Source organism: Nicotiana sylvestris, chromosome 10 (assembly GCF_000393655.2).
Source record: "Nicotiana sylvestris chromosome 10, ASM39365v2, whole genome shotgun sequence".
Taxonomy (NCBI): Eukaryota; Viridiplantae; Streptophyta; class Magnoliopsida; order Solanales; family Solanaceae; genus Nicotiana; species Nicotiana sylvestris.
In genome coordinates, this window is record NC_091066.1 from 130,863,806 (window position 1) to 130,935,894 (window position 72,089).

At 39.8% G+C, this 72,089-nt stretch overlaps 2 protein-coding genes across 2 annotated transcripts; one reads left to right on the forward strand and one right to left on the reverse strand.

The window, feature by feature from the left end:
- Positions 1 to 5,640: 5,640 nt before the first annotated feature.
- Positions 5,641 to 6,279, reverse strand: LOC104237728 (uncharacterized). The gene has a single exon (XM_009791929.1). It carries the CDS (start codon positions 6,277 to 6,279, stop codon positions 5,641 to 5,643), a length of 639 nt encoding a protein of 212 aa, XP_009790231.1.
- A 29,933-nt stretch (positions 6,280 to 36,212) lies between these two features.
- LOC138879955 (uncharacterized) lies at positions 36,213 to 38,692 on the forward strand. Its single transcript, XM_070159605.1, has 5 exons — positions 36,213 to 37,092; positions 37,396 to 37,754; positions 38,003 to 38,126; positions 38,244 to 38,338; positions 38,552 to 38,692. Exons 1-5 carry the CDS (start codon positions 36,213 to 36,215, stop codon positions 38,690 to 38,692), a joined length of 1,599 nt encoding a protein of 532 aa, XP_070015706.1.
- The last annotated feature ends 33,397 nt before the right edge of the window (positions 38,693 to 72,089 follow it).

A 72,089-nucleotide genomic window follows, 5' to 3' on the forward strand; every position in this document is an offset into this window, starting at 1 on the left:
AATTCGCACGATAAGAATTTCAAGAATATGAAGTTTTTTTTCTAAAGGTTTTGTAGCCTCTCGAGGATAAATACAGACGTTTTTGTACCGATCTGCGAGACTCTACTAAACCTGCTTATTACTCGTGAGACCTATGTAACCTAGGCTCTAATACCAACTTGTCACGACCCTACACCCGGATACGGTCGTGATGGCGCCTATCATGAAACAAGGCCTGCCAACACAACTCCCCAGTCCATTTAAACAGTTATAATAATTCAATTTAAGTCATTAATAAGTAATAAATCCCAAAATTAAGTGAAATAGAACAAGTGCGGAAATAGATACAGCCCGACATCGGGGTGTCACCAATCATGAGCATTTAAACAACCTTCTAAAAGTAGGAAGAGTCTACATAGTCTACTACAAATCCTGTACAAATGAAAATAAAGTTAGGAAGGAGAAGCACCGGGTTGTGAACGCCGAGCAACTACCTAGTAAACTCCGAACATGCTACTGGAAGCAATCAACCCTCAATAGCAGGACCCGAGGCTCCTGCATCTGCACACAGGGTGCAGGAAGTAATGTGAGTATGCCAACTCAGTGAGTAATAAAAGTAAAAGCAGCTGAGCGATAAGAAAATACGTAAAACACAACAAAATACTACAAAGAAGCAATGTAAAACTAATACAATGAAATAACATAGTGAAATCTCGTAGAAACACCTTAGTTCAGTAAAAATCTACCAACAAAACTAGCCCCTCGGGGAATAACATGGAATAACATCAGCCCCTCGGGCTATATCACATCTCACACTAGGTACCCGCGCTCACTGGGGGTGTACAAACTTCGGGAGGGGCCCTTTACGGCCCAAGCGTAATATCAAGTCATCTCGTGGCATAATCAAACAGGCTCTCGGCCTTGTGGCATACAACTCAGGCCCTCGGCCCCATAATCATTTTTCAGCACAATACCACTGCGGCGCGTAGCTCGATCCCATAATAACCTCACAACACAGGCCATCGGCCCTACTCAGTCAGAAATCTTTAAAAGCCAATCGGGCACAGTAAATATGATGCTCAGCTCAAAATATCATTTAAGATGTCAAAACAACATAAACATGGTTGAGTTATGAAAATAGTAGAATATAGCATGACTAAGTACAAGTATAAAGTCAAAACAGTGAGGAACAGTAGTAAAAATCCCCTTAAGGGTCCAAAACAGTTGGCACGAGGCCCAAATCTGTCATTCAACCCAAAACATGATGATAGCATACATTTTTTCAATCAAATACACAGCTAAACAGTCATACGGGATGGACTACGTCACAATCCCCAATGGTGCACGACCCCACGCTCGTCATCTAGCATGCATGTCACCTCAATATAGCACAATGATGTGAAATTCGGGGTTTCATACCCTCAGGACAATATTTACAATCATTACTCACCTCTATCCGGTCCAAACTCTAGCTCGCGATGCCTTTGCCTCTCGAATCGGCCTCCAGATGCTCCAAATCTAACCAAATCAGTGCATAACCAACAAAATATACTAAGGGAACAAAGCCCACTCGAAAGAAATTAAATTACAACACAAATCCCGAAATTTGCCAAACCCGACCCCCTGGCCCATGTCTCGAAATCCGATAAAAATTACATCAATAGACTCCTTATCACTCCCCGAGTTCATTCATATCAAAAACACCAAAATCCAACCATAAATGATCTCTCAAATCCCTAATTTTAGGTCTCCAATTACAAGCCCTAGTTCTTCAATATTTAGGCTTAAATTCTACAAATTCCATGATTAATTAGGAAGAAAATACATCAGGATTGAGTATTAAGTCCATAAATCTTACCTCCAAGTGTTCCCCCTTGATTCCCTCTTCAATCCTCTTCCAAAAGCTATAAAATCGCCCAAAAATGGTGGAACTTAGGCTAAAAATTGCGGAATTGATATTTTAAAACATTCTATCCAGCACTTAAAACCTCTTCTTCACGAATGCAGTCAATGCCTCGCGTTCGTGAAGCACAACCTAGCATTGACCACTTATTCCTTCTACGCGAATGCGATGCCCTGTACGCGAATGCGAACACTCAACTTCACAACCCATCGTGAACGAGGCTTCCCTCTCGCAAACGCGAAGCTTAGTGACTCCAACCCTTCGCGAACGCGGGACTCCATCGTGAACGCAAAGGCCAAACTTCCTGCCCCTCATCCTTGCCCCTCACGAACGCGAAGGCCAAAAGTCTGTAACACTCACAGCAGATTTTCTGCAATCTTTTTCAACTTAAAATTACCCGTTCAACCACCCGAGACTCACCCGAGGCCCTCGGGACCTCAACCAAACATGCCAACATATCCCATAACATCATTCAAACTTGTTCCAACCTTTTTAACTCTTAAAACAATATCAAAACACCAAATTTGCATCGGATTCAAGCCTAAGAATTTCAAAAACTTCCAAATTCCGCTTTCGATCAAAAACGTTTATCAAACCTTGTCCGAATGACCTGAAATTTTGCACACACTTCCAAATTTTTCAACTCCCAGAAATCCATTCCGACCCCAATATCAAAATCTCACCTACCAACCGAAAAATGCCAAAATTTCAATTTCGCCAATTCAAGCCTAAATCTACTCCGGACCTCTAAAACACATTCCGATCACGCTCCTATGTCCCAAATCACCTCCCAAAGATATCCGAACCATCGGAACTCACATCCGAGCTCTTCATCCTATAAATCAACATCCGGTTAACTTTTCCAGCTTAAGCTCACTCAAAAGAGACTAAGTGTCTCCAACCTTACTAAAACCTCTCCGAACCCGAGCCAACCAACCCGATAACACATAATACTGCTGAACAAGGCAATAAGAGGCAGAAATAGGGGAAACGGAGCGGTATCTCATGAAACAACCAGTCGGGTCGTTACATTAGATCTACCTCGCGAGATGAATCAAATTAAGCATTGTGAAGATATGCAAGAATGCGTAGTGGATAGGTCTTTAGGAAAACCTCTTTCGATTATTCTCCTAACTATATTTAATCAATTATTCAACTAGCCTCTTTTGATTACTTAGAAGAATTTATGAACTCAACCAACAATATATTGCAAAGATACTACAAGTTATGCCTCTCTCGATTACATGAACTAGTGAATATAGATGCAATAATTAACTCTTCTAACACGATTCAATATATAAAACTAGAGTTATAAGCCACAACCAATCAACAATCTACCAAATCCATCAAACCTTAAAGGGAACTACTCAATAGATATGGAGAAATCATTACAAATATAATTAAAGTATAGGAAAATATAGATTCGATCCAAACTCGAATCTTGAGTGAGGAAGGAATGATAAAATCCTTGTGCTTGTGTTCTTCCAACTCCTCCTTAGCTTCCTTAGGTTTAAAGTAAGTCAAAAGTTTAAAAAAATGCTTTTCCATATATTTATACGAAGTAGGGTCGAGCCCGGACAAAACCACTCGTTCCTAGCTGAAATAGGAAAATAGCTATCGAAAAATGCACAGTTGCGCCACATGGGGCTACGTGCCATGCAGGGTGCTTGTGAGACTTATCAGAGAGCTCAAAACATGTCAGGCAGCAGGATTTAGACTGCCACGGCGCACCACACGTCGTGGTAGTGTAATTTCTTCAGAGTATGGATTCAACCTTGATTTTTAATGTCCAGACTTGGTCCTCGACCCTCGAACACGATTCCGGCTTAATCCCTTAGGCTTTTACTCGGACGTCAAAGCTCCAAATAGCTCAAATTAGCTCTACAACATATACATAACGCGGAATCACTCCTACAAGACATAAAATACACACTTAGTGCAAAACACTACCAATTAAAACTCAAATACAAGTAAAGTGCAGTGAATTAGAGTGTAATAAACGACTAAAATACGGGATTACAACCTACCATTAATACCCCACACTTAAACCATTGCTCGTCCTCGAGCAATCAAACTACACTTTACGTAGACACGACCTTTTTAAACAACTCGCCTAACTTAACATATCAAGAATATTTAGAACAAACTAAGCACTCTAACGTAACATCCTTGCCTCAAGATTTGACTCAATTACACCACGCACTTTTCACAACCCGTTCACTTAATCTAACACAGAAATCAACAACGTTAGCTTTTCTTCGTGAATCAAGTGCCCTCACACAACAATAGAGAGTAGTTCCACACATAATAAAATTTAAGAACAATTAAGAACTCAAGATAGAAAGAATTCACTCCTTTCTCAGAAGTAACATTAATATGCCACAAGAGACGTACCATAGGCTTGCCCATAGTGTACTACTCTACTAGTTGAGATCATTCAGTCAAGGATCAAGTAAGACTTTATTTGGTTGTAATGTAGGCTGCGAGAAGGGTAGGATACATTTGTATTTAGCGACTACACCTCCATAACCACTTTAATACATACAATTAACCATTCAAAACCCCACACTTATTTTGAACCATAACTCCACTTTCACATCAAAATACGTCAATTCCCCACTTCTTTAAGAACAAATAAATCAAGAGTTACCACTATCAAGGAATATTTTTCACAACAATACAACTACTTTTTTTCCTTTTCTTTTTTAATTCAAGTAGCTCTTACTTTTTCAAAATGATTTACCTTTCTCCTATTTCAATAGTTCCACTCAAAAGCCAAACTAACACCCCACACTGTAATTTTACAAAGTTTATAACAATTCAAGTGGCCACTAGAGGTAAAAGGTTCAAATAGATGGTCAATCCAAACAAATGGGGAAGGCTTGTTATGTTGTTACCAAAGAAACAAGATTACAAGCTCAAAGGGGTTAACTAAGATACATAACAATTGGATGGGTAAAAGCATATAACTGGTTCAATAAAGAAACGCCTATATCACTTTCAAGACTGAATAAAACTACTATTTCGCTTTGCAAACACATGGGGGAAGTTCTAGACATCAAATGCAATGCACAGAATAACACAAAGCCTTACACACACCGATATATAACTCACTCAGTATCGGACTCATCAAGACTATCTAGTCAAAGCAGTTAAGCAAAGTTAAGATCATACAATTTGAGGTACTTATACAATAGTCAAAACCTGAGCCTAAGTAACACAACTAAAGCACTTACTATTATCAAGGCATAATAAAGTCAAGAGATATTGATTTCATTTCAAATCATCGCACAAGGTTTTGTATTTCTAAGAAAAGAAAAGAAAACTAACTATATCTGGTTCAAGTAAAAACCCTTAGAAAAGAACCGCGGCACAAAGAAAAACCAAGGGGGAATCATTACACTACCTAACAAAAGAAAAAAAATAAAACAAAACAAAAGAAAATCTTTTTATTCTTTTTCCTTCGACTTTAATCCCTTAAGAAACCTGTCGATGATATCCATCATCGGGAAAAATTGAAAACTTTAAAAAGAAAAATCTATCTCTAACTCCTACAACTAACAAAAAGGAAACTAATATACATATATACAAATATCCTCCACTCCACACTTTAAGTTGTGGCATCTCCACATGGCACACAATTAAAAAGCATAAGGTAAAGGAAACTTTCCTGAACATCTAGTCGGGGTCTGAGTCGAAGTCGGGCTCCATTCCTCGCGCCCGAACTATGCGGACAACTTCTTCCCGGCCTTTTTTGGTTACACCCCATGCTTATCTTTCTCGCTCACCGCAACCTTCTCTTTCGAGCCCTTTACTTTCCACTTAACATTCACAACTAGTTTGTCCGTTTGTGCCCCCTTTACTACGTCCATCTTAAAAGTCACAGTCTCCTCACCCACTCTAAGCATGAGTTTTCTCTCGTGTATATCTAATATAGCTCTACCCGTTGCTAAGAATGATCTTCCTAGGATGAGGGAGACCTCCTTGTTTTCCTCCATATTTATCACTATAAAATCCACAGCAAATACAAACTTATGCACCCGAACTAAAACATCTTCCACTATCCCCTCGGGTGTTAAAGACGTCTGGTCTGCCAGCTGCAAAGATATGGGTGCATACCTTATCTCCCCGATCTTATTCTCCAATTTCCTGTAGATAGGTAGAGGCATTAGATTAATTGAAGCGCCGGAATCATATAAGGATTTATCAATGTTAATAGTTCCTAAAGAGCAAGGTATAGTAAAACTCCCTGAATCTCCACACTTTTGTGGGAGTTTATTTTTCAATATAGCGCTACAATTCTTTGTAAGCTTTACCACTAAGGTCTCCTCTATTTTCCTCTTCTTCCTAAGGATCTCTTTCAAGAATTTAGCATAAACAGGCATCTGTGAGAGCATTTCTGTGAATGGTAAGTTTACATGAACTTGTTTCAGCACATCCAGAAATCTCTCAAACTACTTGTCCAACTTTTCTCTACTTAGCTTTTGGGTGAAAGGTAGAGCTAGTATGTATTTCCTCTCTTCAGTCTCATTAGTTGTTGCACTATCATTTTTTTTCTTTTTCTGAGCTTTAATCTTCCGCTTCTTCTTCAAATCCTCATTTACCATCACTTCCCCTTCTTGAATGTTGTTATTTGTTTGCTGGCCCACAATCTCCACATGTTTCTCAATTAGCTCATCCTTTGCTATGGGATCCTCCAACTTGTGACCACTCCTCAAAGACACTGCATTTATTGTCTCTTTTGGATTTCTCTTAGTATCAGCAGGGAGCATTCCTGGAACCCTCTCAGACATTAGAGTAGTTAGTTGCCCAACATGTCATTCCAGGTTTCGAAAAGATGTGCTCAGTTCTTTGATAGTTGTACCATGGGCGTCAAGCCTCTCATCTATCTTGATAATGAAGGCCTTCATTAAATATTCCATGTTATATTGATTAGATTGTGGAGGTTGATACTGCAGCCTCTACTGATTTTGATAACCTGGAGCGCCTTGTCCCTGGGGTCTAGAGTTACTTTGATGCCATGAGTTCAGGCTACCACTTGGTAAGTTCCACGAAAAGCCTAAGTGCCTCTGTCCTATAGGATTGAAATTATTACCACTTTGGTAGTTACCTCTATCAAAGCTTAACACAACATTTACCATTTTGTCTGCAGCTACAGCCTGACATTCATGCATTGGATGACCCATTACACAGATATTAGAAACTGGTGATGGTTGGCTCTGGACCTTGGCTAAGGTCAGCTTTCTTTTCTCTTTGGTCGTGGCGTCTAGTTGGGCTTGCACCGCTATATTGAAATCTACTTGATGAACCCTGAGTGATCTTCTTCTATCATTACGCTTAGCTATCCACTTGTTGGCATCTTCAGAGAGCTCATCAAGAATTGCCACAATCTGCTCAGGAGTCTTCTTCATCAAAGGTTCTCCAACTGCAGTGTTTAGAGTTCGTCGTAAGGGGGTGTCAGTCCATCCCAAAAGTCCTGGAGTTGCATCCACAATTCAATCCCATTATGTTTGACACTTCCTCACTATCTCTTAAATCTTTCCCAAGCCTCGAACACTATTTCAGTGTCCGTCAGGCAGAAGTTGTATATTTCCCTTCTGAACTTCACTATTTTTGCGGCTGAGAAGTATTTGTCAAGAAACTTTCTAGTCATATCTTCCCATGTTCTAATCGACCCTGTTAGTAAGCTATGAAGCCAGTGATTCGCGTCATCCTTCAGTGAAAATTGGAATGCCCTTAAGTAAACTGCATCCTTAGATACTCCATTGTATTGGAAGGTATTAATGATTTCTTTAAAGTCCATCAAGTGAGTGTTAGGAGCTTCATTCACATTCCCTTTGAAAATACAGTTGTTTTTGATAGTCTGAAGCAAGCCGTGCTTCAACTCGAAGTTATTCGCTGCTACTGGTAGAGGTCTGACACTGGACAAACCCTGATTGTAGACTGGTCTGGCATAATCACCCAATATTCTACCAGGCCTGGGTTCCGCATTCTCGAAATGATCTTCAATGAATCTTCGACCCCCATCATCGTTGATGGTCTCATCATCAGCTCTACGTGTTGTCTCAACTACTATTCGTGCAACTTCTTGTTGTGCTACTTCTCTTGTATCTAGATTTGCCTTATTTTCACCTTTATTAACCATGTGTTCTTGGGTTGAAGGTTGCCCCAAGAACATTTCGGTGAGTTCTTTCTCTTTCCTCAACTTTCGCAGGCTCTTTTCTACCTCTGGGTTGTATGGAATCAATTCCTTTGAAGAAGATCTAGTCATATATCAAAGGAGTCAATATGTTGCCTGCATACGAAAGAGGAAATCAAATTAGCACCAAAAACTATTTTGAACACTACTGATTGCCAATCCCCGGCAATGGCGCCAAACTTTGACGAGCGTAAAACACACACTTAAATTATGCTCGCTAATCAAAGATAGAATAGCACAATATCTCATCTACAAGGATTGAATTTAAACAATATTCTCATAGTTTCTAGCTTGATTGCTATCTAGGAGGATCAACAGTTGAGATTTATATGATTAATAATTAAAATTAACTAAGAATCTAAAGCTATTGACTAGTGACTATCGAGACAAGGAATAAGCAAACAAGGTTATTAGTGAAAGAAGATAGGGTTTTGACCGGATAAGTGCAAAATAATTGTTCAGGATCTAACTCTAGATAATTCACTTCTGATGTTCAAGTGAGTCTCTCGAATTAAACTCCTCTCTCGATTAAGTATTAACCTCACAAGATGAACCAAATTAAGCACTATGAAGATATGCAAGAATGCGCAGTAGATTGGTCTTTAGGAAAACTTCTTTCGATTATTCTCCTAACTAGATTTAATAAATGATTCAACTAGGTTCTTTCGATTACTTAGAAGAATCTATGAACTCAACTAATAATATACTGCAAATATATCACAAGTTATGCCTCTCTCGATTACATGAACTAGTGAATATAGATGCAACAATTAAATCTTCCAACACAATTCAATACATAAAACTAGAGTTATAATCCACAACCAATCATCAATCCACCAAATCCATCAAACCCTAAAGGGAACTACTCCATAGACATAGAGAAATTTATCACAAATATAATTAAAGTATAAAAAAATATAGATTCGATCCAAACTCGGGTCTTGATGAGGAATGAATGATAAAATCCTTGTGTTTGTGTTCTTCCAACTCCTCTTTAGCTTCCTTTGATCAAAAGTATGTCAAAAGTCCAGAAAATAACGTTTTCCCATCTATTTATACCAAGTAGGGTCGGGCCCGGAAACCACCCTTTCCTAGCCGAAATAGGAAAATAGCTCTAGGAAAAATGCACAGGCGTGGCGCACGGGGCGATGCGCCACGCAGGATGCTTGTGGAACTTATCAAAGAGCTCAATACTTGTCAAGTAGCAAGATTTACACTGCCACGGTGCACCACGCGTCGTGGTAGTGTAATATCTTCAGAGTACGACTTCAACCTTGATTTTTGATGTCCAGACTTGGTCCTCGTCCCTCGAACACGATCCCAGTTTAATTCCTTGAGATTTTACTCAGACTTCAAATATCCAAATAGCTCAAATTAGCTCCACAATATCTACATAACTCGAAATCACTCTTACAAAGCATAAAATACACACTCAGTGCAAAACACTACCAATTAAATCTCAAACACAAGTAAAGTGCAGTAAATTAGAGTGCAATAAGTGACTAAAATATAGCATTATAGCCTACCATCACCACTATAGATATATCTTTTCAAAAAGTTATTTCTTTAAAAATAGCTCAGTTTTCATATATCAGTTTTTTAGACTCATCTTTCAGCTCTAGTTTCAGTTATAAGACCAGATTCTGTTTTCAACTTTAATTTTCAGTTTATATTGAATTTTAGCTTTCAAATTATTCAGTTTTGTTATATGAATTGTCTGCTCTATTTTTTGTATTTTATTATATTTATATACAGCCCAGGCTAGTTGTGTTCTCTGCGTAAGTGATTGTCAATGAGACTTTCTAGGTATCCATGGAGATACTTAGCCCATTTGGGCCTATCACATCGTGTGGCAGATATTGAGTATGCAAGTGACGAAATCTGTGGCTAGAGGCAGGCTTTTTAAACTTAGAGTTCAAGCACCATTGATTAAATCTAGCAATAGAGGATCTCTTCTCAGGGTTTCATTTATTTTAGATATTTACATTATTCTCAGGGAATGTCATAAAGTTTTATTCAGTTTTCAGTGAAGACTCATAACTTGACTAGTTGGTCTAGCTGTGTTGACATTTTATGATTTGAATCGTTATTAAGTTTTTTCAGGCAATTATATTTAAAGATTTTATTAGTACGTATATAGTCAGTAGTTTGTTCGGTATGCGAGCGATTATCAGCCAGCTAGAATAGGATTCTCTCAGTTGACACCATAGAACTCTGTTATAACTGTTTAACCAAAAAATAGGTTTTCAGTCAAAGCTAAAAATAAAGAAGAACAAGGGTTACTAATAATCGAAAAAGAATATAAAGAAAAGACTTTTGAGAATAAGATAATAGGAAAGCAAGTAAATCAAGTGTATTCCAATAATTCCTTCTGTCGTACAATTGTTGGTTCTTTCCCCTTTTATAGCTTTTTTGAGACTAAGAGCCTTGCCTTAAACTATAATGAGGCAATAATGAGTAATGAATGTCATTTAATAATATGTTACACAATCAGATATTAAAAAAATATTCTCTAACGTTTTTAGTATTTAATACGCATTAAATACTGTATCTGGTCTCTCATAGACTACCAGGTTCATTCCTTTACTTCCCTTTGATCTTTGTGCTTTAAATGTCTTGAATAGGTGCGAGATCTGCATCTTCTGAGTAATTGACCGTGCCTCTTTCACAACCTTTGCTCGCATCTGTTATTGCTCGTGTCTCTTAGCTAACTTTGTTCCTTTGACTATTTGACTAATCCACGTGTCACAACACGTCATCTCTAATATGTAAACTCGATTTTTCCCAATACAGATAGTCTCCCCACTTTCCATTTATTTCTCAATTAAATATTTGGGAAGTGGATTGCATTAAAAAGGGAATTTTTGCTACCATTAATGCTATGACATCATTGACGCTTCAATTGTCTTTTCTATTAAATGCTCTGTACACGTGTCATTCTCCTATCTATTCTGCAGTTTTGCAGCCTTTTTCAAGGCTTTTACGACTCCACTATTCACGAAGAGCTAGTTGCCTTTATTATAGGCTTTCCATCATTACACTTATTGCCTTTGACGGTCGTTTTGTTGCTTCTGGTATGCCTGATTTGTTGTTGTGCCCACATTGGGTTTGGTGGGTAAAGAAAATATTTCCTTTCCTGAAAAGTGGAACCTTGCACGCAAGTCTTCTTCTTCTTTCGTACCTCTTTTCATTAAATTTAACACCTTTTTCTAATTTTATTTTCTTCTGCTTTTTTGTAGCAACCATGGGAGTTGTGGATCTCATCCCCAATTTCCGTGGTTGGGTAGATAAGTTGTTGAAGACCGTGTCTGTGGCTACTCCTTCTGAAGTTGGCATCGTTACTTCTGATGCTTCTGCCTCCTAGTGACCAGTTTTTATAATTGTTTTTGTTTTTTCTTTTTGGAAGATGATGATCAAACCCTTAGTTTGTTTTTAAGGGTTTTTTGGAAGGAAAAGTCCCCAGTTCTCATAATGGGGCATTAGTATAAAACATTTTTGATGACTAAGTTTATACTTAGTCTTTAGATTTTGAATATATTAAGAAGTTTTTATTACTTCTATTCGTTCTATTCTTGCCTCTTTATTTTTAAAGACTTAGTGAATAGCTTGCATTTTTATCCTTTGAAAATGCTTTCATGATTAATCTCATGACTTAATAACATGAGTTTTAAAAAAGAGGGCCCTTTTATATTTCGACACTTAATGAAGAAGACGTCTCAACTTCATAATGGTGTTATAATATGATGAAAGAAATAGGAACACACATGTTTATTTTGAAACAGCTTTGACAAGTTTTTATTTTCAAACTTTGACAAGTTTTGAATAACACCTTACATGTATTTGAATTACATCTATAGCTTTCTCGTAACTGTTTTTCTTGTAACAGATTTTTACAAAAGAAGAACAATAGAAACAGCGTTTTTCCTTATAACCCGTTTTGATACATAGTCTTTACCTTAACTGTTTTGAGGGTACATTGGATCCATTTAGCTTCGAAACATTAGGAAGGATTTGAGAAGTGACTCCATTGTTCTCATGGGAAAGAACACTATGATGAGTGTTTTGATGGGAAAGAACACTATGATGAATGTCATGTCTTCATAGTTTTTATCTTGCACTTGCTTCTTCTAAGCTTAAATTTCCATAACTTCTTTCGTCTTCTTCATACACATGCCTATGCATACTATGTAGTCCCCCAAGTGTTTGAATGTTGAAGTATAAGACCTCGAGCACTTGTTAATTTCTTTCACTTGGTCCTTTTCCTGAAAAGGAAAAACATACGGGACTCGGGGGTGCGATTATAGATGAAGACTGCTTAACCCGTTTGTATTTCTCTCATTACGTACTCTGTTTGAGAAGGTCTGAGACATCTTGCTAAGGGACCACCGAACATTTTACGGTAGAGATTCCCTTATTTTAAATAGTACCGAGCGGCCTTTTTTCGAAGCGCATGTGCTTTCCTTTTGTCATCAGGTACGATACCGTACTGCAAAAAAGTAACAATTTCGTTCCTCCAAGCCCAAGTTAAATTATTAAAATTTACCTCATTCTTATCAGGTTCGACAACGGAATGAAATAAATGTATAACTGAAGCATTTGCATCGTTTGCCACGTCAACTGTAGACGCGAGATTGGCTAAAGCGTCTGCTTCAGCATTTTCATCTCTTGGTATTTGCACAACCTTCCAGGTTTGAAATTGCTTTATCAATTCTCGTACCTTTTCTAAGTACTACTGCATCCTTGCCTCCCTAGCTGTGTAAGTCCCCAGCATTTTATTAACCACAAGTTGCGAATCACTTTTGATTATAATTTGGGTTATGCCGAGTTATCGTGCCAACTCCAAACCTGCAATTACAGCTTCATACTCTACTTCATTATTAGTTATAGAATGACATTTTATAGCTTGTCTAATGGTTTCGCCCGTAGGTGGTACAAGAACAATTCCTAGACCTGCGCCTTTTACATTGGATGAACCATCAGTAAATAAAATTCAAGTCCTCGGGTTTGCACCATTGAAAACTTGTAACTCTCTTTCCACTTGTAATTGCATCCCTTGGCTAAAATTGGCCACGAAATCAACTAATATTTGAGATTTTATAGCAGTTCTAGGTTGATAAGTGATTTCTTACTCACTTAATTCAATAGCCCATTTTGCTAACCTCCCTGATAACTCATGCTTATGTAAAATGTTACGTAACGGGTAAGCAGTTACTACAGCAATGGGATGACATTGAAAATAAGGTCTTAATTTTCTAGATGTCATAATTAAAGCAAGTGCTAGTTTTTCTAATTGCGGATACCGTGTCTTTGCATCTAACAAAGATTTACTAATATAATATATAGGGAATTGTTTACCTTGGTTCTTCCGGACTAAAACAGCACTTACCGCGACTTCTGAAACAACAAGATAAATAAGCAACCTTTTCCCTGCCTTTGGTTTTGCAAGTAATGGCAAATTTGATAAATATGTTTTCAAATTCCTAAGTGCTTGTTGGCATTCTTCATTCCACTCAAAATGATCTTGCTTCTTAAGAGCTGAGAAAAATTTGAAACACTTCTCTGATGACTTAGAAATGAACCTTCCCAATGTTGCAATTCTTCCCGTTAGTCTTTGGACTTCTTTTTTACTTGTCAGCACGTCAGGGATTTCCTCTATTGCTTTAATCTGTGCGAGATTTACCTCAATTCCTCGGTTAGAAACAAGAAAATCCAAAAACTTACCTGATACAACTCCAAACGCACATTTTTCGAGGTTCAGCTTCATGTTAAATTTCTCCATGATTTTTCCCAAATGTTCTTGGAACATTTTGGTGACCAGCCTTTGATAAGTTGCTCCAGCATTTTTGAGACCAAAGGGCATTACTTATAATAGTAAGTCCCCTTGTCTGTTATGAAAGAAGTTTTTTCCTCATCATCAGGATCCATTTTGATTTGATTATAACCTGAATATGCATCTAAAAAACTTAATAGCTCATGCCATGCAGTAGCATCAATTAGTTGATCTATATGCAGTAGAGGAAAAGAATCTTTTGTACAAGCTTTATTAAGATCTGTATAATCTACACAAACTCGCCACTTACCATTCTTTTTAGGCACCACAACGGTATTAGCTAACCAGTTAGGATATTTTACCTCGCGGATTGACCCAATATTTAGTAATTTCTGAACCTCATCTTGAATCACCTGATTTTTGAAAGCTCCTTGCTTTCTCTTCTTTTGTTTGATTGGTGTGAATGATGGGTCTTCATTTAACTTATGGGTCATTACCTCCGGTGGTATACCTGTCATATCAGCATGGGACCAAGCAAAATAGTCCACGTTAGTTTTTTAAAAATTTAATTATCATACCTCTCATATCCGGGCTCAGATTTGCTCCAACATAAACCTTCTACTCGGGCCATTGTTCAAACAATATTACAGCTTCCAATTCTTCAATTGTTGTTTTGATGTTTTCATTCTCCTCTAGCTCTTGAATTGTGTCAGGTCTTGAATCTATATCTGTTCGTTCCTATTCAGTTGAGGTTTGAACTGTGATATCCTCAACTGCTTTCTGTGATTGCTATTTCTCTTCATTCACCGTGCTCATATCTGTCACAGAATTAATACTCCTGGCTGCATGTTGATCTCCACGAATTTGGCAAATTCCCCAAGGTGATGGGAATTTAATAACTTGGTGTAAAGTTGATGGGACAACATCCATTTCATGGATCCACGATCTTCCCATGATCATATTATAAGCCATTTCCATATCTACCACTTGAAATTTAGTTCATTTAGTAACATCTTCTGCAAAAGTTGTTAATATTACCTCTCCTTTTGTTACTATACTGGAATTATCGAATCCAGACAAGATATGCGCCTTTGGTATCATTTTTTCTTCAGCTTGCATTTCACGTAATACCCTTAGTAGGATAATATTTACAGAACTTCCTAGATCAATCAAAACTCGTTTCACATTAGTATCATATACAAATCGAGATATTACCAGTGCGTCATTATGTGGAGATAATACACCATCCGCGTCTGCATCATCGAAGGTGATACTTTTTTCCTCCAAGGCTTGTCGTACTCGCTTCCCGTGGGTAATAGTAACTTTAGAAACTTTATTGGATGTTGTATACGTTACACCGTTGATATCTTCTCCCCCGCTTATGACGTTGATGGTTCTTTTGGGAGATGGTGTTTTGGGGGCACCTGCCTATTTTTCATATAAGCCTCCTTGCCTTTATCACTGAACAACTCAGTAAGATGCCCTTGTTTTAACAAATGATCGACTTCACTTTGTAAAAATATGCAATCAGCGGTTTTATGGCCGTGGTCATTATGAAACTCGCACCAATGATCAGGGTTACGTCGGTTTGGATTCGACCTCATTTCTTTTGGACACCGGACCTTATCTCCCATGCTTCTTAAAATAGCTACGAGCTCGGAGGTGGTGACATTGAAATTATAACCAGCGAATCTTGCCTTTAAATTTCTATCATCATCTCGTGACTCATGATTATTTCGCTCATTCCTAAACCTTGATAAGGAACCTGATTCATTGTTTCTAGATTTATGATCATACCTTTGATTATCTTGCCTTGACCGTGAGTCTTTTCCCGCAGGTCCCATATAAGGATCGTATCTGCTTTTACCGGACCTCCTTTCATTTTCTGAACGTCTCGAACCTGCCTTTTCCTCTTTTTGATATCGTGGAACAGTATCTTCTTCAATCCGCAGCTTCGTGTTGTACCTATTATAAACATCATTCCACGTTGTAGCAGGAAATTCTCGAAGGCTCTCCTTGAGTCTCCTCGTGGCCTCTGAGCTTTTTTCATTCAAATTACTTGTGAAGGCTATAGCTGCCCAGTTGTCAGGTACACGTGGTAAAGTCATTCTTTCACGTTGAAATCTATCCACGAAATCACGAAGTAGTTCTGAATCTCCTTGCTTGATTTTGAAGATATCTTCCATTCTCTTCTCTACCTTTTGAGCTCCCGAATGTGCTTTGATGAAAGAATCTGCAAGCTCAGCAAAAGAGTTTATAGAATTTTCGGGTAAGAGAGAATACAAGGTTAGCGCCTCTTTGGTGAGTGTTTCCCCAAACTTTTTGACTAATACTGATTCGATCTCCTGTTTGGTCAAATCATTGCCCTTTATGCCAGTTGTGAATGTCGTTACGTGATCTCGTGGGTCAGTTGTTCCATCATACTTTGGAACATCAGGCATCTTAAACCTTTTTGGAATTGGAAGGGGAGCAACACTTGGCTTCCAAGGTTGTTGTAAATATTTGTCCATATCCACTCCTTTGATTACAGGTGGAACTCCGGGAATTTGCTCTATGCGGTCATTTTGTTCCTTGAGCTGTCTCTGCAGGGTTAGCACTAAATTTTGCAAATGAGAATTAGTTGAATTACCTGGTTCTCCCTCTTGTGATTCACTAGGGGTTCCTCCATTTCCTGAGTTAACAAGCCAGAACGAGGGTTTTCCAATGTGTTGTTATTGGGTGTAGGTGTAGGCGGTGCAGTAGGTAACTGACTAACTAGAGTCTGAACAGCTTTGTTGACATGTGCAGCAATTGCTTTTTGTAAGGCCTCATCTACCCCTTCAAAATTCTCAGATTGCTCTTGTGCACCAGCATGAGATTCAGGAGTGCCTTCACGAGATTGCCATGGTGAACCACGTGGAGAAGGAAACGAGTGAACGTTTTGTAAATCTCCCTGATCTTGCTGGTTTTGATTTACCTGATTTCCTAGAGTGTTATTATTATTGTTTGCCATAGTAAATGAAAATAGATTATCAGATTCCCGGCAACGGAACCAATTTGTTTAACCAAAAAATAGGTTTTTCGTCAAAGCTAAAAATTAAGAAGAACACGAGTTACTGATAATCGGAAAAGAATATAAAGAAAAGACTTTTGAGAATAAGATAATAGGAAAGCAAGTAAATCAAGTGTATTCCAATAATTCTTTCTGTCGTATAATTGTTGGTTCTTTCCCCTTTTATAGCTTTTTTGAGACTAGGAGCCTTGCCTTAAGCTATAATGAGGCAATAATGAGTAATGAATGTCATTTAATAATATGTTACACAATCAGATATTAAACAAATATTCTCTAACGTTTTTAGTATTTAATACGCATTAAATACTGTATCTGGTCTCTCATAGACTACCAGGTTCATTCCTTTACTTCCCTTTGATCTTTGTGCTTTAAATGTCTTGAATAGGTGCGGGCTCTGTATCTTCTGAGTAATTGCCCGTGCCTCTTCCACAACCTTTGCTCGCATCTGTTATTGCTCGTGTCTCTTAGCTAACTTTGTTCCTTTGACTATTTGACTGATCCACGTGTCACAACACGTCATCTCTAATATGTAAATTCGATTTTTTCTAATACAATAACAAGGACAAATATAAGATAATTTGCTAACGGCAATGACACAATGAATAAACCGAAAGTCAAACAGAGGTTAATGCTGCTCCAATTCAAATAGCACAAAAACAAATTTGGATCTTTTCTCTTGTAGAAGGTGTGATTAGAGATATAACTTAGTCTCTAAATTGTGGATTCTCCTCTAGTAATGGTTACATGTACCTAATATTCCTAAGTTGGAGACCGCTGCTGGCAGCTAGGCTAGTTTTGTTGCCAACAGAACAGGCTAGCTAGACATGTAACCCCTTATTCAAGGAAACTGGACTTGCAATCCTAAATATATTAGGCAACCCCTATTATTGCTTTTGATCTTGTTCTCTCGACAATTTTCTAAGAGGCAAGCTAAGCCACCCCCTTTTGGACTTTGGACTATTGATATATGCTTGAAGATATATAAAAGAAAAAAGGCAGTATCTAATTATTGTAGAACAATATAGTTTTATGGGATTTTTACATACCTATACACTATTGGAAATTTTATTACGAAAAATGTTCATGTTTTGGTATTTACCCGACCTAAACATGACATTTTAGTTACAAAATATATACAATCCACATATATATACAACTAATTATATATTATACAATGTATCTACAATTTTCATACATTATTTCTACCCAGTTATATACAACTACAATATCATACAACTTAAATATAATTTTTATACAATATTGTTCAACTTTCATACAATATTTTGAATAAAAATATATATATAAACAACAGAATATAATTTTTCTACAATTTCGTAAGTATAACTATAATGTATGTCATGTCGTCTTCTTCTTCTTCTTCTTCTTCGAGTTTCAATCTGAAATTCAGCCAAAATCAAGTCTAATTTTCACCAAAACACCCTGAAAATTAAGATATAAAATCCAAATCATATTCTCAATTGTTTGCAACAACACTCAATCCAAACAAATAATATTTTTTGAAAATCCAAATTCAAATTCAAAGCTTCAAAGCTTTTTAATGGCTGTCAATGGTGGAATTACTGCTCTCTTTTCCTTTGCTCTATATTACTGAAATTAGAGATTGAGAGAGAGAGAGAGAGAGAGAGAGAGCATGAGGGAGAGAGAATACGGATGAGAAATAATTGATTCATAATATAAGGGGATACTCAATTAATTCCTAAAGTGTATATAATTGATAAATTTATATATAGAAGGTAATTAAATTAAAACTTGAGTAGGGAGGGTAATAAAGTTTCCAATAGTATGTAGATATATAAAAATTCCTAGTTTTATTTGGTCATGTTCTCTGGAACCATAGCAAATTCACTTTTCTAACTGGAAATCTCTTTTGGAATTTGTACAATTAATATATTCTTGAAGATGAAAAAAATCGGTACTTGATGTTGAAGTTGAAAAGAAATTAAAATTGTATTCGGATATGTATTTTACATTTAAGAAAAATTAAAATTTTGCGAGATAAAAGTATTATTTCAGTGAAAATACTGTTTAAATAAGTTTTTAAACCTCCAACTTTCTTTTTCAAGTTAAATTTTGAATTAATAATAATGAACAAAATTATAAATAAACGTTAAGTACGTTAGCAATAGTGTACACACAAAGGCCGACTTAATGATTATCCAAGACCAATCATCGTCTTTCTTTTCGTTTTCTTCGGGATTGGGCGGGGTGGGGGTGGGGTGGGCGGGGGGGGGGGGGGGGAGATTTGGTCAAGAACATGTGTACATGAACTCATGTGATTTGATATTTGATTTATTTGTAGATTTTCACGTCAAGTTCATTGACAGCTAGCTTAAGTTCGTTTGCCTTAATGAAAGAGTCCTACCAATTATTTTCTATCTCAGCATCTATTCATCAAAATTCTACTTACCAAATAGACTAGATTATTTTCTTTTATGATTTGTATTAATTAATTATTGTAATCGATAGAATACACAATTGATGCTTCTTTCTTAAAGTTGATATAAAAGGTAAAGAGAAAGAGCTATCGAGATAGGGGTTGTAGGAAATTTTAACATTTCAAGATCAAATGGAAGATTAACAAAAGTAATTTGGTGTATGAAATATTGTGTTTTCACGTAGGATTCAGAGATGGGTCATACCAAAAAAGATATACTAATATTGATTGTAGGCAATCTACCTTAACGTGAGGATAAGTAGCTGATTTCATAATTCAAACACATGACTTATAGGTCTACACAAACAAAAATCATCTTCTTGGGTCTATCGGAAACAACCTTTTTATTCCTCCGGAGCAGGATAAGATCTCTGTGTACCCTACTTTCTCAGGCCCCACTTGTGAGATTTTACTGGGTTGATGTTGTTATTGTTGTAAGCAAAGTTAAGATATATGTGATTACAAATGTTCATAGAAACATCTTAAACTGAGCGAACTTATCTGATTTTCCTAAAACGAAAGAGAAAGAGCATATATACTTAAGATCTAAATCCATGGCTTTAGCAGAAATTGTTTTCTCTCTCTTTTGTTGCGCTTTCTCTTCTTCAGAAGAAATAAAAAAAATATTGCTAGAAAAAAGAAAGACATCTTTTTTTAATTTGGTACTCCGGCCCTTTTATTTCCCAAGAGGAAACTTAATTTATTTTATTTTAATGTTGGTTGTCTTCTCACGAACTAACCTTTTGACAATTATTTTAAATAATGGGCATCCACTCCATATGTATATCTTTTTCCACCAACACGGTTCATATAACCTTTCAATAATATATCACTAATTGAAATATATGAAAAAAGAAGAAAAAGAATAAAAGCAGATAACTTCTAAGTTCCAAGATTTTTATATGGACAAATAAAAAATACTTTCAAAGAGAAAAGTAGACTAACTTAGTAGTCAATTATGGCCAACTTAAAAAACGAGACATCGACTCCTCTTAAATCTTGAAGAAAAAATCATACTTGTATAGTTGTATGTTTGTTTTCCATTATGGGGACAAAATATATATAAATAGTTAGGTAAAACATAGCATATCTTACTAGTCAAATTGGCTCGTGTGTTCGTGACAGCTCTTCAAATATATTGCTCCTTGTTTGGTCAACTCCATGCCAATTTATACTTTCTACTCAATCATCTCGTTTAGTTTTGATCTTGAAAAATATTTTTTTAATGATTTTTTTTAATTATAAGTATACAAAAAAGTTGTCTTTCAATCAGTTTCAAAAGAGTAATTACACAAAATACCCATTGAACTTAAACTAATTATCCTTCTCTGTCCATCTGAAAACTAGTAATTACAATATATACCTATCCAATTAAAACTAATTAGCCAACCCATCTATGCATTCCAGTTTTCTTGCCCATTTGGCTTAACCTAGCTTAATTTGGCTTGAATTGATTGGACTCTCAGTTTTAGTAGCTTAGTGACTTTATTTGGTTGTAAAGGATGGGCGTTAAAGGAAAAATGGGTAGGAGAAAAATTTTATGAATAGAGACGGATAAATAGTTTATAGTGGATGGGTATTTGCAAAAGATCCCCTTTTCAAACTATATTTTTGAAAAATTCTGGATTTTATTGTGTTATGAATTTGGCCACGGTGATGGACCCATTTGAGAACTTGTCATATTATATTTTGGACCCTGATTAAAAGAAACGTGTATATTGTGGGAAGATGACTTTATATATCACCAACCAAAAAGGTTTGTGGTGGAGTGGTAATTACCCCTTCATCCTTAACATGAGGTTTTGGGTTCGAGTCCTAGATATGGAGCCGCCTTTGTTAGGAGCACTTTAGTCGAGCTCCAATGTGGGACTCCCCAGTACGGATTGGATTTAGTCGAGCTCCAATACAATTACCGAACACGAGTAGGAAAAAAAAAGACTATATATCCAAGAGGAGTGTATAGGATAAAATACGATATGACACGTGGTCACCTAAAGGAAGGACACTTGGAACCCACTAAAGGAAGGACATGTGGGACCCAAGATGAAGATGGTCACAGGACGCAGCTATTTCGCTTATCCCCGAAAGGAATAATGATCATTAAGGTGCATTAAATGTTCTGCGTCCGGTAGCATTTAATACGGAATATTCTGCAGCATTAAGGGCGACGGCCCATTACAAGAAATTTGGCAATTATGTTCACAGTTACATCTTCATCAATGACTCTCATAATTGACATTAAAGGAGGGCATGATTCTAGGACCTCCTTTCCTAGAAACAGCTATAAATAGAGAGCTCAGTTATTATTGTAAAGGACACGAATTTTCTGGCAAACTTATACTACATTCTATACAAGCTTAATATAATTTTACTTTCTTAGTTTTTGATTTTATCATCGCTGTGCGCGGAAACCCTATTCCCGGATTCGTCAACTCTACTGTTTCATCTACATTTTAAGGCTAAGTATTGTATATTTCTTCAGTTATTTTTTTATTTCAGGATCGAATTAGTTCACTTATCTAGAAATCAGGTATAAATTCAATTGTACCGTTTTACGGGTAAACAGTTTGGCACCACCGTGGGGCCTAGACAGCCGTGCAATTAAATTAATTATTGCCTTTTTACAACGTACTTTGATTGTTTTTTCTTAAAAAAAATCATAAGAAATGGCAGATAACGCTGTTAACAACACGCATAACCCCACGTTTAAGGAGAGCAACCTCACTTCGAGGACTCGATTAGTGACACCCGCAACGAGAGGAATGACGCCACACTGGTACATGACAGGCAGTATCCTCGAGATGTTCGGGAGATCACTCCCGATGATGCTGTTGAGGAGCATGTCATCGATGCAGTAAAGGTCCTGCAAGAACAATAGGCGATCATTCTAGGTCATCTCACGCAGCAAGACAAGGTTATGACAGAATTGAAGCAGGCGCTGTCGAGGGTTTCGAATAATGCAAACCGGCGAAATCCAAATCCTCCCGGTGTTCCCACAAACCAAATAACATAGAGGATCGGCATCAACACTCCCAGGGGTGAAGTTGGCTCCGACGGGCTGGGGGGAGCAGATCCGGTCTCAATAACGAGAATGATCCTTTCAAGAATAAACTTTTACGATTTATGAGGGAAGTAAACTCTCGCATTGACCAAATCCCGGGCGCTCCACCAGTACTGAAGGGCCCGGACTCCAATAAGTATACTCAATTGTTGTACAAGCCGAGTGCTGCACCGGAATTAATCCCGAAACGGTTTAAAATGCCTGAAGTGCCAAAGTATGACGGATCTTCAGACCCTCAAGAACATCTTACCACTTACACAACGGCTGTAAAAGGAAATGATCTAGCTCCTCACAAAATTGAATATGTGTTGTTAATGAAATTTGGAGAAACTCTCACAAGGGGAGCTTTGACATGGTATTCGCTGTTACCCGAGCATTTCATAGATTTCTTTGAAATGCTCGCGGATTCTTTCATCAAGGCCCATCGAGGCCAAAAACGTACAGGCCTGAAAGGCTGACATATTGAGAATCACGCAAGGAGAGTCCGAGTTATTAAGAGAGTGCGTTGCCCGATTCTAGAAGGAAAGAATATTGCTCCCGTCTATCCCGGATGAATGGCCAGCTGAAGCATTCACCAAAAGATTGAATCCGAGAAGTTCAGATGCTTCCCTGAAATTGAAGGAAAGCCTGCTTGAGTTTTAAGCAATGACTTGGACGGACGTCCACAACCGGTACGAGTCAAAAATAAGGACCGAAGATGATCATTTGGTTTTCCATTATCGAACAAAGGACGGGAGAAGAACAAAGAAAGTCAAAGGATGATTATGATACAGATAGACGAACTTCCAGGGGCCGGTTTTGCCCTAGAACGGACTGAAGGCCGTAGCAAAAGCTTCCGGACTGCTAACAAGTTCACCTTTGACAGAAGGACCAATCACGATCGGAACAACAGATCGTTGCAGGATAAAGAAACGGCAGGGTCACAGGATCTTTATTACCCTAGGTTATCGAAATAAATTTTCAATATCAGTATAGAGGAGTTGGTGTTAGCCATGAGAAGCATCAAAGAGGTGTCGCACCCCCCTTTTTCCCCTCTTATGAATCAGGAGATCGGGTGCATGATATTTTTTGGGCAACTCATTCCTTTTGGGAACTGGGTCTTGCATTTGAAGAGTCGCCACCTAATGATTTAAGGTGCATTAGGACACCTATAAGGGTTCATTTCTTAATCCGTTTGATAATCAGAGATTGGGTAAGGGCTTGAAATTATCCTAAGGGAAAGCTGTTAGGCACCCCTCAGGATCCACTAGTGTGGTTCCCGGCCAGACAGTTTTTTGTGAATTTGTGCAATTTAGCAAATAGACAAGTATAAGCTCAAATAGTAAAGGATTTAAATTTAAACACATAAGAGTTTGAAAGAACAATTAAAAGATGAATTTTGAAAAGGAGTTACAGTTCTACAAATACTTGAGGATATATAAAAGAAAGATGGTCCTAAGTTTAAATATAATATGGATCACATCAATGCGATACCCGGTATGACACTCCTCAAAAGAGGGGATACACGTGGTATTAGCGCACCGGTCATCATATCCATATCTACCCTTCCAACCCCGTCGAGGTATTAAAGCGCGGGTTGGTCTCGACCACTATTGCGTGCTGTTACCCGTCCCAGTTCTATCAGTCCTGGAGGAACTTAGGACTATTATTCCTAAAGGTGAAAAAGCTAAGGCGACATACAAAATACATAGGACTGCACGTTAGGGGAAACAAGTAAACAAATAAGGGGCTCATGTATACCTCCTCAATAAAAGCACATAAATAGCACGACTTAAACACAATCAGGGTCTGAATTTAAAATACCAAGGCAAGGGGAATTTTAATCGTTGAGGCAGACCAATTTATTACATAACTCAGATAAGAAGTCTGAATCAGGCCTGCCTACTGGTTGTAGCAATTACTACTTAACGAAAGCGGATTCAACTTTTTATTGTTATTATCACCTAAGGCTTGCCTAAGTGTTTGGGTGAGATCCTATGAACATGGTATCTACCGCTGATCCAGAATGTGACAAAGCAATAACAGTTATTGAACGATTTGGATCCTATAGGCATGCTTTCTAAACCGCGTTAAAGTAAAGAGTAAGGTTGTTTAAAACTGATATTGAGTCAAACTGGTTTTAAAATGGTTTCAGATCCTATAGGCAGGATATCTAGTATTGCTCATTTTAATTCCTATAGACATGATATCTGGTTGGACGTATAATGAAGCCGGCAGAATTTACTCGTAATTCCTAAAGGCATGACTTCTATAAAAGGGCACTGATTTGGAAAATACTGGACATGATGCCAGATTATAACCAGTTAGATCATAAGGACATGGTGTCAAAGTGTGGTAATGCAGAATCTAAGATAAGTCCTATAGATAGGTTTTCTAAATGCAGAGTTAAGCATGCAGAATTTAAACGAGTCCTATAGATAGGTTCTCTAAATGCTGAATTAGACATGCAAAATTTAACAAGTCCTATTGCCAGGTTTTCTAAATGCAAAGTTAAACATGCAGAAAACAAGTCCTATAAGTATGGCATCTAAGAGTGGTAATAAACATGCAGAAATTTAAACAAGTCCTATAGGCAGGTTGTCTACCCTTCTACAGCTAAACATGCATAATTACCTATCCCTTTTTCACTAACCAACCCCAACGTTTATTACAACTCATTATAGACCAAATAATGAATTACATCAGAAAAAGTGTAAAAAAAGTTACACCCAGAGGAAGCCTGATTCTTGACTTCCTTTCTGAGTTATGGAATAAACCACCTCAAATGCCATTGTTTCAAAGCCATTCTCAGACTTGAGTGTGTAAAAGTTCCCTAAGGGTCTCAAGGGGACTCCGGCCAGTGCTCACACCCAAGTTTGCATAACCAGATAGAGATGAGTGTAGTGCGGAAGGGCCAGCCCTTATGTGTCCCAGTTCAGAGGGAGCTCATGGGTCCTAAGGCAAGGCTCACATAAGAGGGGCAGAACCTAAGTCTAAGAGCATAGTGGAAGTGCAGAAGCAGAGATTTGCTTAAAACTGGGTTGAGAATAGCAAGGGGTAAGGATAGTTTGGAAAACAATAGTAGTACAACTAAAATTATACATCATCAGTAATTGCTCAAAGGGGGCAAGGGTTTGGGAATACATTGCAGGTAGCATACGATCCTAGGAGGGGTCAAATCTGGATATGCACAGCAATAAGTGATGCTGGCATGCCCATAAAATAGCCAGAGGACACAACACATAGAGGGGATATGAAGCATATGATCCAGGGAGGGTCAGGTTTGGGTCATGCACAGCAATGTCTAATGTTGTCATGCCCTCAAACCAACCAAGGAATACAAACACATAGGGGATATGGGGTTTGGGATTCATAAGTCATCATAGGTGACTGACAGAGTTCAAACATCAATTCAGAAGAGAAAAGGGAAGATTACAACATGCTTAATAATGCAACTTGATTAAAACACAAATAGAAATAGGTAAGAGTGAAGGAAATAGCAAAGAAAATATGTTGTTGTTGATGCTGGAAAGTTAATTAGAACATACCAGTAAAGAAGCAAATGTAGAAAGAAAGTAAGCAAATTTCCCACAGCCTAGCATTGGTTTTCAGCCAACTAGGTAAGGCAGCAACACAAGTAGTAACAGAGGAAAGAGAGAGAATTTTGAGTGAAGCGTGTGTTCTGAACTCAAGTGTTCATGTGTTTGAAAGAAGAGGGGTGCAAGGTATTTATAGTTTTTGAAAACGAGTGAAGGAAATGTAATAAGATACAAATATGGAAAAAATCATAGGTCAAAATCAATTACACAAGTGATTCCTTTTAATTAAGGAATCACTGTTTAACGGTAGTGACAGATTCAAAAATAAGGAAAGAAAATCAATTTGTAAGTAGACTGATTGTTGACGTAAGAGGAGTAGTAAAACCATTAAGTAAGCAATCAAGTCTCAGTACAGATATATGCTTATTTTGGGAAAGAAATCAGCAAGGTAAATATTACAGTAAAGGAAAAGAATCAATCAGCTTTGAACAGGCGAGTGAAATTAGGGTTCATAAAGAAAAGTTTTGAACTCAGTCACAAGATTGAAAATCAATCAAAGAAGGAACCTCTTCATATAAATAGAGTGAACAAACACCAGACATGCGAGGCCAAACCCATTGGCAAAAAGAAACAAGCATACAACAGTAGCATAAGGTTCAATAGATAGCAAACATTCGAAGCATAGTAATCAAGTAGGTTAAGTCACATTGAGTCAACAATGGAGAAAACAAAGTATGAGAAACATGCAAAGGTCTCATAGTAGCAGACGAGAGAATCTTTTGAAAAGTTAGGGTTTCAAGCATAGTCGATTTTTAAAGATAATAAAAATCAGATAAGTCACAAAGAGAGTCTGAAACAAGAACTTTTGAGTCGAGTGTTCAGACAACAATTTCAGACCCAAAGACCTAGGGTTTTCAATAACAAACGAGTTCCAAAAGATGGTAAACAGACAAGTCAAGCAAGAATTAAACAAACAAGCACACATCTTAAACATGTCAAAAATCAGAGAAGAGATTTTGAAATAACTTAACAGGAAAACCTTAATCGGAAAAGATAAAGAGTCGTTCTTGAAAGCAAAAATTGAAGAAACTTCGAGAAGATGCTTAAAAGTTCAAGGTAAACACAGATCTAAGGTAGATCTGAAAGCAAAAGATCTTAGAGATTATGGTTTCAGAAAAACCCAGAAAAGGCGAGAAAGGCCCTGAAATTTACCGATCTAACCAGGAGAGTCAAGAATCTGACTCGAGCGGCCGTGGCTGGCCGGAGAAAGGTCAAGGATGACCGGAGAAGAGCCATGAAATGAAATTGAACAAGGACTGGACCAGACTCTTTCAAGGTCTAGCCTTGAAACCATAAGAACAAACACATAGAGGCCATGGAAGGCTGGTACAGGTCTCAAATGACCACGGAGGGCCATGGATTAGGTAGATATCGAGGTGGGGTGAGGGGGCGGCGGCTAGGGTTCATGAGAGTTTCAGAGAGAATTTGAGAGAGAAGAGGAGTTCAAGGGCGGTGGATTGTATCAAATGATAGGGTTTTGGGGGTCGTTTGGGATTAATTAAGGAAAGAGCAGCCGGTGGTCGTTGATCTAAATGATCAACGGCTGAGATTTAAAGGGTTAGGTGGGGATTCGGGTATGGGTCGGTTTAATTTGAAATTGGGTCGGGGTAAATTGGGTTTAAATTGGGGTAGAATTCAGGCTACAATTGAAATGAAATCTGGCTAGATTTTAAATAGCCATTTTCCCCATTTATTTTATAAAAAATAGTAAATTAGTTCCTGGAAATAAATTAAAAGTACTAAAATGATTTATAACATATAATTATCAATTTAAAATACTGGAATTAATTTTTATAAATATAAACACAATTAAATCTTAAAAGAGGCTAATATTGCAATTATATACAATTTAGCTTTAAAAATATTAATTAAATTTGTAAAAAAAAAATACAAAAATTATCTTAGCTATATTGTAGTATAAATATGAGAATACAATAAATGAATCACCAAAATTATAATTTTGGGAATTATTATTGGGTTTTTTATGAATAAAATAGGGAAATAAATTGGTTTAAAAATCCTTAAAAATTAAGGAAAAATAATAAAATATTTGAACATACTTATATATGCATACAGATGATATTTTGAAGGTATTTTGCATATTATAAAATATATAGGAAAAAATTGTGTATCAACAACAGCCCTTCTACACCCAAGAAGGATGAAAGAGTTGTCGGGTAAAGATATGATGGCCAATTTTGACCGAGCGAAACGGTTCGAAGAGGTTTAGGCCATGCCTTGGCTTCTGAGCTACCTACATATCCCTGGTTTTACATAAATCAGGCCATATGTAGTTTGGGATCCGTCGGCGGAGCATGCCAATGGAGACATTTTGAGAATGGACGCAATATCTAGGACGAGTGAGTGGTATGTTTATGGGAAGGGTTAAGATATGGCTGCGGGAACTAGAGCGGGCTTGCTCCTGCCGGAATGTCCGTTGCTCGCCGGTGTACCTGCAATTAGAAATAATACAAGCATATACTGTGCATAAATTTAAACATGATGCAAGTTCCGGTCGGACCATTAATGTTGTCTTTGGACGGTTAGAATGACGTCCTTAGACCATGATATCCTGGGCCATGAAGTGTGCAATAAAGGATTCACAGGCCATGAAATGTTGCTTTCGGGCTATGAGGATGGTGCCTCCGAACCATGATGCCTTTGAATAATGATATGCAAAAAATTAGAAGGGATCCTCAGGCCATGACATGGTGTTCTCGGGCTATGAAAATGGTGCCTCCGAATGATGACACCTTTGAATAATTTGGCGATCTTTCAACCTATGAAATGCAATATGTGGCGATTTTTCAGCCCATGAGATGCAGTATGTGGCGATCTTTCAGCTATGCAATGCAGATGAGGCGATCTTTCAGCCCATGAGATGCAGTATGTAGCGATCTTTTAGCCATGCAGATGCAGTATGTGGCGATCTTTCAGACATGTAATGCAGTATGTGGCGATCTTTCAGCTATGCAATGTAGTATGTGGCGATCTTTCAGCCATGCAATGCAATAGGTGGCGATCTTTCAGTCATCTAGATGTAGATGAGGCGATCTTTCAGCCCATGAGAAGCAGTATGAGGTAAAGTTTAACCTCGGAAGGCAGAATAGCAGCCTTACGCAATGCAAAAATGCAGATGGAGACAACGTTTAGTCTCGGAAGGCAGAATAGCAGCCTTATGCAATGCAGAAATGCAGATGGAGACAACATTTAGTCTCGGAAGGTAGAATGGTAGCCTTATGCAATGCAGATGGAGACAGCGTTTAGTCTTGGAAGGCAGAATCGTAGCCTTATGCAATGTAGAAAATGCAGATGAAGACAGCGTTTAGTCTCGGAAGGGAGAATTGTAGCCTTATGCAATACAGAAAATGCATATGGAGATAGCATTTAGTCTTAGAAGGCAGAATGATAGCCTTATGCAATGCAGAAATGCAGATGGAGATAGTGTTTAGTCTCGGAAGGCAGAATGGTAGCCTTATGCAAGAAATAAAATGGCAAATGGTAATAGTGCTCCCTTAGCTGATAGCAGATTGCGATATTGTGATTGTTGGGGACCTTATGACACACGCAATGTCACTGGTGTGTGTGGATAGAAAATGTGGGTAAGTGCAACGGTTCTAAGAATTGTATTCCTGAATAATGTTTGTCCCACGGGTGTATAGTATGTTTGATGATTCCGCAATCCAGGTGTCTACATCTAAAGAAAATTGTAAGTTTTTAAAGGGGGAGGTTAGTTCGTATCACCGCTGGCTTTGCTTGACCTGCTTGGCTCCAATCTGGTGATATTGTATGTATTATCGGGGTAGCGTTGCTAAACAAAGCAATTTCAGTAATATGCATGATTTTGTAAAAATATGATATAATAATTTTTTAGATGGACCGACGACTGTGACGTGGTTTGGGACATTGCAACCTCTCTTGCTACGGTCTCCATCAAAATTCTACCCCAGTTTAATGGGTTGATGCTTCTGGCTGTTGCTTGCGACGATTGGCTGAAATTACTTCGAAATTTTGAGGGTCCTCCTCAAAATTCTGCCCCAATTTCCAATTGCGGGGGAAATGAGAATTTTATTGAATTGTGACCGAACCCATAGGGCTGCCTACGTATCCCCTCTTAAACGGGAATCAGGTCGGGCGTAGTTCAAACTACATCATATACAGAAAGCATAAAGATTACACATAGTAACGTTTGACTGCATCTGAATTGATCGGCTTTGGCCAGACTTCTCCGTCCATTTCTGCAAGTATGAGGGCTCCTCCTGTTAGAACCCGATAGACCATATATGGACCCTGCCAGCTGGGAGAGAACTTCCCATTGGCTTCATCTTGATGCGGAAAAATTTTCTTTAACACCAGCTACCTCGGTGTGAACTGTCTCGGCTTGACTCTTTTGTTGAAGGCTCTGGACATTCTGTTCTGATAGAGTTGACCATGGCAAACTGCATTCATTCACTTTCCGTCTATAGGGGCTAATTGCTCATAATGACTTTTCACCCACTCTGCGTTGTCGAGCTCAAATTCCTGTATGATCCTTAGGGAAAGAATTTCTACCTCAGCGGGAATGACTGCCTCTGTACCATAAACCAGCATATAGGAGGTTTCCCCGGTTGATGTGTGGACTGTGGTGCGATACCCCAATAGAGCAAAATGATAACTTCTCATGCCATTGTTTATGCTTCTCTATCATTTTCCTCAATATCTGCTTGATATTCTTATTGGCGGCTTCTACAGCTCCATTCATTTGAGGCCTGTAAGCTGTGGAATTTTTGTATCTGATTTTGAAAGACTCACACATAGCTTTCATCAAGTCACTGCTGAGATTGGATCCATTATCATTAATGATCGACTCTGGAATCCCGAATCAACAAACAATGCAGTTGCGGACAAAGTCTGCCACGACTTTCTTAGTTACTGCTTTGTAAGATACTGCTTCGACCCATTTGGTGAAATAGTCTATGGCTCCCAGGATAAACCTGTGTCCGTTGGAAGCGGCAGGCTCGATTAGTCCAATAACATCCATTCCCTAAGCGACGAACAACCATGGTGAGCTTGTTGCATTAAGCTCGTTTGGAGGTACCTTTATCATGTCTGCATGTATCTGACAGCGCTGGCATTTTCGGACATGCTGGATGCAATCCGTTTCCATAATCATCCAAAAGTAACCGGCTCGGAGTATCTTCTTTTCTAAGACAAAACCGTTCATATGTGGACCGCAGGTCCCAGCATGAATTTCCTCTAGTAGCCTGGATGTTTCATTTGCATCGACACACCTTAGTAATCCCAAATCAGGAGTCCTCCTATACAGGATTCCTCTGCTATGAAAGAAGTTGTTGAAAAATCTCCGTAGTGTGCGTTTCTGAGTAGGATTTGCAAGATCTAGGTATTCTCCTTTTGCCAAATATTCTTTGATATCATGAAACCAAGGCTTTCTGTCTGTTTCTTCTTCAACGTGGGCACAGTAAGCCGACTGATCATGGATCTTTACTAGAATGGGATCAATGAAATTTTTGTCTGGATGATGTATCATAGACGACAGGGTAGCCAATGCATTGGCAAACTCATTCTGGACCCTGGGAACATGCTGGAACTCCGTCCTCGCGAACCTCTTTCTTAATTCCTGTACATGATGCAAATACGGGAGTATCTTGGAGTTCTTGGTTGCTCATTCTTCTCGTACCTGATGTATAAGTAAGTCTGAATCTCCAATCACTAGAAACTCTTGAATGTTCATATCAATGGCCATTTTATGACCTAAAATGCAAGCTTCATATTTAGCCATGTTGTTGGTGCACGGGAACCTGAGTTTGGCAGATACCGGATAATGCTGACCAGTTTCTGATACTAGGACTGCTCCTATGCCAACTCCTTTGAAGTTTGCCGCTCCATCAAAAAACATTCTCCAACCGTCATAGGATTCTGCAATGTCTTCTCCTATGAAGGATACCTCTTCGTCAGGAAAATACATTTTGAGGGGTTCGTATTCTCCATCCACGGGATTCTCGGCAAGGTGGTCTGCTAGTGCCTGTCCCTTGATTGCCTTCTGAGTCACGTAGACAATGTCAAATTCACTCAACAGGATTTTCCACTTGGTTAGCTTGCCAGTGGGAATGGGCTTTTGGAAGATGTACTTCAAAGGATACATCCTTGATATAAGATATATGGTATAGGCACAGAAGTAATGTCTCAACTTCTGGGCTACCCAGGTCAAAGCACAATAGGTGAGATCTAACAGAGAATACCTCCCGGGACTCGTACAGTCATTATGTATAAGTAATAGTAATGATGTATAAGTAATAGTAATGATGTAATCAAGATAAGTAATAGTAATGATGTATAAGTAATGATGTAATCAAGATAAGTAATAGTAATGATGTATAGTAATTATGCATGTCACAGTCATTGATTCATCAAGATAAGTAATAGTAATGATGTATAAGTAAAGTAATGAGAGAACAATAATAATGTGTATTGATTCATAAGAAAAGTCAAAATGCTTTGATAAATTGCATAATCATTTTGAACATTAGAGATCTTATTGCGGGAATTAAAATGCGAAAGGAAAATCATTTAGTAAATAAAAATAGTGCATGATGCTTGTTTTAGCCCTGCTACCCTGAGGCTCGTCGGGCTCTGGTTGTCCTGATGGTCCAGTTATTAAGGCATGCCCCTCTACTTACGGCCTATATGGAAGGGCCTTCCTCCCCCTCCTCCTCGAGAACAACACAGTAGTCCATATCATTGTCTTTTAGGAACAAGTTCTTCATCGATGCCAGTGCTTCTTCTTTGTCTGACCTATAAGTAATGTCAGCCGGTTGGAAGGTCTGCTCCAGATGTGGTATTGGCTGCTCTAGTGGATAGTAAGGACCGCGCCATGGTGGTGACCAGTTGTTGAATTCTTCCCATGTGTACTCATATCCCAGACCGAAAGTAGTGCCATGTTTCTTGAGCTTTATGGGCTTAGCAATTCCTTAGAGGTTCTTGCCGAGACCCTTGCCAGGTTCGTACCCACTCCAATTCAGCATAATCTCAATTTTGTTATCCCACCATTTGTTCTTGTCAACAGCATTTACCTGTTCAATGTGATGATAAGTCTCTCCACCCAGCTTCCTTGTTTCTTCAATAGCCGGAATGGTCTGATGATTGTATATAGGGTTGCTTCCGTCACCGTGAATGATCACCGCTTGGTGATTCCATTCGAATTTTACTGCCTGATGTAGTATTGATGGCATGGCCCTAGCAGCTTAAATTTATGGCCGTCCCAACAACAGATTATAAGATGCTGGCACATCTATCACCTGGAAAACAACATCGAACCAGGTTGGCCCCATTTGCAAGCATAGACTAATCTTCCCAATGGTGGACCTTTGGGAACCGTCGAAGGCTTTCACGTTGATGGCTTTGTCCTTTATCTCGTGCAGTCCTTTACCCAATTTATTAAGTGTTACCAGCGGACAAATGTTGAGACTGGAATCCCCGTCAATCAGGATCCTAGTGATGAAATAGTCCTCGCATTGCACGGTGATGTGCAGTGCCTTGTTGTGCCCCAGCCCCTCGGGCGGTAGCTCATCCTCATGAAAAGTGATCTTATGGCTATCCAACACCTGTCCTGCCATGTTAGCCATTTATCCGCCAGTAATGTTGCTTGGTACGTATGCTTCACTTAGCACCTTCAACAGAGCATTCTTGTGTGCCTCAGAATTTTGTAGCAAAGCAAGAATGGAGATTTGCGCCGGTGTTTTGTTCAACTGGTCGATGACTGAGTATTCCTTGGCCTGTATCTTTGTCCAAAGATCGTCTGGACCTGTCTCAATGATGGGTGGCCAGTTGGAGTTCTGCTTGCTTGACTCAGCTAGATGTTCCGGGGTATAGACTCTACCAGTTCGTGTCATACCCTATGCCACAATAGTTACTTCAAACCTAACCTTGCCTTTCCTCCTTGCCTTGGCTATATAGTCCCAAGGTACAACCTTTGTGTGGAATGGTGTCATGGTCGACATCGCCACTAGGATCGGCGTGGCTATCTTTACTCCGAACGGAGCATGTTGATAACTAGGGATTTTGACGTGTTTCATGCTCCTTCTTGCTTATGCTTTGGTTATAAATTCGTACAAAATATTCCCAAAAGGCTCATAAGTTGTGCTTGATTTCAGGTTTGATCAACAAAGTGACGAGATATCAAAGATCGGCTCAAAAGGAGTGAAACTTGCACAATTACCAAAGACAAGACAACTCAGGACAAACAGGCCTAGTGCGGCCGCACTACACTTTGTGCGGTCCACACTAGGGGGATTCAGAGACCTGGAATTAAAGACATCAAAGCAGTGCGGCCGCAATACATATTGTGCGGTCCGCACTGAAGACACCGCGGCCGTACCACCATTTCATGCAGTCCGCGGAAGCAATGTTCACAGAGATGTCAAGTGCCAGGGTTCAAGCCTGTGCGGTCTGCAGTCCATTCTGTGCGGACCGCACTAGATGCCTCCGCGGCCGCAGTCCATTATGTGCGGTCCGCGGAGCCTGGTTTCAGAGAGTTGAATTTGCAGAGTCAAGAGCCTAGTGTGGCCGCACACCATTTTCTGCGGTCCGCACTGACCCCGTAGGGGCATTTTTGTCCAGTTTTTCCAGCTTAGTATAAATAGAACATTTTTCCATTTTTAGGGCATCAAATATTATCAGACCTTAGCTGCACTCGTGAGAAGACTTTTCCTAGCCATTTTGGGCACTTTTACGTAGTTTTAATCATTGAATCTTTGTATTTACTTTAGCAATTAATTAATATGTCTTTCTTTTCATATATTCCTCCAATTTTCTCTTCAAGCATGAGTAGATAGACCCATTAGTTAGAGTTGTGGCTCAACCCTAGTGTGGGTAATTGATAGTGTTGTGATTTAGGGCTAGATTGACTATGGGTGTTTGTTATTTGGGTCAATTTTATGGTTTAATTTATGAATTAGTGGTTGCAAACACTAGTTTGTGCTAAGTTGACTTAGACTCTTCTTGCGAAAAAGAGCCTAAGTCTCCAAAATTGACTCAACGAGGAAATGGGATGGGCTCAAGAGAATTGATAGTCCCAATTAAAGGGTTAAACCTCGAGAGAGTAATACCCGACTTTAACCCTAGTTGTTTGAGCAAATATGCATACCCAATTGGTCTTGAGAAAGTCAATTGGGTAAAATTATTCTTTCTACCGAGAGGTGTGAGAGTGGGTATTATTGAGCAACGGTTATAACATATTCCCCAATCATGTCAATCGTGTCTTAGATGCAGTTACCCGTCAATTGGCCACCTAGGTAAAAGTCACTACCCTAGTGCCTTTTAGAATATTTGAACAACTTGTAGCAATTTGCTCTTAGCTAATCTAGTTGCAATTATAATTTATAGTTTGATAATAGTAGAATTATAAAAGAAAACCCAAGAATGAATAGAAGTGATATTTAGAACAATTACGCAATTCCAACCCAAATAGACATCGACTCCAATTCTAGCTCTCTGTGAAAATCGATCCCGACCCAAAATCGGGTAAAAGCTATTGCGACCCTTTCTGGCTACTTATTAGTGGTGCAGAGTTGGCTGTGATCACTTTTTGGCGCTGTTGCCGGGGAGCTAACGGTTTTGGCTATATATTTAGTTAGTTTTATGTATTGTTCTTCTTTCCTTCTTTGTTACTAATTTTGTTTGTGTCGATCACTCAGGTACCAATGGCTCACAATGTTAATGACCCTCTTGAAAACGTGATTGCAGGGAGGAGGTAGATGATCTTGAACAAGATGAGGTGCCTATTTTACCTCAAGCTCAACGTAAAGGCCGTCAGGCCAATGCAAATGACAACAACAATATTCCAGACCTCCTCTGCCACCTCCAAGAGTGGCTCCAAGAGTCCTTCCGAATCAAGGTTATATGAGTGCCATTGTCCCTCCCTGAATCCGGGCGGGGAATTTTCAAATAACAAACGTCATGTTGACCTTGCTCGAGAAACGGCGGTATTTTACGGGTGCCTCCAATTAAAATGCCTACAAGCATCTAAAGGGGTTAGTAGATACATATTGGGGAAGCAAGAAGACGAATGTGTCTAAGGATAAGCTTACATTGAGGCTTTTCCCGTTCTCACTTCGGGGAAAGGCATTAGATTGGCTAGAGAGGCTCCCCAATCATTCCATCACAACTTAGGATGAATTGGCGGACAAGTTTATTGCCAAATTCTTCTCACTCGGGCATATGGTGGCACTTCGAGATGAGATATTGACCTTCAAGCAAGAGCCAATGGAACCTTTGCATGAGATATGGGAGCGGTTTAGAACAATGGTGAAAGAATGCCCAAACAACGATATGACCAAGGCGATGATTCAACAAACCTTCTATCGGGGAATCAACACCACGAATCAATGCATTGTGAACCAATTGGCTGGGGGCAACTTTATGAAGCTTCCTTACATTGAGGCTTGTGAGATCTTGGACGAAAGGGCCGACACTTCTTCGGCATGGCAAAGTAGAGCGAATGTGACCCAAGGTGACCCCACGGTCATCCATTTGCACATGGAAATGCATGATCACAGTCAAGCTATTGCCGAGCTTACTACTACTATGAACCAATTGGCGAAGGCGCAATTGCAACAAGTCCAAAATCCTCGCCAAGTCAATGCCATAGAAGGTGTTAATATGCTTAAGAGAAGGCAAATAGGGCAACAATCTCAAGGGAATTTTGAACATTATGACAACAATGATGGTGGTTTTTCAAATGAGTGTTATGATGACCAAAGTGAAGAGGTTCAATATGTTAACAACTATCAAGGCAATAGAGGCAACTCTTCGAACCAACAATGGCGGCTCCAAGGAAATTGGGGCAATCAACAAGGTGGTGGTATTTGGAACAACAACAACCAAAGCGGTAATTGGGGGAACAACAATTCGGGCAACCAAGGGAATTGGAATGGGAATAACAACAACAATTGGAACAACAATGGTCAAGGCGAGTGGAACAACAATGGAAACCAAGGCAACCGGGGGCAAGGCTTTCAAAGGCCCCCGATGTACCAACAACTGAACAATCCACCTCCGTTTCAATCTCAAGGGTCTAGTTCTTTGGGCAATGACATAGGTAGAATCGAGATTATGTTCGAGCAAATGATGAAGAAGAACCAAGAATCCGATGCTCAATTGGCTTCCCACAATACCTCTATCTGAAACTTGTAGGTGCAACTAGGCCAAATCTCTCAATCTTTGAACACTCGCCCAAAGGGTGCTCTACCAAGTGATACGGTAGTGAACCCGAAGGGTGGGAACAATCATGTGATGGCGGTTACAACAAGAAGTGGGAAAGGCGGTGATGTGAATGCCTCAAGAGAAAAGCAAGTTGTGGTTGATGATGTTGAGTTGCGGGATGATGATGTACCTTTGGTAGTTGAAGATGTGGTTGACAATGCTGTAAAAAATGATGTGAGGATTGATATTGATAAGGCCAAGGTGGAAACTCAAAATGCCGTGAACCTGTCTAGGGAACACGTGATTGACATGCCCGAGCCGGTGGTGCCCAAAGCCAAGGCACCTTTGCCGAGGCCACCTCCGCTTTATCCTCAATGGTTAGCAAAGCAAAAGAGTGATAACCAATTCAAAAAGTTTATTGATATGATGAAAAGCCTTACAATCAATGTGCCTTTGGTGGAGGCACTTGAGCAAATGCCAGGAAATGCCAAGTTTATGAAGGATTTGGTGACAAAGAAACGGTCGATGGAGTGTGAAACAATTAAAATGACTCATCAAGTTAGTGCTATCGTGCATTCTATGGCCCAAAACTTGAAGATCCCGGAGCTTTTGCTATCCCCTGCACTATCGGAAGTGCGGATTTTGCCAAGGCCCTTTGTGATTTGGGGGCTAGCATAAATTTGATGCCGTACTCGATCTTCAAGAACTTGGGAATTGGACAACCTAGGCCAACTTCAATGAGACTTCAAATGGCGGATCGATCGATAAAGTGACCTTTGGGCAAAATTGATGACGTGCTTGTCCAGGTGGAAAAATTCATATTGTCGGCCGACGTTATCATTTTGGATTGTGAAATGGACTTTGAAGTCCCAATTATTCTAGGGAGACCTTTCCTTGCAACGGGGAAGGCATTGGTTGATGTTGAAGTGGGTGAGCTAACTTTCCGAGTGGGGAATGAAAAGGTCATCTTCCATGTTTGAAAATCCATGAAGCAACCCAATAACACCGAGTTGTGCTCATTTGTGGACATTGTCACAACTGTGATAGTGGATGATACAAGTGCTATGATTAACGTGGAGGATCCCCTTGAGGCCGTGATTCTAAATATGGAAGTCAATGATGATGCTAGTAGAGTGGAGTGCGTGAATGCTTTACATGGTATGGGCTCATATTCTTATGAGCCTAGGAAGTTGTCTTTGGATCTTGAAAACCGGAAAACTCCACCAACAAAACCATCAATTGAGGAGCCACTGGTGTTGGAGTTGAAACCACTTCCTCCACACCTCAGGTATGAGTTCTTGGGCTCAAATTCTGCTTTACTAGTTATTCTTTCTTCTTGCCTAACTAAGATGTAGGTTGACGCCACTTTGGCGGTACTTCAAAAGCGAAAAAAGGCAATTGGTTGGACTTTGGCTGACATTCGGGGAATAAGCCCCCCAGTATGTATGCACAAAATTATCTTGGAGGATAATGCAAAGCCTTCCTTGGAGCATTAAAGAAGATTAAATGAGGCGATGCAAGAAGTGGTGAAAAAAGAGGTTATCAAGTGGTTGGACGCCGGGGTGGTCTACCCTATTTCTGACAGCTCTTGGACTTCTCCGGTGCAATGTGTACCAAAGAAGGGTGGCATGACCGTGGTGATGAATTCCCAAAATGAATTGATTCCTACAAGAACAGTCACAAGTTGGCGGGTCTGCATGAACTACAGAAAATTGAACAAAGTGACCCGCAAGGATCACTTCCTCTTGCCATTCCTTGATCAGATGTTGGACCGACTTGCTGGGCGTGCTTTTTATTGCTTCTTGGATGGGTATTCAGGCTATAACCAAATATTAATTGCTCCAGAAGACCAAGAAAAGACCACATTCACTTGTCCGTATGGCACCTTTGCTTTATCTCGCATGCCCTTTGGGTTGTGCAATGAACCGGCCACATTTCAGCGGTGTATAATGGCCATTTTCACCAACATGGTGGAAGATATCTTAGAGGTGTTCATGGATGATTTTAGTGTTGTGGGGGATTTTTTTTGATGCATGCTTGCAGAACCTTGATAGGGTGTTAGCCCGGTGTGAAGAAACGAATCTTGTTCTCAATTGGGAGAAATGCCATTTTATGGTGGAAGAAGGAATTGTACTTGGGCATAAAATTTTGAAGCATGGGATTTAGGTTGATAAAGCAAAGATAGATGTGATTTCAAGGCTCCCTTCCCCTACTACCGTCAAGGGAGTCCAAAGTTTTCTTAGGCACGCGGAATTCTAATGGAGGTTCATTAAAGATTTTTCTAAAGTAGTTAACCCCTTGCAAGTTGCTAGAGAAAGATGCTAAGTTTGTTTTTGATGAAAAGTGCATGGAGGCTTTTGAACTTCTCAAGCATAAGTTGACCACTACTCCTATCATTACCGCGCCTAATTGGAGCTTGCCCTTTGAGCTCATGTGTGATGCTAGCGATGTTGCGGTTGGAGCGGTGTTGGGTCAACGTGTGAACAAAATGTTTCATTCGGTGTACTATATGAGCAAGACAATGAATGATGCTCAATTGAACTACATAGTGACCGAGAAGGAACTTTTGGTGATTGTGTTTGCGATGGAAAAATTCCGATCGTATCTTATGGGGGCCAAAGTCATAGTGCACACCAATCATGTCGCTCTTAGGTATTTGATGACAAAGAAAGGCTCCAAGGCAAGATTGATGTGATGGGTGTTACTACTTCAAGAGTTTGATCTAGAAATTGTGGACTGGAAAGGTAGTGAGAACCAAGTGGCGGACCACTTGTCCCGTTTGGAGGAGGAGGGGAGACCTTGTGATGGCCTTGAGGTCAATGATTCATTTTCCGACAAACAACTCCTTGCGGTGTCAATGAATGATATGCGATAGTTTGCCGATGTTGCCAATCACCTTGTGACCGGAATAATCCCGTATGAGCTCTCTTCTAACCAAAGGAAGAAGCTCAAGCGGGATAGTTTGGTTTCTATTTGGATGAGCCATACTTGTTCAAGATTTGCACGGATGATGTAATCCGAAGGTGTGTCCCGGAGGAGGATCAATTGAGTATCTTGGAGGCTTGTCATTCCTCTCCTTATGGTGACCATCACGGTGGGGTGAGGACCGCCTCGAAAGTTCTTAGTTGCAGATTCTATTGGCCAACCTTGTTCAAAAATGCAGGTGATTTTGTGAAAAGGTGTGATGAATGCCAAAGAGCGGGTGGAATTTCAAAAAGGGATGAGATGCCTCTCAATACCATTCTTGAAGTGGATATCTTTGATGTTTGGGGCATCGATTTCATGGGTCCATTTGTTAGCTCTTGTGGGAATACTTACATTGTTATGGCAGTTGACTATGTCTCAAAATGGGTTGAAGCCGTGGCTTTGCCTAACAATGAAGCCCGGAGTGTTGTTGCATTTCTTAAGAAGAGCATTTTCACAAGGTTTGGCACTCCTCGTGCGATTATCAGTGATGGGGGGTCTCACTTTTGCAATAAAGTTTTCGACACGTTGCTTTCCAAGTATGGTATCAATCATAAGGTTTCGACCCCTTATCATCCTCAAACTAGTGGTCAAGTGGAAGTCTCCAACAAGGAAATAAAGAGTATCTTGTCGAAGACGGTCAATGCTAATATGACAGATTGGTCGAAAAAGTTGAATGACGCTCTATGGGCTTATCGGACAGCTTACAAGACTCCGATTGGTATGTCTTCGTATCGGTTGGTGTTTGGGAAAGCTTTCCATATTCCGGTCGTTTTAGAGCACAAGGCCATGTGGACTTTGAGGAAGTTGAATTTACAATGGGATATTGCGGCCAATCTTTATGTTGAACAACTCAATGAACTTGATGAATTTAGATTCCATGCCTACTCCAGTTCATCCTTGTATAAGGATAAGATGAAGTACCTTCATGACAAATATGCTCGTGGAAATGAGTTCAAAGTTGGTGATTTGGTTTTCTTGTTCAACTCCCGGTTACGTCTGTTTCCGGGAAAGCTTAAATCAAAATAGAGTGGACCGTTTGAAGTTGTGTTTATGACCCCTTTTGGTGCTCTTGATTTGAAAAACAAAAATGGCGAAGTCTTCAGAGTTAATGGACACAGGGTCAAGCACAATCTTGGGAAGATTGATTACATCCACGTGGTGGCGCTCCTTCATCTCAAGTGATATGGTGGTAACATGCGTCGTGTCGCGACGTTAAATCAGGCGCTTCTTGGGAGGCAACCCATGTGTTTTTCTTCTTGTTTTCTTTGATTTTCTTTGTAGTATAGGATTGATTTTTGGGCTAACTGGTTGTGAGATGTTGCAGGGATTGTGTTGATGCGGTGCAAGACATATTGAAGAACATGTTCAGTCTCTGAAGTGGCCAATGCGGCTGCACTACACTTTGTGCGGTCCGCACTGATGAAGGCCAAAATGATACCTCTATGAATTTTGCCACTGCGGCCGCACCACATTTTGTGCGGTCCGTGGTGGACCACTACGGCCGCGATTTGTTTTGTGAGGATTGCAGTGGGATACTGGGCCAAGCTTGATCATAACAGCCCAGTGCGAACCACGGTCCATTTTGTGTGGTCCGCATTGGTAGGTGAGACGGGGCCTAGGGGCTTTTCTATAAATAGACCCTGGGACCCCCTTTACCTTTTTCGCAATTTTAACTCTCACAAGCATAGAGCATTGTTCATCTTCCATTCTTCTTGTATTCAATTACTTACATCGATCAGTCCTCACTTCATCTAACAACTGGTAACATAATTTTCCATTTTCTTGTTTCAATTCTTTCAATTTCAATTTATTTTCAATTTTTCTTAGCTTATAATTCTTGTTCCTCCCGTAATTAGTTCGCTAGCTGGGTAATATTGGTTGTAATGTTGATTCATGAGGACTTAATGAGTTTTATGGACTGGGTAAATATGTAGGGACATAAATTAGCAAACGTTGAACTTAAAAGCAAAATCTAAGAACCCTAACCCAGTGCCACTGCTGGGCACCCTATGCGGACCGCGGTCACTTTTGTGCGGTCCGCGGTGACCTAGTGCGGTCCGCAGTACCACTTTGTGCGGACCGCATTGACAAACTTCATAAAGATTGCTCTTGGTCAGTACGGCCGCACTACATATTGTGCGGTTGCGGTACCATTTTGTGCGGGACACACTGGTTTAGATTCAGAGGAAGGGTAGTCTGAACCCCATCCATGTGCGGACCGCGGTCATTATTATGCGGTCCGCGGTGGTCCCTGTGCGGCCGCACTCCATTTTGTGCGGTCCGCACTAGGCTATTTTTGCAACTTGGCTGCAACTTTTGAATTCTGTCTGCAATCATATCTGCATAAATATTGCTCATAGCTTATATTGATACTAACAATGTAAGATGATTGTGTTTGCAGATAATGGTTAAACAAAGAGGAAAAGGCTCCAAACAACCCGGCAGAGGTGATTCCTCCCGGGGAGGGAAGCAGAGATTGGTTAAACTCACTCTCCAGGTTCGTCAAAACATAAAGAAGATAAGAAAGGCAATTAAGGCAGCTGATAGAGCCTGTGATCAGTCGGGGAGTGAGTATGTTCCCTCCCAAGATATTTCTTCAGACTCAGTACCAACACATTTCCACTCAAGTTTCAGATTGACAGATGACACTCCTCCACCATCACCCACTGCCCAAGCACCAGAGCATGTTCCCACTGAGTCATCTGAGGGATCAGCAGCCGGCAGTGGTGATAACTCCACCTCCTCCACAGCTTCATTATCCGGGGAAAGTGCAGACGGAGGTGAGGAAGAGGTATAGGGAGATGAGGAAGTAGCTGGAGGTGGTGAACCACAAATGGGGGGAATTATAAGAACTAGAAAGCTGGAGGTTTGGCAAGATAGGTTTGTTAGTGAGGTAGCGTACCATAAGTTTCGGAAATGGTGGTCGGTGAGAAAGTTGATCCCGGAGCAGAGTTTCATTGATAGTGACTTGCTACCCCACAACCCCAACGTGCATACACAATTCAGGACTCGAGTGGGTTGAGATCACTTTTTAGATAACTGTGTGAATTCCAACGAGCATTTGGTCAAAGATTTTATTACAATGTAGCCCACATCAAAAAGGGCTCCAAAGTGACCAAAGTTCGTAATTTGAAAGTTTTGTTCGATGGGAAGTCGATAAATGAGTATCTGGGTTTCAATGAGGAGGACGAAACCTTATACATGGCGAAGTTGGAAATGGGCGAAGAGGTTTGTCATTGGCTAGCACAATACCTGGAAATCCCAGGTACCGTTCCTGATTGGTTGACTGTGGGGGTCAAAATATTGCGTAGGACCTTGAACTTTGAGGCGAGGGGTTGGGAGACGTTTGTGTGCACCCGATTAGATCCTTCTACTCATGACCAGACTCTCCCTCTCCACCGGGATATTTTGGTTGCTTCCATTATGGCGGGGTACCCCATCAACATGGGGAATGTGATGTCCCGAATCATTTCTACAGTGGGTGCCGAGCATGACCGGAACTATCCTTTGCCCAGCACCCTCACTATGTACTTTCGAGACTTGATGGTGGACAAGAGGCCATACAATATCAAGGTCAAGTCGACAGCCCCGTTCTCCTGTTATAGCTTGAAGGGGAATGACAACCCCAAGGACAAGAACTACAAAGCCATTGCTTCTGCCCCAACTGGCCAGTCTGAAGAGCCAGTTGTTGTAGAGGTCCCTGCTGAGCCTACCGCCACTACTGACATGCCTCCGGGACCTTCCACATCTTCAGCCATTCCCCCTGGCCCTTCCACATCAGCAGGCCTAGAGATCCCATCTACCCGGGCCCATCCTATCACTGCGCACCAGCTGAGCCAGGCCCTTATGAGTATAAACAACTGAATGCAGACTGCCTCATCCCAAGTTGTCCACATTGACTACTACTATAGAGGCTCAGTTGGCACCTCAGCCAGCATAGGTCCCATAGTTGATAGAGGATGCTTTGAAGGAAATACTTGAGAACCAGAAGAAATTTCTCACCACTCAGGATGTATTGGCCAAGGCAGTTGATTCACACGGCAAGGCTCTCAAGGAGCTTGCTCGGGAGCACAAGAAGCTTAGGAAGACATGGGCCTCCAAGGAGTCCGTGAAGGAGTTGCAGGCAGATATTGATAGACTGAAGGCAGACCAGCTGCCTTTGGACCTGTTACTTGATGATCCAATCCCAGCATCTTATCCACTGTCGGAGCAGACCTAGACGCCTCCGAAGAGGAGGAAGATCCCTAGAGCAGATGATGCCATCATCCAGCTGGAGGACCCACCGAGGCGTTCTCTAGTCGGCCACAGGATGTACCAATTCCACATCCTGTCAAGGTCCAGGCTCAGGTCCCAGTAGCAGCAGAGCAGACCACCGGGAACCAGTCTGAGGTTCTCGAGCAGACAGTAGACCCAGGGACCACCCATGATCATATGCCGACAGACACGGCTTAGGGAGTCTTCTATATCCTTTTTTTTATTGTTTTTGGTGCTTATTTAGACTAGTTGGCATTGGGGACAATGCCAGCTTTTATTTAAGGGGGTGCGCCCTACATTTTAGATGACTGTATATATTGACTCATTTTATGCTTTCTTGATTTTTATCTTTGGTCTGTATATAATTTGATACTTAGTTACATTTATCGCATTTTCATTTTACTATTGGGTCTGTATATAAAGTTACATCACATTGTATATATTCATCCCCCGTTGTATATTCGATTCCTCTCTTGTATATATTCATTCTATTTTCTGCAAATTTTTTTGTTTTTAGCTTCTTGTTTATGTTCGTAGCTTTTTGTTTTGTTTTGGACATTTTCAATAAGCCTTTGGTTTTCTTAATGCTACGGTTCTTTCCGATGGTGGAGTGTTGTGTGAACCGGGTGGCTCTTCCCAATGATAGATGGCATGACAACCTTCTTAAGGGTTTGAGTCCGTTTTTCTTTTTGTTTTTAGTAGTTTGTAGTTAAGGGTACCTCAAGCAAAGCTTCACTTGGGCCTAATACATTTGCCTTTGATCTTATGGTCAAAAACAATTGGTTGTGTTTAGGATGGTGAAAGTCGTGACCTTGAGACTCTTGTGTTGATCGATAATCATCAAGTGGTTTTTCGTAACCATTGTGTGCTCAAATCATATCTAAGGTCGTTGTGGGCCTCCGACTCTATGTCTTTAGCAATCCCTTAGCTTGTGTGGTGAGTAATTGAATTGTAAGTCCAAGTCCCGAGCCATTGGTCTAGAACTTGCCCTGAATGTTTGTTGAGGCGAAATCATAAGTGAATTTTGACATGAGACATGATTATAGGCTCTCCTTGATCCAAATGATAGTTTGAACAATTCCACAGCCTACCAATGATATGATCCCTAGTTAACCCCTTTTGAGCCTTAGACCTTCTTCTTTCAAGAACCATGATACAAGCCTATACCCGTTCTAAAAGATACCCTCTCTTGGCACTCGATCTTTCATTTATCACATGGCAAAAGTATAAGTTTGGGGGGAGAGACGAGGATGTTAACAAAGTGGTAAAAAGGCACAAAAATGAAGAAAACGTAAGTCAATGAAAAAGAAAAAAAAGCAAAAAAACAAAAAGAATGTTCAAAGTGAAAAGGAATAAAAAGGGATTCAAGAAAAAAAAAGCAAAGAATGAAAGGTGTGGAAAGTTGAAAAAGGAGAAAAGGATTGAAATGCATAAGAAAGAGTGACAGTGTGTCTCTCTAACCCCTTAGAAAGAAGTAAAATGACTTAAAGACTCAAGAGAATGTTTGCCAAATGAATCAAAAGAAGTGCTTAAGGGAGGATGGAACTCACTTAGACCAAACATTTCCTACCCTGAACCAAAAGCCTTCACAATGACTCCACAAAAGCCCTATATGATCTTTAGTTGAATGAATCTTACATTAGTGGATACTCACATAAGGGGCAAGCATATGGTATTTAGAGCCGGACTTGTCACTTTTTCTTTAGAGAGATGAGGGGATTTCCATTAACCTCAGTTCGTGTGCCAATATTCAAAAAGGTGAGGTTTGCTTAGGGAGAGTTGATGATGTGTGAGTTTGGGTTCCATAATAACCAAAGTAATTGAGAGAGTTCTTTGATGTGCTGAGTCAACTCTTGATGCTCTTGTGTCACACTTGATCCATGGTATTTCAAAAGTTAAATGTTGTTAATGACTCATTTGTATTGAGGGTAATTGTTAGTCCCAATTGATACTAGTTGAGGTTACTTTAGGGTCTGAAAATTCTTGGGTTTTCCCTTAAGGGGTGGGTCTTATTTTGTTTTCTTGAGGATAAGCAAAAGCTTAAGTTTGGGGGATTTGATAACTAGGGATTTTGACGTGTTTCACGCTCCTTCTTGCTTACGCTTTGATTATAAATTCGTACAAAATAGTCCCAAAAGGATAATAAGTTGTGCTTGATTGTAGGTTTGATCAACAAAGTGACGAGATGTCAAAGATCGACTCAAAAGGAGTGAAACCTGCACAAGTACCAAAGACAAGACAACTCAGGACAAACAAGCCTAGTGCGGCCGCACTACACTTTGTGCAGTCCGCACTAGGGAGATTCAAAGACCTGGAATTAAAGACATCAAAGCAGTGCGGCCGCAATACATATTGTGCGATCTGCACTGAAGACACCGCGACCGCACCACCATTTCATGCGGTCCGCGGAAGCAATGTTCAGAGAGATGTCAAGTGCCAGGGTTCAAGCCTGTGCGGTCCGCAGTCCATTTTGTGCGGACCGCACTAGATGCCTCCGCGGCCGCAGTCCATTCTGTGCGGTTCGTGGAGCCTGGTTTCAGAGAGTTGAATTTGCAGAGTCAAGAGCCTAGTGCGGCCGAACACAATTTTGTGCGGTCCGCACTGACCCTGCAGGGGCATTTTTGTCCACTTTTTCAGCTTAGTATAAATAGAACCTATTTCCATTTTTAGGGTATCAGATATTATCAGACCTTAGCTGCACTCGTAGAAGACTTTTCCTAGCCATTTTGGGCACTTTTACGTAGTTTTAATCATTGAATCTTTGTATTTACTTTAGCAATTAATTAATATATCTTTCTTTTCATCTATTCCTTCGATTTTCTCTTCAAGCATGAGTAGCTAGACCCATTAGTTAGGGTTGTGGCTCAACCCTAGTGTGGGTAATTGATGAGTGTTGTGATTTAGGGCTAGATTGACTATGGGTGTTTGATATTTGGGTCAATTTTATGGTTTAATTTATGAATTAGTGGTTGCAAACACTAGTTTGTGCTAAGTTGACTTGGGCTCTTCTTGAGAAAGAGAGCCTAAGTCTCTAAAATTGAATCAATGAGGAACTGGGATGGACTCAAGAGAATTGATAGTCCCAATTAAAGGGTTAAACCTCGAGAGAGTAATACCCGACTTTAACCCTAGTTGTTTGAGCAAATATGCATACCCAATTGGTCTTGAGAAAGTCAATTGGGTAAAATTATTCTTTCTACCGAGAGGTGTGAGAGTGGGTATTATTGAGCAACGGTTATAACGTATTCCCCAATCATGTCAATCGTGTCTTAGATGTAGTTACCCGTCAATTGGCCACCTAGGTGAAAGTCACTACCCTAGTGCCTTTAAGAATATTTGAACAACTTGTAGCAATTTACTCTTAGCTTAATCTAGTTACAATTATAATTTTTAGTTTGATAATAGTAGAATTATAAAAGAAAACCCAAGAATGAATAGAAGTGATATTTACAACAATTACGCAATTCCAACCCAAATAGATACTCGACTCCAATTCTAGCTCTCTGTGGAAATCGATCCCGACCCAAAATCGGGTAAAAGCTATTGCGACCTTCTCTCGCTACTTATTAGTGGTGCAGAGTTGGATGCGATCACTTTTTGGCGCAGTTGCCGGGGAGCTAACGGTTTTGGCTATCTATTTATTTAGTTTTGTGTATTGTTCTTCTTTCCTTCTTTGTTACTAGTTTTGTTTGTGTCGCTCACTCAGGTACCAATGGCTCACAATGTTAATGACCCTCTTGGAAACGTGATTGCGAGGGAGGAGGTAGATGATCTTGAACAAGATGAGGTTCCTATTTTACCTCAAGCTCAACGTAGAGGCCGTCAGGCCAATGCAAATGACAACAACAATATTCCAGACCCTCCTCCGCCACCTCCAAGAGTGGCTCCAAGAGTCCTTCTGAATCAAGGTTATGCGAGTGCCATTGTCCCTCCCCAAATCCGGGCGGGGAATTTTCAAATAACAAACGTCATGTTGACCTTGCTCGAGCAATGAGGGTATTTTACGGGTGCCTCCGATCAAAATGCTTGCAAGCATCAAAAGGGGTTTGTAGATACATGTTAGGGGAGCAAGCAGACGAATATGTCTGAGGATGCACTTAGATTGAGGCTTTTCCCGTTCTCACTTCGGGGAAAGGCATTGGATTGGATAGAGAGGCTCCCCAATCATTCCATCATAATTTGGGATGAATTGGCGGACAAGTTTATTGCCAAATTCTTCTCACTCGGGCATATGGTGGCACTTCGAGATGAGATATTGGCCTTCAAGCAAGAACCAACGGAACCTTTGCATGAGATATGGGAGTGGTTTAGAACAATGGTGAAAGAATGCCCAAACAACGATATGACCGAGGCGATGATTCAACAAACCTTCTATCGGGGCATCAACACCACGAATCAATGCATTGTGAACCAGTTGGTCGGGGGCAACTTTATAAAGCTTCCTTACATTGAGGCTTGTGAGATCTTGGACGAAATGGCCGACACTTCTTCGGCATGGCAAAGTAGAGCGAATATGACCCAAGGTGACCCCACGGTCATCCATTTGCACAAGGAAATGCATGATCACGGTCAAGCTATTGCCGAGCTTACTAATACTATGAACCAATTGGCGAAGGCGCAGTTGCAACAAGTCCAAAATCCTCGCCAAGTCAATGCCATGGAAGGTGTTAATATGCTTAAGAGAAGGCAAAGAGGGCAACAATCTCAAGGGAATTTTGAACATTATGACAACAATGATGGTGGTTTTTCAAATGAGTGTTATGATGACCAAAGTGAAGAGGATCAATATGTTAACAACTATCAAGGCAGTAGAGGCAACTCTTTGAACCAACAATGGCGACCCTAAAGAAATTGGGGCAATCAACAAGGTGGTGGTAATTGGAACAACAACAACCAAAGCGGTAATTGGGGGAACAACAATCCGGTCAACCAAGGGAATTGGAATGGGAGTAACAAAAATAATTGGAAAAACAATGGTCAAGGCGGGTGGAACAACAATGGAAACAAAGGCAACCGGGGGCAAGGCTTTCAAAGGCCCTCGATGTCTTTGGATCTTGAAAACCGGAAAACTCCACCAACAAAGCCATCATTAGAGGAGCCATCGGTGTTGGAGTTGAAACCACTTCCTCCACACCTCAGGTATGAGTTCTTGGGCTCAAATTCTACTTTACCAGTTATTCTTTCTTCTTGCCTAACTAACATGCAGGTTGACGCCACTTTGGCGGTACTTCAAAAACGAAAAAGGTAATTGGTTGGACTTTGGCTGACATTCGGGGAATAAGCCCCCCAGTCTATATGCACAAAATTATCTTGGAGGATGATGCAAAACCTTCCTTAGAGCATCAAAGAAGATTAAATGAGGCGATGCAAGAAGTGGTGAAAAAAGAGGTTATTAAGTGGTTGGACGCCGGGGTGGTCTACTCTATTTCTGACAGCTCTTGGACTTCTCCGGTGCAATGTGTACCGAAGAAGGGTGGCATGATCGTGGTGACGAATTCCCAAAATGAATTTATTCCTACAAGAACAGTCATAGGTTGGCGGGTCTGCATGGATTACAGAAAATTGAACAAAGTGACCGGCAAAGATCATTTCCCTTTGCCATTCCTTGATCAGATGTTGGACCGACTTTCCGGGCGTGCTTTTTATTGCTACTTGGATGGGTACTCAAGCTATTACCAAATATTGATTGCTCCAGAAGACCAAGAAAAGACCACATTCACTTGTCCGTATGGTACCTTTGCTTTCTCTAGCATGCCCTTTGGGTTGTGCAATACACCGGCTATATTTCAGCGGTGTATGATGGCCATTTTCACTGACATGGTGAAAGATATCTTTGAGGTGTTCATGGATGATTTTAGTTTCGTGGGGGATTCTTTTGATGCATGCTTGCAGAACCTTGATAGGGTGTTAGCCCGGTATGAAGAAACGAATCTTGTTCTCAATTGGGAGAAATGCCACTTTATGGTAGAAGAAGGAATTGTACTTGGGCATAAAATTTTGAAGCATGGGATTGAGGTTGATAAAGCAAAGACAGATGTGATTTCAAGGCTCCCTCCCCCTACCACCGTCAAGGGAGTCCGAAGTTTTCTTGGGCATGCGGGGTTCTACCGGAGGTTCATTAAAGATTTTTCTAAAGTAGTTAACCCCTTGTGGAAGTTGCTAGAGAAAGATGCTAAGTTTGTTTTTGTTGAAATGTGCATGGAGGCTTTTGAACTTCTCAAGCATAAGTTGACCACTACTCCTATCATTACCGTACCTAATTGGAGCTTGCCCTTTGAGCTCATGTGTGATGCTAGTGATGTTGCGGTTGGAACGGTGTTGGGTCAACGTGGGAACAAAATGTTTCATACGGTGTACTATGCGAGCAAGACAATGAATGATGCTCAATTGAACTACATGGTGACCAAGAAGGAACTTTTGGCGATTGTGTTTGCGATGGAAAAATTCCGGCCGTATCTTATGGGGGACAAAGTCATAGTGCACACCGATCATGCCGCTCTTAGGTATTTGATGACAAAGAAATACTCCAAGGCAAGATTGATGTGATGGGTGTTACTACTTTAAGAGTTTGATCTAGAAATTGTGGACCGGAAAGGTAGTGAGAACCAAGTGGCGGACCACTTGTCCTGTTTGGAGGAGGAGGGGAGACCTTGTGATGGCCTTGAGATCAATGATTCATTTCCCGACAAACAAATCCTTGCGGTGTCAATGAATGATATGCCATGGTTAGCTGATGTTGCCAATCACCTTATGATCGGAATAATCCCGTATGAGCTCTCTTCTAACCAAAGGAAGAAGCTCAAGTGGGATAGTTTGGATTTCTATTGGGATGAGCCATACTTGTTCAAGATTTGCATGGATGGTGTGATCCAAAGGTGTGTCTCGGAGGAGGAGCAATTGAGTATCTTGGAGGCTTGTCATTCCTCTCCCTATGGTGGCTATCACAGTAGGCTGAGGACCGCCTCGAAAGTTCTTAGTTGCGGATTCTATTGGTCAACCTTGTTAAAAGATGCAGGTGACTTTGTGAAGAGGTGTGATGAATGCCAAAGAGTGGGTGGAATTTCAAAAAGGGATGAGATTCCTTTCAATACCATTCTTGAAGTGGATATCTTTGATGTTTGGGGCATCGATTTCATGGGTCCATTTGTTAGCTCTTGTGGGAATACTTACATTCTTGTGGCAGTTGACTATGTCTCAAAATGGGTTGAAGTCGTGGCTTTGCCTAACAATGAAGCCCGGAGTGTTGTTGCATTTCTTAAGTAGAGCATTTTCACAAGGTTTGGCACTCCTTGTGCGATTATCAGTGATGGGGGGTCTCACTTTTGCAATAAAGCTTTTGACACATTGCTTTCCAAGTACGGTGTCAATAATAAGGTTTCGACCCATTATCATCCTCAAGCTAGTGGTAAAGTGGAAGTCCCCAACTGGGAAATAAAGAGTATCTTGTCGAAGACGGTCAATGCTAATAGGACAGATTGGTCGAAAAAGTTGGATTACGCTATATGGGCTTATCGGACGGCTTACAAGACTTCAATCATGTGAATGCCTCTACCCTTATGGTCTGGTAGAGGGTTATTGCGGACATTTCGAGCAGGTTCCTTTGCCACAATAATCTTGTTATGAATTAAGTCTGGATCTTGTCTTTCAAGGAACGGTATGCACAGGATTTGTTTGGGTTAACCCACTGAGAAGGATTCTTAGAGGTTGCAGCAGGGATGGGGGTGACATAACCAGCAGCTTTGAGTCTCTCATACAACTGGTCGATAGGCGCAGCAATGGCTGTATATTGTTTTGGAGGTCTGCGATCAAAATTTGGTCGAGATCTAGGGATGTTTTGATGGGTGGGAGGTGACTGATAGTGGGATGGTTGAGCATTGTAGGTTTGGTATACATGTGCGGGTTGGGAATATTTGGGCGAAGTAGGCGGATATGTGGGAGGTGGAGGTGATTGATAAGTGGGTGGTGGAGCTTGATAGGAGGGTGATTGTGCTTGGTAGTTCAGAGTTTGTTGATATGTTAGTGGAGGTGTTGGGTAAGTTTGGTATTTTATGGGAGATTCGGTTCTCTGTGCAACCATTATGGCTCCTACATCCCTTTTCTTGGACACACCACCTGACTGCAAGGCCTTATTTGTAGCTTGCAAGGCCTCGAAGTTTGTAACCATACCGCTTTTGATACCCTCTTCAATCCTTTCACCCAGTTTGATAATGTCGGAAAATTTGTGGCTCTCGATCATCATTAGTCGTTCATAATACTGCGGGTCCTAGGCCCGGACAAAGAATTTGTTCATCTGTTCCTCCTCTAAGGCAGGTCTGACCTTAGCAGCTTCGGACCTTCAGCGAGTATCATACTCGCGAAACGTTAATGTAGGCTTCTTCTTTAGATTCTGAATATAGAATACATCCGGCGCATTTTCTATGTTAAACCTGAACCTGTCCATAAAGTCGGACGCCATGCTTACCTAGTTTGTCCACTTCTTTGGATCTTGGCTAATGTACAGGATCCAAAGACAACTTCATACAACGCATCTCCTTTCAAACTCCTCATGAACAACTTCATGCGGATTCTCTCGTCTTTCCCTACTCCGACCAACTTGTCACAGTACATCCTCAAATGGACCCTTGGATCACCTGTACCGTCAAACATTTTGAACTTCAGAGGTTTGTACTCCTCGGGCAGTTCGACATCGGGCTGTATGCAAAGATCCTCATAGTTCAACTCCTCAATCCCCTTGCTCCCTCCAACGCCCTGAATCCGGCTAGTCAGCTTCTTAAGTTCCTCAGCTAGGTTTCTGATAAGCAGATCCTTTTCATCAGACTCAGGTGTGCTTGAGATAGGTTGGGTGGAGTGTGGCATGGTCTCCACGTAAATAGAGATGTCATAGTGTCCTGGTGTGTGGGTGTGGAAATGGTCGTTTGTGGAGTTTTGAGGTTCTGGGATAAGTAGTGGAGTGTTGTTGGGGATATGGCAGGTGTTGTATTGGTTTTTTGGTGGAATGGTGTGATGGTGAGGAGCGGGATGGTTCTGTTGCTTTGGGATATTCTGCGGAGGTGTAGGGTTTTGAGTGTTGGGAAAGGTGATATTTGGAGTGTTGAGTGAAAATGACAGGCTTGCCAGATTCCGGACCTGATCGAGCTCTTCCTGGAATTTCAGCAATTTTTGTTCAAGTTGGGATACATTTTCCTTAGGAACCTGAGTACCATGACCATTAGTAACCTCTACCTGTTCAGTTGAATTCTCCTTTCTGCTGTTGTTAAAATCTTCCATCTTGCCTTTGTTCTTGTTTTTGACAGGACTAAGAGGAGGAGTGGGTGGAGGGCCCCTGGATCTTGTGGAATAGGATGATGTTGCCAGAGTGCATGAACTAACCTTGGGGGAGGGGAATAATAAAACAAAAACAAAATAAAAACAAAAGGTAACCAAGTTAGTGAGGATTATAACAAGTGTTGCAATATTTAAACACATAGTGCGGAATGTAAAATGTGTCCTAATTTGGGAACCTCTTTGTGCCTGAAGTAGGCCTAGCGACAAATTAATTTGGAGAACTTAGAATGCTAAATGCCTCATTTTATTGATAGAAAAATAAGACGAATCCAAATTGACACTAAATAAACATGAAATGAATAAATCACTAATGGCTAGTGGCCTTATTACATTTTAAAGTGAAAAGACAAACTCTTATCTACTTGGTCCTAGAAGGACCCTCCCCAGATTCGGCATCTTTGGCTCTGTCGAACAGCTTCCCCAACTCGCGAAGTCCCAGCAATAGGTAAGCTCTGGAAGTCATCTTGGAAGTCCCCAACTCGCGAAGTCATCTTGGAAGTCAGCTCGAAAATGACTCATCTTGTCGACCCTAGGTATAACCTGCTTCCTACTTACTTGTCTCATAACTCGGAGAGGGACGTAAGGATAGGTTCCTTTCAGACCAATCAATATCAGGAAAGGTGAATCTCTGGATCGAGCGATGAACTCCTCGGTTGGAAACCACTCGAACATCCATTGAACATGTTCTTTAGTCAGACTATCAAATAGCTCCAACCATCCCTTAGCATCCTCAGGCTGAGCGAACATATCGGGGAAGTAATTAATTTGCTTTGGATGATGGAAAGCGATATGATCATCCCAGTCTCTTCACTGAATCTCTTGTCGATATTCACCCCTTTGGAGATGTTCCATGAGCTAGAGTTGAAGTAATAAATTGCAGCCTTCGAAGTGTTTTGCTCCTCGTAGACACTTCTCCAAGGCTCGATATATGTAGGCAATGATCATGGGCATGATGCTGAATGGCTGCCCACCGATCCCTTCCATTAGGGTTTTAGTTACCATAGCCAGCCTGGTGTGGATTCTTGCTTTCTTCATCGGAAACACGATCAGCCCCAGGAAACAAAACATGTACGAAGACCCTTAGATGGATATGCCACAAGGATGTGATGACAAACTCGTCAGGGTAGGCATGGTGGGATTTGTTGTGACCGTACCTTTCGTACAAATAGTCAAAAGGGATGTAGGACTCCTTCAAACATGTCAATTCTGGATTCTTCTTTAAACCCATCATTTTTAGGAAGCCCCTGCCCTTGCAGTTCTCAAGCATCAGCAGACCCAGAGTTTCCCATACTAGATCAGCTAATCCTCCTATCTCCTCTAGCAAGGGTGCCATTTCAATATCCATAAAGCGGAACACAGCCCTTTCACAATCCCAAAATAGTGTGGCAGCTTCTATGATCTTGTTATTGGGTTGGATTTCCAGGAGGGAAGGCAGATTTCCCAAATATTTTCGGACAAGGGTTTGATCACTAGAGTGAAGATCTTTCCACCAGCTTAGCAGTCTTGGGTGGATGTTGGTGACCATGCCGAATCTAGGGACTTTGTGCCTCATATTTCTGCAAGACAAATAAGGTTAGGCCCTTACCCCCACCAGACTCGACTATTTAATACCAATAATTAGCATGAAGCATTTAGTTCTCCAAATAAATACACAGAACGTGGCGATGTCCGTTTGGGTTTAGGGAAACCCGGTGGACTTTGGACAAGGATATCTTAAAGGATCATAATGTGGATAGTGATGATAGGGTATAATTACGTATTTTAGTCTCTTATCGCACTCTAATTTACTGCACTTTAATTGAGTTTGAGCTTTAATCGCTAGTGTTTTTCACTAATTGTGTGTTTTGTGCCTTGTTGGAGTGATTCCGAGATATGTAGGTATTATAGAATGAATTCGAGTAATTTGGAGCTTTGAAGTCTGAGTAAAAGCCTAAGGAATTAAGCCGGGATCGTGTTCGGGATCAACAGATGATAGTTAAGGACGAAACGAAGAATCGAGCAACATAACTTTTCGCTCAGAACTCCATTTGGACTCCACAATATATCGTTGGAAAGCTATTCGAAAGGTCTACAACTTTCATGTTTTGCATCTTCGCAAATTCTCACTACCACGCCGCATGGGACGCCGCAGCTGCGGCGCAGCAGAGTAAAAACTGGCCTGACAAGAAAAATGCAAGGCTGCTGATAATCTCCACTAGCGCGCCGCAGGGTGCAGCGCGGCTGTACAAACTTTATAGAGCCAGAGTCCTATTTCTCGCAGGAGAAGGTGTTTTCGTTTGGGCCCGACCCTACTTGGTATATATACATGGAAAAACGTTATTTTGGAGATATCTAACAGACTTTTGACAGATCTTAGACCTAGGGACACACTTTAGACGTAAGGAGAACACACCATGCTTGGAGGAGGCTTCTAACTAGTTTTTCTTCTCTTCTCTTCCTTTAATCTCATAGTTTATTAGTTCTAGAGTTTTGGGTGCTACTTGAATGTTTTAGTTTGAATCTTGAATTGTTCTTATTATTTTATCATATTGGTTTATTTATTCAATCTTGCGCTTAATTATTTGATTGTTTGATCACCAATTGAATACTATCTATGAATCTAGGATTGAACTCGGGAGAGGGAATTCTAGATTGCATATAAGATTGAGTAGAGCAGGATCTTAACTCTGAGGGGGGCAGATTTGCGGTTAGGATAGGAATATATCTAATCGCCTTACTTGGTTATTATACGGGAATTATAAATGTGTTCTTGTTAATTCTAAGTCCATAGGAATATAGGCGTTAGATTAGCTTGAATAGGCGAGTTGTACTTCGGGAGAAGGCTACGAGCAATATTAACCCTGTCAATCAAAAAACCTGATAAATTAATTAGACAATTTAAGTGGAAAACTCAACGGGATTGTTAGCTAACCCATAGCTCTAGAATATTCACTCACATTGAATTTGTCGTTAAGCTTGTCGTTGTTTTCTTTAATCTCCTTATTTGTTACTCTAGATTAAATATTAGTAAAATATTCATACTTTAGGAATCACTTGCATGTGCGTTTGGGAGCAACAAGTTTTTGGCGCGGTTGTCGGGGACTTGAAAATTAGCTATTTTTCTAGATTAGACATTTAATTTTTTTTTATCTATTCATATTTTTGTGTTTTAGTTTAATTAGTATTTTTTTTAATTTATTTTAACATGGAATCTTGGAATGAAAGTTATTCAAATGATGGTTATTCTTATTTTGATGATCCTTGCCCATATTGTGGAGGACTGCACTAGTGGAAAAATTGTTAGAATGTTCTCGGGAGCGAGTTGTGCGCACAATATCAATCCTTTGAGTGAAATATTTGTAATATGTGTGGTGGTCAAGATAGCCACTGGGATGGTTGTCCTAATTCTTTTCATCCTTTTCTGAGCCCTTATTATGATCTTTCTAATAGTGTTTGTGAGTTTGATAGGGGCAATGAAATACAGGATATGGAACGTGAAGCATATATTAGGGATATTTTGAGGCAAGTAGCAGAGCAACAAGATGAAATCAGAAAAGATATGAAAAGAATGAGGGCAACAATCACAAGAATGAAGGCCAATATAGAAGAATTGAATGAAGAGAGCGAGTACCAGCAAGAGGAAAATTTTGAAAAAGAGGAGATTTTGAGTCAAACTTGGCTGGTGGAACAAGATGAAAGATTGAAAATATATGAGGCTCAACGTGAGAAAATTACAGATGGGATACAAGACCAAATAGAAGGAAGAGTTGAACAAGGACAATAGATCGAAAAATTTGGCACTGCTATTTACGACTTGGGAGCTCAATTGATTGCAAAGTTTGATGCGTCTAACGCCCAACAAAATAGTTCTGAGTTGTGTGAAACTGAAAAGGAGCTTATACGCCATTGAGGAGCTAAAAGTGGAGAGTCAATCATTTGACCATACTTTTATTGATGATGTCCATGTTGAGAAAAGAACACTAGAGTTATGTGAGGAAGAAGATAATATTATATTTGAAGACTCTAGTGTGTGTACATATGAGGATGTAACTAGTGATGCAATTCTAGAGTTGGAACGCATTGGTCCTCATTCCATACACTTTTCAACATTTTGTTTATATGATGACATGGAAATCGAGTCATCTGAGCCATTAGAGGAGCCAATAGACGAGGAACGGGGTGCTTACATTCTTTAATTCGTCGTGCCAGAGAGAAAGAATTACATCCCTCATCGGACGGCCAAGAAGTGTAGAATGCAAAATTGGTTGTTTGGCCCGATTACATTTATCCCATCACCCCAAGAGCATAGCAAAAAGCTTGAAGTCAAATTGGGGGCGCAATTCATAAGTTCGAGATGGAGACAGAAAGTGGCTCAAGCCGTGCTGCGACGTTAAATCAGGCGCTTGTTGGGAGGCAACCCAGCTTTACTGCTTTCTTTTATTTATCTTTTTTTAATTATATTATTTTTGTAGTGGTTGTTTTGATTTTGTAGGATTATAAGAATAGGAAGCACAACCAATAGGTGAGTGCAAAAGCGAGCAGGTGGTTGAAACTGAGTGTGAGGTACCCACATAAAGGATCATACCTGGGAGAAGTCTGAGTATCCCGTGAGTTTCTAATTCTTCGGCCTTTCGCTTACCAGGGAGTCTCTTTTACCCTCTTATTATTTATAGTGTGCATTGAGGACATTGCACAATTTTAAGTGTGGGATGAGGAGATTGTCAGAGTGATTTTCTATGCTATTTTAGTTGTGTTAGTTTAATTTGAATAATTTTTTTTTAGAAAAACGAAAAAAAATTGGACTTTTCCCGACGATGGATCTCCTAGACAGTTTTCTTAAGGGATGTAAGTCTAAAGAAAAAAGACAAAAAGATTTTCTTTGTAGGTAGTGTAGCAATTCCCCCTTGGTTTTTCTTTGTGCCGCGGTTCTTTTATAAGGGTTTTGTTTGAACCAGGTATAGTTAGTTTTTATTTTATTAGAAGTAGGAAAACTTGTGCTATGTTTTGAATTGAAGCAATATCTTTTAACTTTGTTATGCCTTGAGAATAGTGAGTACTTTGGTGGTGACGCTTAGGCTCAATTTTTGACTCTTGTACAAGTACCTTAAAGTGTATGATCGTAACTTTGCTTAACTTCTTTGACTAGAGTGTCTTGATGAGTTCAATCCTGAGTGAGTTATGTGCCATGTGTGTGTGAGGTTTTTGTGTTATTCTGTGCATTGCATTTGATGTCTAGAATTTGCCTCGTGTGTTTGCAAAGCGAAATAGTAGTTTTGTTCAGTCTTGGAAGTGACATAGGCATTTCTTTGTTGAGCCATATATATAGTTTACCCACCTATTTGTTATGTATCATAGTTAACCCCTTTGATCCTGCAATCATGTTTCTTTGGCAACCACATTACAAGCCTTACCCATTTGTTTGAATTAACCATCTATTTGAACCTTTTCACCTCTCATGAGCACTTAAATTGTTATGAACTTTGTAAAAGTTAAAGTGTGGGGTGGTTGGTTTGTCTTTTGAGTGACTAATGAAATAAGGAGAAAGGTGTAGTGTTTTGAAAAAAGTAAGAGCCACTTGAATTGAAAAAGAGAAAAAAAAATAGTTGTATTGTTGTGAAAAAATAATTTTAGATGGTGGTGGCTAGTGATATACTTGTGCTTAAAGAAGTGGGGAGTTAATATATATTGATGTGAAGGTGGAGTCATGGTTTGACATAAGTGTAGGTTTTAAATGTTAAAGAGTATGTATTAAAGTGCTTAACGAGGTGTAGTCACTATAATATCTAAATGTATCCTACCTAGCCTACAACCTACATTACAACCAAATAAAGTCCTACTTGATCCTAGACTGAATGAGCTCGATTAGCAGAGTAGTACATTACGGGCAAGCCTATGGTGCATCTCTTGTGGCATATGAATGTTATTACTGAGAGTGAGTGAATTCTTTCTATCTTGAGTTCCTAATTGTTCTTAAATTGTATTGTGTGTGGAACTACTCTCTTTTGTTATGTGAGGGCACTTGATTCATAAAGTAAAGGTAATGTGAGTGACCTCTATGTTAGAGTAAGTGGGTGAGTTGCAAATAATGCGTGGTACTTGTGAGTCAAATCTTGAGGTGAAGATGTTACACTCTTGTGCTTAGTCTCTTTTAAATATTCTTGGTGTGATGAGTTAGGAGAATTGTTTTAAAAGGTTGTGTCTATATAAAGTGTAGTTTGATTGCTCGAGGACGAGCAATGGTTTAAGTGTGGGGTGTTGATGATAGGCTATAATTACGTATTTTAGTCTCTTATCGCACTCTAATTTACTGCACTTTAATTGAGTTTGAGCTTTAATCGCTAGTGTTTTTCACTAATTGTGTGTTTTGTGCCTTGTAGGAGTGATTCTGAGATATGTAGGTATTATGGAATTAATTCAAGTAATTTGGAGCTTTTAAGTGTGAGTAAAAGCCCAAGGAATTAAGTCGGGATCGTGTTCGGGGATCAACGGATGATAGTTAAGAACGAAACGAAGAATCGAGCGGGCATAAGACGCATTTTCTAGTAAAATACACATAACCTTTTGCTCAGAACTCCGTTTGCGCTCCACAATATATCGTTGGAAAGCTATTCGAAAGGTCTACAACTTTCATGTTTTGCATTTTTGCAATTGCTCACTACCATGCCGCATGGGACGCCGTAGGGTGCGGTGCAGCAGTATAAAAACTGGTCTGACAAGAAAAATGCAAGGCTGCTGATAATCTCCACTAGCGCGCCGCAGGGTGCGGCGCGGCTGTACAAAATTTACAGAGCCAGAGTCCTATTTCGCGCGGGAGAAGGTATTTTTATTTGGGTCCGACCCTACTTGGTATATATACATGGAAAACGTTATTTTGGAGATATCTAACAGACTTTTGACAGATCTTAGACCTAGGGACACACTTTAGATGTAAGGAGAACACACCACGCTTGGAGGAGGCTTCTAACTAGTGTTTCTTCTCTTCTCTTCCTTTAATCTCATAGTTTATTAGTTCTAGAGTTTTGGGTGCTACATGAATGTTGTAGTTTGAATCTTGAATTTTTCTTATTATTTTATCATATTGGTTTATTTATTCAATCTTGCGCTTAATTATTTGATTGCTTGATCACTAGTTGAATACTATCTACGAATCTAGGATTGAACTCGGGAGAGGAAATTCTAGATTACATATAAGATTGAGTAGAGCAGGATTTAGGATTGAACTCTAAGAGGGGCAGATTTGCAGTTAGGATAGGAATATACCTAATCGCCTTGCTTGGTTATTATACGGGAATTATAAATGCATTCTTGTTAATTCTAATTCCATAGGAATATAGGCGTTAGATTAGCTTGAAGAGATGAGTTGTACTTCGGGAGAAGTCTACAAGCAATATTAACCCCGTCAATCAATAAACCAGATAAATTAACTAGACGATTTAAGTGGAAAACTCAACGGGATTGTTAGCTAACCCATAGCTCTAGAATATTCACTCACATTGAATTCGTCGTTAAGCTTGTCGTTGTTTTCTTTAATCTCCTTGTTTGTTACTCTAGATTAAATTTTAGTAAAATATTCATACTTTAGGAATCACTTGAATAGATTAATTGTTTGGTTTAATTTAGTTGGTAATTAATCACAAGTCCCTATGGGTACGATATCTGGACTTACAATCCTATATTACTTGTCGACCACGTATACTTGCATGTGCGTTTGGGAGCAACAAACAGCATAACTGACCCGGCTAGGTTTGATCATGATGCATGCACAACTTGAACAGAGTAAGGTTTATATGGGGTACCCTTGAGCATACAACTCAAGGGGGAAGGCACAGAACCATCGACTGCACCGCTAATCTACTGGTTTCACCGCAGTTTAGACTGGTACCCTTGAGCAGACAACTCAAGGGGGAAGGCACGGAACCGTCGACTGCACCGCTAATCGACTGGTTTTACCACGAATATGCCTTTCCGAATTTAGAGGGTGATAATATAGGAAGAGCGCAACCACTCATTATAAGCGTTGCTATGGTATTTGTTTGGCACGAGTGGAGTATGATGTTGAGCATGATTATGCAATAATTAAAGCATTTTGGCACGTATTTTCACGTTAAGAAAGCAATAAATACAGTAGTTTCATAATTTAAAGTAGTAATAAAAGAAAGGAACAAAGGAGACAAGTCAGTCTTGCAGTTGAGAAGGAAATTGAATGCTTATAGGAATTAAACAAGTAATTGCACATAAGGAGAGTATAAATTCACAATAACAGTCTGAAATGGTAAAAGCCTAAATATCCCCAACAGAGTCGTCATGCTGTCGCGCCCCCCTTTTTTTACCCCCTTATGAATCGGGAGATCGGGTGCATGACATTTTTGGGCAACTCATTCCTTTTGGGAACTGGGTCTTGCATTTGAAGAGTCGTCACCTAATGATTTAAGGTGCATTAGGAGACCTATAAGGGCTCATTTCTAAGTTCGTTTGATAACCAGAGATTGGGTAAGGGCTTGAAATTATCCTAAGGGGAAGGTGTTAGGCACCCCTCAGGATCCACTAGTGTGGTTCCCGGCCAGACAGTTTTTTGTGAATTTGTGCAATTTAGCAAATAGACAAGTATAGGCTCAAATAGTAAAGGATTTAAATTTAAAAACATAAGAGTTTGAAAGAACAATTAAAAAATGAATTTTGAAAAAGTGTTACAGTTCTACAAATACTTGAGGATATATAAAAGAAAGGGGGTCCTAGGTTTAAATATAATATGGATCACACTCCTCAAAAGAGGGAATACATGTGGTATTAGTGCACCGGTCATCATATCCATATCTACTCTTCCAACCCCGTCGAGGTATTAAAGCGCGGGTTGGTCTCGACCACTGCGTGCTGTTACCGTCCCAGTCCTATCAGTCCTGGAGGAACTTAGGACTACTATTCCTAAAAGGGAGGAATATTAGGCTGACTTTTAAGATTCAAAAGGTGAAAAAGCTAAGGCGACATGCAAAACACATAGGACTGCACGTTAGGGGAAACAAGTAAACAAATAAGGGGCTCATATATACCTCCTCAAGCAAAACACATAAATAGCACGACTTAAACACAATCAGAGCCAAAATTTAAAATACCAAGGCAAGGGGAATTTTAATCGTTGAGGCAGACGAATTTATTACATAACTCAGATAAGAAGTTTGAATCAGGCATGCCTGCTGGTTGTAGCAATTACTACTTAACGAAAGCGGATTCAATTTTTTTATTATTGTTATTACCTAAGGCTTGCCTAAGTGTTTGGGTGAGATCCTATGAACATGGTATCTACCGCTGATCCAGAATGTGACAAAGCAATAACAGTTATTGAACGATTTGGATCCTATAGGCATGCTTTCTAAACCGCGTTAAAGTAAAGAGTAAGGTTGTTTAAAACTGATATTGAGTCAAACTGGTTTTAAAATGGTTTCAGATCCTATAGGCAGGATATCTAGTATTGCTCATTTTAATTCCTATAGACATGATATCTGGTTGGACGTATAATGAAGCCGGCAGAATTTACTCGTAATTCCTAAAGGCATGACTTCTATAAAAGGGCACTGATTTGGAAAATACTGGACATGATGCCAGATTATAACCAGTTAGATCATAAGGACATGGTGTCAAAGTGTGGTAATGCAGAATCTATGATAAGTCCTATAGATAGGTTTTCTAAATGCAGAGTTAAGCATGCAGAATTTAAACGAGTCCTATAGATAGGTTCTCTAAATGCTGAATTAGACATGCAAAATTTAACAAGTCCTATTGCCAGGTTTTCTAAATGCAAAGTTAAACATGCAGAAAACAAGTCCTATAAGTATGGCATCTAAGAGTGGTAATAAACATGCAGAAATTTAAACAAGTCCTATAGGCAGGTTGTCTACCCTTCTACAGCTAAACATGCATAATTACCTATCCCTTTTTCACTAACCAACCCCAACGTTTATTACAACTCATTATAGACCAAATAATGAATTACATCAGAAAAAGTGTAAAAAAAGTTACACCCAGAGGAAGCCTGATTCTTGACTTCCTTTCTGAGTTATGGAATAAACCACCTCAAATGCCATTGTTTCAAAGCCATTCTCAGACTTGAGTGTGTAAAAGTTCCCTAAGGGTCTCAAGGGGACTCCGGCCAGTGCTCACACCCAAGTTTGCATAACCAGATAGAGATGAGTGTAGTGCGGAAGGGCCAGCCCTTATGTGTCCAAGTTCAGAGGGAGCTCATGGGTCCTAAGGCAAGGCTCACATAAGAGGGGCAGAACCTAAGTCTAAGAGCATAGTGGAAGTGCAGAAGCAGAGATTTGCTTAAAACTGGGTTGAGAATAGCAAGGGGTAAGGATAGTTTGGAAAACAATAGTAGTACAACTAAAATTATACATCATCAGTAATTGCTCAAAGGGGGCAAGGGTTTGGGAATACATTGCAGGTAGCATACGATCCTAGGAGGGGTCAAATCTGGATATGCACAGCAATAAGTGATGCTGGCATGCCCATAAAATAGCCAGAGGACACAACACATAGAGGGGATATGAAGCATATGATCCAGGGAGGGTCAGGTTTGGGTCATGCACAGCAATGTCTAATGTTGTCATGCCCTCAAACCAACCAAGGAATACAAACACATAGGGGATATGGGGTTTGGGATTCATAAGTCATCATAGGTGACTGACAGAGTTCAAACATCAATTCAGAAGAGAAAAGGGAAGATTACAACATGCTTAATAATGCAACTTGATTAAAACACAAACAGAAATAGGTAAGAGTGAAGGAAATAGCAAAGAAAATATGTTGTTGTTGATGCTGGAAAGTTAATTAGAACATACCAGTAAAGAAGCAAATGTAGAAAGAAAGTAAGCAAATTTCCCACAGCCTAGCATTGGTTTTCAGCCAACTAGGTAAGGCAGCAACACAAGTAGTAACAGAGGAAAGAGAGAGAATTTTGAGTGAAGCGTGTGTTCTGAACTCAAGTGTTCATGTGTTTGAAAGAAGAGGGGTGCAAGGTATTTATAGTTTTTGAAAACGAGTGAAGGAAAAGTAATAAGATACAAATATGGAAAAAATCATAGGTCAAAATCAATTACACAAGTGATTCCTTTTAATTAAGGAATCACTGTTTAACGGTAGTGACAGATTCAAAAATAAGGAAAGAAAATCAATTTGTAAGTAGACTGATTGTTGACGTAAGAGGAGTAGTAAAACCATTAAGTAAGCAATCAAGTCTCAGTACAGATATATGCTTATTTTGGGAAAGAAATCAGCAAGGTAAATATTACAGTAAAGGAAAAGAATCAATCAGCTTTGAACAGGCGAGTGAAATTAGGGTTCATAAAGAAAAGTTTTGAACTCAGTCACAAGATTGAAAATCAATCAAAGAAGGAACCTCTTCATATAAATAGAGTGAACAAACACCAGACATGCGAGGCCAAACCCATTGGCAAAAAGAAACAAGCATACAACAGTAGCATAAGGTTCAATAGATAGCAAACATTCGAAGCATAGTAATCAAGTAGGTTAAGTCACATTGAGTCAACAATGGAGAAAACAAAGTATGAGAAACATGCAAAGGTCTCATAGTAGCAGACGAGAGAATCTTTTGAAAAGTTAGGGTTTCAAGCATAGTCGATTTTTAAAGATAATAAAAATCAGATAAGTCACAAAGAGAGTCTGAAACAAGAACTTTTGAGTCGAGTGTTCAGACAACAATTTCAGACCTAAAGACCTAGGGTTTTCAATAACAAACGAGTTCCAAAAGATGGTAAACAGACAAGTCAAGCAAGAATTAAACAAACAAGCACACATCTTAAACATGTCAAAAATCAGAGAAGAGATTTTGAAATAACTTAACAGGAAAACCTTAATCGGAAAAGATAAAGAGTCGTTCTTGAAAGCAAAAATTGAAGAAACTTCGAGAAGATGCTTAAAAGTTCAAGGTAAACACAAATCTAAGGTAGATCTGAAAGCAAAAGATCTTAGAGATTATGGTTTCAGAAAAACCCAGAAAAGGCGAGAAAGGCCCTGAAATTTACCGATCTAACCAGGAGAGTCAAGAATCTGACTCGAGCGGCCGTGGCTGGCCGGAGAAAGGTCAAGGATGACCGGAGAAGAGCCATGAAATGAAATTGAACAAGGACTGGACCAGACTCTTTCAAGGTCTAGCCTTGAAACCATAAGAACAAACACATAGAGGCCATGGAAGGCTGGTACAGGTCTCAAATGACCACGGAGGGCCATGGATTAGGTAGATATCGAGGTGGGGTGAGGGGGCGGCGGCTAGGGTTCATGAGAGTTTCAGAGAGAATTTGAGAGAGAAGAGGAGTTCAAGGGCGGTGGATTGTATCAAATGATAGGGTTTTGGGGGTCGTTTGGGATTAATTAAGGAAAGAGCAGCCGGTGGTCGTTGATCTAAATGATCAACGGCTGAGATTTAAAGGGTTAGGTGGGGATTCGGGTATGGGTCAGTTTAATTTGAAATTGGGTCGGGGTAAATTGGGTTTAAATTGGGGTAGAATTCAGGCTACAATTGAAATGAAATCTGGCTAGATTTTAAATAGCCATTTTCCCCATTTATTTTATAAAAAATAGTAAATTAGTTCCTGGAAATAAATTAAAAGTACTAAAATGATTTATAACATATAATTATCAATTTAAAATACTGGAATTAATTTTTATAAATATAAACGCAATTAAATCTTAAAAGAGGCTAATATTGCAATTATATACAATTTAGCTTTAAAAATATTAATTAAATTTAAGATAAGCCCTATAGACAGGTTTTCTAAATGCAGAATTAAGCATGCAAAATTTAAATGAGTCATATAGACAGGTTCTCTAAATGTTGATTTAGACATGCAGAATTTAACAAGTCCTATAGCCAGATTTTCTAAATAGAGAATTAAACATGCAGAAAACAAGTCCTATAAGCATGGCATCTAAGAGTGGTAATAAATATGCAGAAATTTAAACAAGTCCTATAGGCAGGTTGTCTACCCTTCTACAGCTAAACATGCATAATTACCCATCCCTTTTTCACTAACCAACCCCAACATTTATTACAACTCATTATAGACCAAATAATGAATTACATCGAAAAAAGTGTAAAAAAAGTTACACCTAGAGGAAGCCTAATTCTTGACTTTATTTCTGAGTTATGGAATAAACCACCTCAAATGTTATTGTTTCAAAGCCTTTCTCAGACTTGAGTGGGTCAAAGTTCTCTAAGGGTCTCAAGGGGACCCCGGGCAGTGCTCACACCCAAGTTTGCATAACCAGATAGAGATGAGTGCAGTGTGGAAGGGCCAGCCCTTATGTGTCCAAGTTCAGAGGGAGCTCATGGGTCCCAAGGCAAGGCTCACATAAGAGGGGCAGAGCCTAAGTCTAAGAGCATAGTGGAAGTGCAGAAGTAGAGATTTGCTTAAAACTGGGTTGAGAATAGCAAGGGGTAAGGGTAGTTTGGAAAACAGTAGTAGTACAACTAAAATTATACATCATCAGTAAATGCTCAAAGGGGGCAGGGGTTTGGGAATACATTTCAGGTAGCATACGATCCTAGGAGGGGTCAAATCTGGACATGCACAGCAATAAGTGATGCTAGCATGCCCATAAAACAGCCAGATGACACAACACATAGAGGGGATATAAAGCATATGATCCAGGGAGGGTCAGGTTTGGGTCATGCATGACAATGTCTAATGTTGACATGCCCTCAAACCAACCAAGGAATACAAACACATAGGGGATATGGGGTTTGGGATTCATAAGTCATCATAGGTGACTGACATAGTTCAAACATCAATTCAGAAGAGAAAGGGGAAGATTACAATATGCTTAATAATGCAACTTGATTAAAACACAAACAGAAATAGGTAAGAGTGAAGGAAATAGCAAAGAAACACATGTTGTTGTTGATGCTAGAAAGTTAATTAGAACATACCAGTAAAGAAGCAAATGCAGAAAGAAAGTAAGCAAATTTCCCACAACCTAGCCTTGGCTTTCAGCTGGCTAGGTAAGGCAGCAACACAAGTAGTAACAGAGGAAAGAGAGAGAATTTTAAGTGAAGCGTGTGTTCTGAACTCAAGTGTTCGTGTGTTTGAAAGAAGAGGGGTGCAAGGTATTTATAGTTTTTGAAAACGAGTGAAGGAAAAGTAATAAGATACAAACATGGAAACAATCATAGGTCAAATCAATTACACAAGTGATTCCTTTTATTTAAGGAATTACTGTTTAACGGTAGTGACAGATTCAAAAATAAGGAAAGAAAATCAGTTTGTAAGCAGACTAATTGTTGCCATAAAAGGAGTAGTAAAACCATTAAGTAAGCAATCAAGTCTCAGTACAGAGATATGCTTATTTTGGGAAAGAAATCAGCAAGGTAAATATTACAATAAAGGAAAACAATCAATCAGCTTTGAACAGGCGAGTGAATTAGGGTTCATAAAGAAAAGTTTTGAACTCAGTCACAAGATTGAAAATCAATCAAAGAAGGAACCTCATCATATAAATAGAGTGAACAAATACCAGACATGCGAGGCCAAGCCCATTGGCAAAAAGAAACAAGGATACAACAGTAGCATAAGGTTCAATAGATAGCAAACATTCGAAGCATAGTAATCAAGTAGGTTAAGTCACATTGAGTCAACAATGGAGAAAACAAAGTATCAGAAACATGCGAAGGTTTCAAAGTAGCAGATGAGAGAATATTTTGAAAAGTTAGGGTTTCAAGCATAGTCGAGTTTTAAAGATAATAAAAATCAGATAAGTCACAAAGAGAGTCTGAAACAAGAACTTTTGAGTCGAGTGTTCAGACAACAATTTCAGACCCAAAGAACTAGGGTTTTCAATAACAAACGAGTTCCAAAAGATGGTAAACAAACAAGTCAAGCAAGAATTTAAACAAACAAGCACACATCTTAAACATGTCAAAATCAGAGAAGAGATTTTGAAATAACTTAACAGGAAAACCTTAATCGGAAAAGATAAAGAGTCGTTCTTGAAAGCAAAAATTGAAGAAACTTCTAGAAGATGCTTAAAAGTTCAAGGTAAACACAGATCTAAGGTACATTTGAAAGAAATCGAAAGATCTTAGAGATTAGGGTTTCAGAAAAACCCAGAAAAGGCAAGAAAGGTCCTGAAATTTACCGATCTAACCAGGAGAGTCAATGATCTGACTCGAGCGGTCGTGGCTGGCCGGAGAAAGGTCAAGGATGACCGGAGAAGAGCCATAAACTAAAATCGAACAAGGACTGGACCAGACTCTTTCAAGGTCTGGCCTTGAAACCATAAGAACAAACACATAGAGGCCATAGAAGGCTGGTACAGGTCTCAAATGACCACGGAGGGCCATGGATTAGGAAGATATCGAGGTGGGGTGAGAGGGCAGCGGCTAGGGTTCATGAGAGTTTCACAGAGAATTTGAGAGAGAAGAGGAGTTCAATGGCAGTGGATTGTATCAAATGATAGGGTTTTGGGGGTCATTTGGGATTAATTAAGGAAAGGGCAGCTGATGGCCGTTGATCTAAATGATCAACGGCTGAGATTTAAAGGATTAGGTGGGGATCCGGGTATGGGTCGGTTTAATTTGAAATTGGGTCGGGGTAAATTGGGTTTAAATTGGGGTAGAATTCAGGATATAATTTAAATGAAATCTGGCTAGATTTTAAATAGCCATTTTTCCTCATTTATTTTATAAAAAATAGTAAATTAGTTCCTGGAAATAAATTAAAAGTACTAAATGATTTATAACATACAATTATCAATTTAAAATACTGGACTTAATTTTTATAAATATAAACGCAATTAAATCTTAAAAGACGCTAATATTGCAATTATATGCAATTTAGCTTTAAAAATACTAAATATATTTGTACAAAATATGAAAAAATTATCTTAGCTATATTTTAGTATAAATATGAGAATACAATAAATGAATCACCAAAATGATAATTTTGGGAATTATTATTGGGGTTTTTTATGAATAAAATAGGAAAATAAATTGGTTTAAAAATCTTTAAAAATTAAAGAAAAATAATAAAACATTTGGAAATAATTATATATGCATACAGATAATATTTTGAAGTTATTTTGCACATTAGAAAATATATAGAAAAAAATTGGGTATCAACAAGAGGCATGGTTCCTGAGACTAATGAGATTTGATCCCGGACAGAGGGATCCCAATTTATGGTGTGAATACCATGGGACAAATGGCCACCGGACAGGGGACTGCCGACACCTCCGGGAAGAAGTGGCAACATTGTTGAAGAATGTCCACCTCAGAGAATTCTTGAGTGACCGACCTAAGAACAATTATAGTCGGAACAGAGACAACGCGGAACCCTCGAAAGCAAGAGAAGAACCCCCCATGACAAACGATCAATATGTTCTTCGGAGGGAATGAGACTAATGGGGTCACCTTTTCAGCAGCAAAGAAGATAAAAGTATCAATAACTCATAGTAAAAGACTCTAGGAAGACTATATCACTTTTACAGAGGAAGATGCAGACGGATTGTTGCTACCACACAACGATGTACTAGTAATTTCTTTAAATGTATTAGATTTTAAGATTAAACGTGTTCTAGTGGATCCAGAAAGTTCAGCTAATATCATACAATGGAGAATACTAGAACAAGCTAAACTCACCGGAAGCATTATTCCAGCAACAAAGCTCCTCATTGGATTCAACCTCACGAGCGTGACAACCCGGGGAGAGATTTTGATGCTCACAAACATTGAAGGAGTAATGAAAACAACTCTCTTCAAAGTTGTAGACGGGGACATGGGGTATAATATCATCCTAGGAAGGCCATGGTTACACGAGATAAAAGTTGTGCCTTCAACGTATCACCAATTGTTGAAATTTCCGACACCCGAGGGGATCAAGCAGATAAGGGGTGATAAACCGGCATCAAGGGAGATGAATGAAATTATAGGAATCGGCACCTACTCCCGGACCAAAAGAAGTTAGCTCGGGATAGAGGAATCGGAACAGTATCAAGTGCCAAGGTATTTCCAAGTTCCAGAAGAGACGGACGCAACGAAGTCCACAGCGGAAGAACTAGAGCAAGTTGCGTTTTTCGAAGAATTCCTAGAAAGGAAATTCCATTTGGGAATAGGATTACACCCGAAGCTCAGATCTGATTTTTTTGAATTCCTTAAAATTAACACCGATTATTTTGCATGGTCGCACGAGCATATGATAGGTATCCTGATGGAGGTGGTCGTGCACAAGTTAAGCTTGGATCCCAACATACCTCCGGTAAGACAAAAAAAGCGCTCTATTGCAGAAGCCAGGAATAAATTCATCAAAGAAAAGGTAACCCGCTTACTCAATATTGGTTCAATCCAAGAGGTAAGATATCCAGACTGGCTCGCTAATGTAGTAGTAGTTCCTAAGAAAAATAATAATGAATTTCAGCACATATTGTTACAATGTGATGCCTTTCGGATTGAAAAACGTCGGAGCCACTTATCAACGGCTCGTGAATAAGATGTTCGAAAAGCAAATAGCAAAAACTATGGAATTATATATAGACGAGATGCTTGTTAAGTCTTTGAATGCAAATGACCACCTTAAGCATTTGCAAGAAACATTCGACATCCTAAGGAAGCATAACATGAAACTTAACCCCGAGAAGTGCGTGTTCGGGGTCAATTCTGGTAAGTTTCTGGGGTTCCTGGTCTCACTAAGGGGAATTGAGGTAAACCCCGACAAAATCAAGGCCATAAAAAATATCCCGGATCAATTATCAAATGTAAAAGAAGTCCAGAGGCTAACAGGGAGATTAGCATCTTTTAGCGGGTTCATTTTCCGATCGTTGGAAAAATGTCATCGCTTCTTCGCACTACTCAAATAGAAAAATAATTTTGAATGGACACCGGAATGTCAGCAAGACCTAAAGGACTTGAAGAAGTACTTGTCAAGCCCTCCGCTGCTCTCGAAGCCAAAAGAAGGTGAAATATTGCTAGTCTACCTCACCGTTTTCAAAGGTTGTGGTAAGTTTAGTTTTATTCCGAGAGGACGAAGGTACACAATCTTCCATTTATTACGTTAGAAAATTTTTAACGGGAGTAGACACCCATTACCCACATTTGAAAAAACTAGCCTTAGCTCTCGTAGTTGGCGCTCGGAAGCTGAGGCCCTACTTCCAATGCCACCCGATAGCTGTGGTGACTACTTTCCCTTTGTGGAACATCCTCCATAAACCCGAGCTCTTGGGCAGGTTGGATAAATGGGTCGTCGAAATGAGCGAGTTTGACTTGGAATATAAACCAAGGACTGCAATTAAGTCGCAAGTCTTGACCAACTTCGTGGTCGATTTCAGCCCAGGACTGTTGCCTTTGCCAACCAATGAGGCAATAAT

What these genes read in the sequence shown, in the direction of transcription:
- LOC138879955 (XM_070159605.1), top strand. Translation starts at nt 36,213, where the DNA reads ATGGTGGCACTTCGAGATGAGATATTGACCTTCAAGCAAGAGCCAATG. An exon ending in TTCTTTGGGCAATGACATAG is followed by an intron (nt 37,093 to 37,395) that starts GTAGAATCGAGA and finishes TACCTTTGGTAG; the next exon opens with TTGAAGATGTGGTTGACAAT. An exon ending in ATTGGTTGATGTTGAAGTGG is followed by an intron (nt 38,127 to 38,243) that starts GTGAGCTAACTT and finishes CAACTGTGATAG; the next exon opens with TGGATGATACAAGTGCTATG.
- LOC104237728 (XM_009791929.1), bottom strand. Translation starts at nt 6,279, where the DNA reads ATGCTCTCACAGATGCCTGTTTATGCTAAATTCTTGAAAGAGATCCTT.